The sequence below is a fragment of the Oncorhynchus mykiss genome, chromosome 8, assembly GCF_057628025.1.
Source record: "Oncorhynchus mykiss isolate SJ-2025 chromosome 8, ASM5762802v1, whole genome shotgun sequence".
In the NCBI taxonomy this organism is placed as follows: Eukaryota; Metazoa; Chordata; class Actinopteri; order Salmoniformes; family Salmonidae; genus Oncorhynchus; species Oncorhynchus mykiss.
Genome location: NC_143029.1, coordinates 82,927,559 through 82,979,722, shown reverse-complemented (window position 1 = coordinate 82,979,722; position 52,164 = coordinate 82,927,559). Strand labels below are relative to the sequence as shown.

Sequence of the window (52,164 nt, the reverse complement as noted above, 5' to 3'; positions counted from 1 at the left end):
TCTGTTGTCCCATGAACTGGCAGATGCCGTAACCCAGATGTCCCCCGGCAGTGCACCAGGGATCGATGGACTCCCAGTGGAGTTTAATAAAATATTCTGGGGAATAATTGGACTGGACTTCTTTTGCGTGTTGCGTGAGTGCATCGGGGTAGGAGAGTTGCCGATGAGCTGCCGTCGGGCGGCTCTGACTCTCCTGCCCAAAAAAGGGGACTTAAGTACTGGGAGCCTGTGGCGTTGCTCTGTGCGGACTACAATATATTTGCCAAGGTCCTCTCTAACATACTGAAATCCCAAATGGGACTTCAAGAACAAAACATATTATGTACCGGGAAGGTCAATCCCGGACAACTTGTTCTTAATCAGGGACATGTTGGACTTGTCGAGAGGTTCTAATGTGACGTTTGGACTGGTCTCTTTAGATCAAGAGATGGCATGGACCATGAGTATCTGTTTAATGTGATGTCTGTTTTGGGGATTGGGATTTGTTTTTGACCTGTGTGAAGATGTTGTATGCTGGGGCGTCATGTATGGTCAAGATGGGAGGGGGGCTCAGAAGGCCAGTCTGGGTGAGATGGGGCATGCCTTCTATCGGGGCAGATATACACTAGTCATTGAGTCTTTTTTGGGCCTGATACGCAGGAGACTGCAGGAAGTGTGCTGGACAGACATGGGTGTGGTGACAGGCATAGCAGTGTCAGCGTATGCAGATGACGTTTCTGTGATGGTCAGGGATGATCAGGATATGCAGGCACTAGAGACTAGTCTGAAAGGGCAAGAGCAAATCTCTGAACCCCGGAAGTCCTGGCACAACAAACAGGAATAACGTCTCTTAGGCTGCTGGAGAGATTCCTGGAGGAGGTCCAGGAGGGGGGTGTTTGAGCGGCCAAAGGGGGAGGGGCCACCAATGTTTCTGCCACTGCAGGTGACGGCAGAGACAGTGGACTGGCAAGGGGGTCTGGATGACTTGTTAGATTTTAACACTGCGAGCCTGGGGGAGTTTGAGGGGTGTGGGAGGTAAAACCCTAAACAACCTCTGCATTAAGTAGAGGAACATGACATTGATCTCTGTTACCTCATCCACCTAACCCTGATCTCTGTTACCTCATCCTCATAACCCTGATCTCTGGTCCTCATCCACATGACCCTGATCTCTGTTACCTCATCCACATAACCCTGATCTCTGTTACCTCATCCACAGGAACCTGATCTGTTACCTCATCCACATGACCCTGATCTCTGCTACCTCATCCTCATAACCCTGATCTCTGGTTCTCATCTACATCACCCTGATCCCTGTTACCTCATCCTCATGACCCTGATCTCTGTTACCTCATCCTCATAATCCTTATCTGTTACCTCATCCTCATAACCCTGATCTCTATTACCTCATCCTCATAACCCTGATCTCTGGTCCTCATCCACATGACCCTGATCTCTGTTACCTCATCCACATAACCCTGATCTCTGTTACCTCATCCACAGGAACCTGATCTGTTACCAGATCCACATGACCCTGATCTCTGTTACCTCATCCTCATAACCCTGATCTGTTCACTCATCCACATGACCCTGGTCCCTGTTACCTCATCCTCAAAACCCTGATCTCTGCTACCTCATCCTCATAACCCTGATCTCTGTTACCTCATCCTAATAACCCTGATCTATGTTACCTGATCCACAGGACCCTGATTTATGTTACCTGATCATCATAACCCTGATCTCGGGTACCTCATCCTCATAACCCTGTACTCTGTTACCTCATCCTCATCACCCTAATCTCGGTTTCCTCATCCTCATAACCCTGATCTCTGTTACCTCATCCTCATCACGCTGATCTCGGTTTCCTCATCCTCATAACCCTGATCTCTCTGTTACCACATTCTCATGACCCTGATCTCTGTTACCTCATCCACAGGAACCTGATCTGTTACCTCATCCACATGACCCTGATCTCTGCTACCTCATCCTCATAACCCTAATCTCGGTTTCCTCATCCTCATAACCCTGATCTCTGTTACCTCATCCTCATCACGCTGATCTCGGTTTCCTCATCCTCATGACCCTGATCTCTGTTACCTCATCCACAGGAACCTGATCTGTTACCTCATCCACATGACCCTGATCTCTGCTACCTCATCCTCATAACCCTGATCTCTGGTCCTCATCCACATGACACTGATCCCTGTTACCTCATCCTCATAACCCTGATCTGTTCACTCATCCACATGACCCTGATCCCTGTTACCTAATCCTCATAGCCCTGATCCCTGCTACCTCATCCTCATAACCCTGATCTCTGTTACCTCATCCTCATAACCCTGATCTATGTTACCTGATCCACAGGACCCTGATTTCTGTTACCTGATCATCATAACCCCGATCTCGGGTACCTCATCCTCATAACCCTGATCTGTTACCTCATCCTCATAACCCTGTACTCTGTTACCACATTCTCATGACCCTGATCTCTGTTACCTCATCCTCATAACCCTGATCTGTTACCTCATCCTCATAACCCTGATCTCTGTTTTTTCATCCTCATAACCCTGATCTGTTACATCATCCTCGTAACACTGATCTCTGTTACCTCATCCTCATAACCCTGATCTCTGGTCCTCATCCACATGACCCTGATCTCTGTTACCTCATCCTCATAACCCCGATCTCTGTTCCCTCATCTTCATGACCCTGATCTGTTACCTCATCCTCATAACCCTGATCTATGTTACCTCATCCTCATAACCCTGATCTCTGTTACCTCATCCTCATAACCCTGATATCTGGTCCTCATCCACATGACCCTGATCCCTGTTACCTCATCCTCATAACCCTGATCTCTGTTACCTCATCCTCATAACCCTGATCTGTTACATCATCCTCATAGCTCTGATCTGTTACCACATCCAAAGGACCCTGATCTCTGTTACCTCATCCTCATAACCCTGATATCTGGTCCTCATCCACATGACCCTGATCCCTGTTACCTCATCCTCATAACCCTGATCTCTGTTCCCTCATCTTCATAACCCTGATCTGTTACCTCATCCTCATAACCCTGATCTGTTACCTCATCCACATGACCCTGATCTCTGCTACCTCATCCTCATAACCCCGATCTCTGTTCCCTCATCTTCATGACCCTGATCTGTTACATCATCCTCATAACCCTGATCTGTTACCTCATCCTCATAACCCTGATCTGTTACCTCATCCACATGACCCTGATCTATGTTACCTCATCCTCATAACCCTGATCTCTGTTACCTCATCCTCATAACCCTGATCTATGTTACCTGATCCAAAGCACCCTGATTGCTGTTACCTCATCCACATGACCCTGATCTCTACTACCTCATCCTCATAACCCTGATCTCTGTTACCTCATCCTCATAACCCTGATCTCTGTTCCCTCATCTTCATAACCCTGATCTGTTACCTCATCCACATGACCCTGATCTCTGCTACCTCATCCTCATAACCTCGATCTCTGTTCCCTCATCAGCATGACCCTGATCTGTTACCTCATCCTCATAAACCTTATCTGTTACCTCATCCTCATAACCCTGATCTCTGTTACCTCATCCTCATAACCCTGATCTATGTTACCTGATCCAAAGCACCCTGATTTCTGTTACCTCATCCACATGACCCTGATCTCTACTACCTCATCCTCATAACCCTGATCTCTGTTACCTCATCCTCATAACCCTGATCTCTGTTACCTCATCCTCATAACCCTGATATCTGGTCCTCATCCACATGACCCTGATCCCTGTTACCTCATCCTCATAACCCTGATCTCTGTTACCTCATCCTCATAACCCTGATCTGTTACATCATTCTCATAGCCCTGATCTGTTACCACATCCAAAGGACCCTGATCTCTGTTACCTCATCCTCATAACCCTGATATCTGGTCCTCATCCACATGACCCTGATCCCTGTTACCTCATCCTCATAACCCTGATCTCTGTTCCCTCATCCTCATAACCCTGATCTCTGTTACCTCATCCTCATAACTCTGATCTATGTTACCTGATCCAAAGCACCCTGATTTCTGTTACCTCATCCTCATAGCCCTGATCTGTTACCACATCCAAAGGACCCTGATCTCTGTTACCTCATCCTCATACTCATGATCTCTGGTCCTCATCCACTTGACCCTGATCTCTGTTACCTCATCCTCATAACCCTGATCTCTCTGTTTCCTCATCCTCATAACCCTGATCTCTGTTACCTCATCCTTCGTAACCCTGATATCTGTTACCTCATCCTCATAACCCTGATCTCTGTTACCTCAGCCTCATAACCCTGATCTCTGGTCCTCATCCACATGACCCTGATCTCTGTTACCTCATCCTCATAACCCTGATCTGTTACCTCATCCACATGACCCTGATCTCTGCTACCTCATCCTCATAACCCCGATCTCTGTTCCCTCATCTTCATGACCCTGATCTGTTACATCATCCTCATAACCCTGATCTGTTACCTCATCCTCATAACCCTGATCTGTTACCTCATCCACATGACCCTGATCTATGTTACCTCATCCTCATAACCCTGATCTCTGTTACCTCATCCTCATAACCCTGATCTATGTTACCTGATCCAAAGCACCCTGATTGCTGTTACCTCATCCACATGACCCTGATCTCTACTACCTCATCCTCATAACCCTGATCTCTGTTACCTCATCCTCATAACCCTGATCTCTGTTCCCTCATCTTCATAACCCTGATCTGTTACCTCATCCACATGACCCTGATCTCTGCTACCTCATCCTCATAACCTCGATCTCTGTTCCCTCATCAGCATGACCCTGATCTGTTACCTCATCCTCATAAACCTTATCTGTTACCTCATCCTCATAACCCTGATCTCTGTTACCTCATCCTCATAACCCTGATCTATGTTACCTGATCCAAAGCACCCTGATTTCTGTTACCTCATCCACATGACCCTGATCTCTACTACCTCATCCTCATAACCCTGATCTCTGTTACCTCATCCTCATAACCCTGATCTCTGTTACCTCATCCTCATAACCCTGATATCTGGTCCTCATCCACATGACCCTGATCCCTGTTACCTCATCCTCATAACCCTGATCTCTGTTACCTCATCCTCATAACCCTGATCTGTTACATCATTCTCATAGCCCTGATCTGTTACCACATCCAAAGGACCCTGATCTCTGTTACCTCATCCTCATAACCCTGATATCTGGTCCTCATCCACATGACCCTGATCCCTGTTACCTCATCCTCATAACCCTGATCTCTGTTCCCTCATCCTCATAACCCTGATCTCTGTTACCTCATCCTCATAACTCTGATCTATGTTACCTGATCCAAAGCACCCTGATTTCTGTTACCTCATCCTCATAGCCCTGATCTGTTACCACATCCAAAGGACCCTGATCTCTGTTACCTCATCCTCATACTCATGATCTCTGGTCCTCATCCACTTGACCCTGATCTCTGTTACCTCATCCTCATAACCCTGATCTCTCTGTTTCCTCATCCTCATAACCCTGATCTCTGTTACCTCATCCTTCGTAACCCTGATATCTGTTACCTCATCCTCATAACCCTGATCTCTGTTACCTCAGCCTCATAACCCTGATCTCTGGTCCTCATCCACATGACCCTGATCTCTGTTACCTCATCCTCATAGCCCTGATCTGTTACCTCATCCTCATAACCCTGATCTCTGTTACCTCATCCTCATAACCCTGATCTGTTACCTCATCCTAATAACTCTGATCTCTGTTACCGCATCCTCATAACCTTGATCTTAGGTCCTCATCCACATGACCCTGATCCCTGTTACCTCATCCTCATAACCCTGATCTGTTACCTCATCCTAAAAACCCTGATCTCTGTTACCTCATCCTCATAACCCTAATCTGTTACCTCATCCTAATAACCCTGATCTCTGTTATCTCATTGTCATAACCCTGATCTGTTACCTCATCTTCATAACCCTGATCTCTGTTACCTCATCCTCATAACCCTGATCTCTGTTACCTCGTCCTCATAACCCTGATCTCTGTTACCTCATCCTCATACTCATGATCTCTGGTCCTCATCCACATGACCCTGATCTCTGGTCCTAATACACATGACCCCGATCTCTGTTCCCTCATCCTCATAACCCTGATCTCTATTACCTCATCCTCATTACCCTGATCTGTTACCTCATCCTCATAACCCTGATCTGTTACCTCATCCTCATAACCCTGATCTCTGTTACCTCATCCTCATAACCCTCATCTCTAGTCCTTATCCACATGACCCTGATCTCTGTTACCTGATCCTCATAACCCTGATCTGCTACCTCATCCTCATAACCCTGATCTCTGCTACCTCATCCTCATAACCCTGATCTCTGTTACCTCATACTCATAACCCTGATCTGTTACCTCATCCTCATAACCCTGATCTGTTATCACATCCACAGGACCCTGATCTCTGGTCCTGATCCACATGACCCTGATCTCTGGTCCTCATCCTCATAACCCTGATCTCTGTTCCTCATCCTCATAACCCTGATCTGTTACCTCATCCACATGACACGGATCTCTGTTACCTCATCCACACAACCCTGATCTCTGGTCCTCATCCACATAACCCTAATCTGTTACCTCATCCACAGGACCCTGATCTCTGGTCCTCATCCACATGACCCTGATCTCTGGTCCTCATCCTCATAACCCTGATCTGTTACCTCTTCCACATGACCCTGATCTCTGGTCCTCATCCTCATAACCCTGATCTGTTACCTCATCCACAGGACCCTGATCTCTTGTCCTCATCCACATGACCCTGATCTCTGGTCCTCATCCTCATAACCCTGATCTCTGGTCCTCATCCTCATAACCCTGATCTGTTACCTCATCCACATGATCCTGATCTCTGATCCTCATCCACATAAACCCTAATCTGTTACCTCATCCACATGACCCTGATCTCTGTTCCTCATCCACCTGACCCTGATCTCTGGTCCTCATCCACATGACCCAGATCTCTGGTCCTCATCCTCATAACCCTGATCTGTTACCTCATCCACATGACCCTGATCTATGTTCCTCATCCACATGACCCTCATCTATGTTCCTCATCCACATGACCCTGATCTATGTTCCTCATCCACATGACCCTGATCTACGAACAGATATAGCCCTTGGTTCTCCCCAGACCTGACTGCCCTTAACCAAGACAAAAACATCCTATGGCGTTCTGCATTAGCATCGAACAGCCCCCGTGATATGCAGCTTTTCAGGGAAGCTAGAAACCATTATACACAGGCAGTTAGAAAATATCCAAGGCTAGCTTTTTCAAGCAGAAATTTGCTTCCTGCAAAACTAACTCAAAAAAGTTCTGGGACACTGTAAAGTCCATGGAGAATAAGAACACCTCCTCCTAGCTGCCCAATGCACTGAAGATAGGAAACACTGTCCCCACTGATAAATCCACTATAATTGAGAATTTCAATAAGCATTTTTCTACGGCTGGCCATGCTTTCCACCTGGCTACCCCTACCCCGGTCAACAGCACTGAACCCCCCACAGCAACTCGCCCAAGCCTTCCCTATTTCTCCTTCTCCCAAATCCAGTCAGCTGATGTTCTGAAAGAGCTGCAAAATCTGGACCCCTACAAATCAGCCGGGCTGTTGATTGGAAAGCAGCTGCGGTCATCCCCCTCTTCAAAGGGGGAGACACTCTTGACCCAAACTTCTACAGACCTATATCTATCCTACCCTGCCTTTCTAAGGTCTTTGAAAGCCAAGTCAACAAACAGATTACCGACCATTTCGAATCTCACCATACCCTCTCTGCAATGCAATCTGGTTTCAGAGCTGGTCATGGGTGCACCTCAGCCATGCTCAAGGTCCTAAATGATATCTTAACCGCCATCGATAAGAGACATTACTGTTCAGCCGTATTCATCAACCTGGCCAAGGCTTTCGACTCTGTCAATCACCACATTCTTATTGGCAGACTCGACAGCATTGGTTTTTCAAATGATTGCCTCATTGCCTGCACCTCCACTGCAAATCTACCATTCCAGTGTTTTATTTGCTATATTGTATTTACTTAGCCACCGTGGCCTTTCTTTGCCGTTAAACCCCTTATCTCACCTCATTTGCTCACATCGTATATAGACTTGTTTCTACTGTATTATTGACTGTATGTTTGTTTTGCTCCATTTGTAACTCTGTGTCGTTGGATGTGTTGAACTGCTTTGCTTTATCTTGGCCAGGTCGCAATTGTAAATGAGAACTTGTTCTCAACTTGCCTACCTGCTAAATAAAGGTGTAATAAAAAATACAAATGTTCCTCATCCACAGGACCCTGATCTATGTTCCTCATCCACAGGACCCTGATCTATGTTCCTCATCCACAGGACCCTGATCTATGTTCCTCATCCACAGGACCCTGATCTATGTTCCTCATCCACATGACCCTGATCTATGTTCCTCATCCACATGACCCTGATCTATGTTCCTCATCCACATGACCCTGATCTATGTTCCTCATCCACATGACCCTGATCTATGTTCCTCATCCACATGACCCTGATCTATGTTCCTCATCCACATGACCCTGATCTATGTTCCTCATCCACATGACCCTGATCTATGTTCTTCATCCACATGACCCCGATCTATGTTCCTCCGGCTAAAATGTATATTTATTCAATAGAGGTTGTGATGATGATGCAGAAGGATTATACTAACGCAGCCCATCACATACACACACAGCAAAACACACACACACACGCACGCACGCACGCACGCACGCACGCACGCACGCACGCACGCACGCACGCACACACACACGCACGCACGCACGCACGCACGCACGCACGCACGCACGCACGCACGCACGCACGCACGCACGCACGCACGCACGCACGCACGCACGCACACACACACACACACACACACACACACACAGAGTAAAACACAAGCACATCTTCATGTGAGACTCTTGCAAATGAATCTGTGTGCTCACGTCAGAGAGGCTCTTCAGGCCCTCTCTCCCTCGAGAACAGTCAGCTGACGGAATGTTAAAGCAAAACACCTCCAATAGCAGCCAAGTGAAACGTGGAGCACCTCAGGACGTGTGGAGGGAGGAATTAGTGGGTACTTGAATGGCTACAACCTTGGTGGGTATGTAAAAAGCTCAAGTTATTGTACACGATGACAGCAAGTCATGTGATGTGATGGTTATGTGAAGTGTGGAGGGCATTTCAAGGGTGAATTGTAAGAGCACTTCTGAGTGAATGCTGTGAGTTTATTGAGCTCTGAGGGAATAGTTTGAAGCACTTTAGAAGGTAGAAGGACAACGAGAAGTACTGTAGTTTGGGCATCAATGCAGGTTATATAATTGAAATGACTCAATTTGCTGAGTTTAATGAGGATCCTTAAGGTTTCAATTAATAAAAGTGTGAATACCATTAAATCATACATTACATGACCAAAAGTATGTGGACACGTGCTCGAACATCTCATTACAAAATCATGGGCGTTAACATGGAGTTGGTCCCCTCTTTGCTGCTTTAACAGCCTCCACTCTTCTGGGAAGGCTTTCCACTAGATGTTAGAACATTGCTGAAGAGACTTGCTTCCATTCAGCCACAAGAGCATTAGTGAGGTTGGGCACTGATGTTGGGCGATTAGGCCTGGCTCGCAGTTGGCGTTCCAACTCATCCCAAAGTTGTTAGACGAGTTTGATGTCAGTCCTCTGTGCAGGTCAATCAAATTCTTCCAAACCATTTCTGTATGGACCTCGCTTTGTGCACGGGGGAATTCTCATGCTGAAACAGGAAAGGGCCTTCCCTAAACTGTTGCCACAAGCTGTAAACACAGAATCGTCATTCTATGCGGTAGCAATAATATTTCCCTACACTAGTACTATGGGGCCAAGCCTGAACCATGAAAAACAGCCCAAGACCATTATTCTTCCTCCACCAAACTTTACAGTTGGCACTATGCATTTGGGTAGGTAGCGTTTTCCTGGCCTACGTCAAACCCAGATTTGTCTGTTGGACTTTCAAATGGTGAAGCGTGATTCATCACTCCAGAGAAAGCTTTTTCTGCTCCAGAGTCCAATAGCGGCGAGCTTTACACGACTCCAGCCGTCGTTTGGCATTGCAAATGGTGATCTTAGGGTTGTGTGTGGCTGCTCTGCCATGGAAACCCATTTCATGAAGCTCCCGACGAACAGTTATTGTGCTGACGTTGCTTCCAGAGGCTGTTTGGAACTCGGTAGTGAGTGTTGCAACCGAGGACAGACGATTTTCACGCGCTAAGCGCTTCAGCACTCGGTGGTCCCGTTCTGTGAGCTTGTGTGGCCTACCACTTTGCGGATGAGCAGTTGTTGCTCCTAGACTTTTCCACTTCACAATAACAGCACTTACAGTTGACCAGGGCAGCTCTAGCAGGGAAGAAATTTGATGAACTGACTTGTTGGATGGTGCTACATTGAAAGTCATTGAGCTCTTCAGTAAGGCCATTCTGCTGCCAATGTTTGTCTATGGGGATTGCATGGCTGTTTACTCGATTTTATACACCTGTCAGCAATGGGTGTGGCTGAAATATAATCCACTAATTTAAAGGGGTGTCCACATACTAATGTATATACAGTGTATCTGAAATAGCGGTATTAAATTCCCTGTATAAATTCCCACCAATACATTGTATTAAATGTCTGTAACTGGGTAGGCCTGTTGACATGTTGTTGATACGCAGCGTTATTATTTAACGCCTGCCACTGCTTTGGCGTTGACATTGCGTGCCACCAGGTCCCTGACCTGCCCGTGACGTGTTGTGATGGGCGTCCTGATCAATGGCCCGATTTTAAATCAATCACTATGCCAGGAGGAGCGCGAGCCATGCCAGTAGATGCATTTACCACCGGCGGCGTCTCTTCTCTGCAGATCATAAGCGAGACAGAGAACTGCGACTGCTACTAAGATTCTGCGGCTCCTCAGTGGTGGGTTCAGGGCGTGAGTCATCACCGGTGGTTTTAACCTCTTATCTTCCGCGAGAGACGGATGTAGTAGGATAACTCCCTGTTACGCCTTATTGTTCTGATAATTCCATTAGGCTAATGCAAATCACTGCAATGGATGTCAACAGACATAGGTGATTTCTGTGGGTGTAGTTTTTATGGTTAAGCTATTGCTTACTGCTTGAGTAAATCTGTGCCTCATTAGCAAATTAATATTTACAAGAACTGCAATCTGAATAGGGTGGTAAATGAAGCTATACAATTAAATGCTGTAAGAATTGATGCCACAGTGATAACTATTGGCCTTCACAAAGCTAATTGGGACAAGCCCAAAAATAACCCACCACTTTTCCAAAGGGAGTTATGAATAGCGCTTGAATAATAATTGATACAGCTAGAAACAGACAATATCCATCTCTATTTTAAGCACACTGCCTTTTCTTAGCATGCTATATCATAAGCCTAAATCATGTATTATGTATTTCCAAAGGCTGGGTATTGCGTGCGTACTGCTGTGATGACGCGCGAGTCAGGTGTTGCCATATATCACCCGGAGCTGTCCTGGTGCTGAAAACAGAATCGCTCGCGCTACGACTGGGAGGAGATGCTATACACGTTTACTACTGTCGTCTGAGCTACTTACCAAAAGGTACAAACTCATGCATGTCTTTTATTTCTCAAACAAAGATTACGATGTTTGTAAGTTATTTGTGGGCTTTCCAGCATTCCGTGTTTAGATTTTCTCTCTCAAGTTCTCATCTCTTATCAGATCTCGGCAATGGCTTGGAATTGATTTGAATAACTGATAGCCTGATAGCTGCGTGCATGTTGTTGTGATGCATGTCAAGTAGTCTGATGCATTTTGACATTGGGCAACATTGAGATGAATGAATTATTATTATATCCTTCAGAAAAGTGTTTCATCGAGATGGTTTGGAGAAAGGCAGCCACAAGCAAAAAAGGTTGCCCTGACAACGGGCAGTGACTCATCCTGTGATGTAGTCTAGTCATTTAAAAACAGTGATTCACAAATATAGCCCACTTTCCCTTGGTGGGTGATTATATCCTGCTCTCGCTATAACCTACTTTTTATCATTTGTGCATTGAGTCATAGCATTCATCACTTATAAGGGTTGTCAATGAACTCGGCATGAATTGAAACACAGATTTTTCATTAAAATAATAATTTGCATTGGAGTGTGGTGGTAACCTCCTTAAAGAGTTAGAAGATTCTAAGAATTTGGAAGATAGAATCTCAGATCAAAATGTAAAAAATGTGCAGGCATATTATTGTGTTAAACTCAGCTCTCTCTCTCTCTCTCTCTCTCTCTCTCTGCTAAATGTAGATGCTGTCACTCCCCAAGCTATCCACGGGGAAAACTGTTGTTCTCGCCTGCCTCCTCCATGCGTGCGCGTCCCTCCCCCGCCATCACAGGCTCAGAGGCGGGGAGTCCGAGGACCGGCAACCCGCTGCATACCCGCCCAGCTCAGACATGATCAAAGCCCTGGAGTACATCGAGAGCCTGAAGCAGCGGACAGATGGGGGCAGAGAGAGAGAGGAGCCAACAAGAGACTATGATGAGGTCGAAAAGTTCCACATCCTCCTCCAGCTCGCCTCTCTCCAGGACGAAGGTGCACCTGAAAGGCAGTCTCCCTCGCCGACCCAGAGGCAGCAAGACATCCCGGCTGAGCAGCTGGTGAGAGCCTTGCTCAGGACCCTCCAGGAGCAGCCCGCTAGTCCCCTCAGACCCGTTCCCGTGGTGTCGGGGAACGAACGTCACACGCACAGGTACCAATCGGTGAACACAGGCAGCCCCGTAAACGCACCTGCCTACGGTGGCTTCCCGAGGCCACACAAGAAGTACCCGCTGATGTTCGAGGACGAGGAGAATAGGGACAGTGCCAAGCGCGCTACGGAGGACCTGGACGAACAATACACCCCTCAGAGCCTTGCCAACCTGCGCTCCATCTTCGAAGAGCTGGAGAAACTATCCACATCCAACGGCCAGAAGCGCGGAATCTTTGATGATGATGATGATTTATTCAGTCTGAGGAACCTGGCCTACGAGGATGTGGCGGGCGGGGAGGAGTGGATTCCTTTAGAGGAGCAGGTCGAGACGGAGGAAGTGGTAAACGGGAGCCACGAGGAGTTCGACAGGGCACTGGAGCAGAACTATGACGAGGATGAAGAGGAGGAAGGCAATGGAATGCAGGTGCAGCGCAGAGCCAGCCAGGACAAAGAGGACCCAGAGGACGATACTAAACTAGTGGATTATTACCTGTTGAAGATACTGGAGATGAGTGAACATGAGACAGCCAAGAGGCAAGCTGGAGAGCAAAAACATAGAGTGATTCGCCACCCCCTGGTCGACCCCCAGGCTCTGAACGAGCTGTTAGAGATCTCCCTCAAGCTCCACACCCCCCCGGAGGACCTCATCGATATGCTGATCACCGAGGAAATCAGAAAACTAGAACGTCACCCGCAAGCCTCTTCCCGCTACAGGACCAAACCGAAAATCAGATACTACAGCCGGAGACTGCCAGTCAAAAACGCTCCTGAGGACATGGACGAGGAAGACTTCTTGAAAATCATTGAAATGGAAACCATCAGCAACGACTATCCTGTGAGTCGGAGGCCGCTCAAAAGTGTCTCTGTCCCGGCCAGGGTTTCAGCACCAGCCGCCCCGGCGAGAGTTTCAGCAGCAGCACCAGCGCCTCCTCCAAAAATCCCAGCTCAGTCCGGCCGAAGGGAAAACTTATTTATGTCGGAGCTCAACAAGATGCCTTTTAGGAGAGAAGCCGATGACGATGACGAGGCGGACGAAGACGAGATAACAACCTTTCTGGCGGCCAAAATATTAACAGAGTACCCTAGCACGATCAGCAAACGCGACACCCAATCACAGGCGAACGGACAGTTTCCTTATGAGCTATACGAACAAGCCATGAAAGATTACTTTGACCAAGCGGACAGTGAGAAAGCAGGCATGCTGACAAAGAGAGATTCAGTAGCTAACGAGGAGGTAGTGGAGTCCGCTGAGACGCAGGTGAAAGATGAGGTAACAACGCCAGAGTCCGAGAAAGAGGAGAAAAAGGAGCATGGCGGAAAACCGTTTGCTGGAATGTAAAGCTAAGATCGGAGGTCACGCACGACATCCTCTACTGAAATATTAATAAGTCATGTTTATACTATCTCAAAATGACCCGTCTGCCGGACGTACTCTGGTTTACATAAATTGTGTATATACATGAAATAACATATATGAATTATATCAGTGTGCTGGGCATGGAGGCAAAGTGTGTTGTGTAAACATCTGGGTTTGTGACTTTCCAATCTTGTAACATTGTGAAAATGTAATTCCCTGATATAGGCTAGAGAGTAAGACCGTCACCGTCCTGCCTTTCAACCCTGTAACGCTGCAAGCTCCGTAATCGCTCAACTCTCTCTATTGATGTGGTATATATATATGCTCATTTTGAAACCATTTTGTACGTGTTTAATAATGTGTGATGAGTTGGAGATGAATAAAGCGTTAGCGCCAGTTTTCTTCATGCTGCGCTGTGTGTTTTTTAATAAACACTGATCACTACAACAGTGATCAGAAATGCCTTCTGAATGATCATACATTGACTCACAGTGATGATCAGATATTGATGATCAGAAATGCCTTCTGAATGATCATACATTGACTCACAGTGATGATTAGATATTGATGATCAGAAATGCCTTCTGAATGATCATACACTGACTCACAGTGATGATCAGATATTGATGATCAGATATGCCTTCTGAATGATCATACACTGACTCACAGTGATGATTAGATATTGATGATCAGATATGCCTTCTGAATGATCATACATTGACTCACAGTGATGATTAGATATTGATGATCAGAAATGCCTTCTGAATGATCATACATTGACTCACAGTGATGATTAGATATTGATGATCAGATATGCCTTCTGAATGATCATACATTGACTCACAGTGATGATTAGATATTGATGATCAGAAATGCCTTCTGAATGATCATACATTGACTCACAGTGATGATCAGATATTGATGATCAGATATGCCTTCTGAATGATCATACATTGACTCACAGTGATGATCAGATATTGATGATCAGAAATGCCTTCTGAATGATCATACACTGACTCACAGTGATGATTAGATATTGATGATCAGAAATGCCTTCTGAATGATCATACACTGACTCACAGTGATGATTAGATATTGATGATCAGAAATGCCTTCTGAATGATCATACACTGACTCACAGTGATGATTAGATATTGATTATCAGATATGCCTTCTGAATGATCATACATTGACTCACAGTGATGATTAGATATTGATGATCAGAAATGCCTTCTGAATGAAGCTTGATTCCACAGTGAAAGTGTGAGAAGTTCCTTTTTCACATCCTTCTTGAGCAAGCTTGAACCTGTGGACAATTCCCGAGGCAGAATCAACAGACTCGAGGTAAGATTATAAAGACAGTAAAAGTGTCGGTCTATAAATTCACAATTCTACCGATTGTGCTTGTTTTAATGTTTATCGTCTAGTTTATTTTTCCAACTTCAGCACCATGGACAGCTCCCGCAGATAAAACGTAAAATGATGATGAACATCAAATAGTCAAGTCTACAACAGAAACACAAATCATCAGAGGCTTCTGTATCAAAATACACATTTTAATTCCAAAGTCTTCAACATTCAAGATCCATAATTAGTTATATATATATAAAAAAAAACTGTGACATTCACCCAGATAAATAATCACTCCCTTTCCAAGATATAATCCTACAACAAGTCACACAGAAAAAGGCTAGTCTACAAGATGCATTTAAAACACAACTTCAAATACATATTTCTAAAAAGGCACTTCTTAAAATGTCAATAGAGCGTACATATTTGGGGGAATGTGAGTATTGATTTTAATGATTGTCATAACCACAGTTTTCAGTAACCTCAATGTACATCGACGAGCAAGAGGGATGGGTGATCATACAGTATCAATATACATTTGATAATAGCTCAATCATTGAGTGCCTCCTACCAATTTATTGGTCATCATGTTATTGTCCTATTTGCAGAAACAAGATACATTTCACAGCACTTCCCTATTTAAAAACACTCCCTGCCTGCCTCAGGACACAGATTCAGACATATAATTCTAGAACTCATAACTCCATGGTTCTGTACAGTAGTAAGACTTCCAGGTCTGTAATCGTCCAGATTCCTTCTGGTGTGTGTAGATCCATTTCCCCCAGTGTTAGAATGCAGGCTTGCTCATGTATTCCTCCATGGTCTAGAGTGGAGAGACAGATGAAACGTGAGATCTCCAGATCAACAAGCCTTGTCCTAATGTGATGAATATTCATAGCCACACCTACATAACATCTAACCATAGAGGTAGAATGATTGCATTCAATTAGAATGACATCTTACATCCGTGGAGACATAGGAGCGTAAACCGCCAACACAATGTAGACTACTCTGCTACGAACACAATCACAATCATTCACTTCTAACCTTTCGGTCCACATTCAAGGCCATCCAAGCTCCAGACCAAAATCACTGTTGTCAATCTCAGCCTATAGCAATGATGATGAAGGGTGGTGATGAAGATTAAAATGAGTGTGATGATGCAACAACGTCAGATAGCATGCACGTGCATCAGACTAGATCAAACAAGTTTGTTTTATTCCCCCGAAGCAAGAAGATGGTGTGAAACCAGGGCCACGCAGAGTGGGACTCTGGCTTGGTGCGTCTATAGCGCCACCGAGAGCTGAGGATAGACGGACAACACAGAAAACAGACATACTGCCAACGCTCAGACTTACAGCAACTGAAGAATAAAGGAAATAGAAGTATAATCTCCATCAGTCTCTGTTTCTGAGATAGGAGAGAAAAGAGAAAAGAGGAGAGAAAAGAGAAAAGAGGAGAGAAAAGAGAAAAGAGGAGAGAAAAGAGAAGAGGAGAGAAAAGAGAAGGAGAGAAAAGAGAGAAAAGAAAAGAGGAGAGAGAGAGAAGAGAGAAGAGAGAAAAGAGAGGAGGGGGGAGAGAGGAGAGACAAGAGAGGAGAGAAAAGAAAGAGAAGAGAGAGAGAAGAGAGGAGAGAAAAGAAAGAGAGAAGAGGAGAGAAGAGAGGAGAGAGAGGAGAGAGAGAAAAGAGAGGAGGGGGGAGAGAGGAGAGACAAGAGAGGAGAGAAAAGAGAGGAGAGAAGAGAGAGGAGAGAAAAGAAAGAGAAGAGAGAGAGAAGAGAGGAGAGAAAAGAAAGAGAGAAGAGGAGAGAAGAGAGGAGAGAGAGGAGAGAGAGAAAAGAGAAGAGAGAAGAGAAGAGAGAGAGAATAGACAGACAGGTCCATGAGTATTGGCACCAGTTAATATGGTTCATGAAGGGAAGCCTGTTAGCGGAGATTGACAGGAGAGCTCACCAGGAAGTCAGTTAGCTGCTGCACTACACATTATCAACCCATGCTGAAACAGTAACACTTTTTCAACAGTCCACTTTCACCTGGTATTACTAAGGAATAATAGGGGAAAATGGCTACTTTAGAGTACCTACTATAAATCATTCATTAAAATTGGTAACTACTTGTTACAAAATGGTATAGCTATGCGTGTGTGTTCAATCTCCAATAAACAAGAGGTTAATTATAGCTAATTATTATGTAATTACATATGTAAATACAAGATAAATATCACATAGTCTCAGCTAAGATCGGAGGCAGAAATACTGATCCTAGATCAGATCGGAGGCAGAAATACTGATCCTAGATCAGATCGGAGGCAGAAATTCTGATCCTAGATCAGATCGGAGGCAGAAATTCTGATCCTAGATCAGATCGGAGGCAGAAATTCTGATCCTAGATCAGATCGGAGGCAGAAATTCTGATCCTAGATAAGATCGAAGGCAGAAATACTGATCCTAGATAAGATCGAAGGCAGAAATACTGATCCTAGATCAGATCGGAGGCAGAAATACTGATCCTAGATCAGATCGGAGGCAGAAATACTGATCCTAGATCAGATCGGAGGCAGAAATACTGATCCTAGATCAGATCGGAGGCAGAAATACTGATCCTAGATCAGATTGGAGGCAGAAATACTGATCCTAGATCAGATCGGAGACAGAATTCTGATCTTAGATCAGTCCCTACGAGGCAGGTTCTATCCTGAGCGTGGCGTTTCTCTCACCTCCTGTAGCATGTCCGAGGCCTCGACGGAGCGGGCCACCACTAGTTTGGAAGTCTCCTGTACCTCTCCCCCTAATAGAAACTCATCCAGGATGAAGTAGGCCTTTTCAAAGTTAAAGATAATGTCCAGCTCACACACCTGCATGGGTAAAGGAAGAGGAAATCACCCAATGTTCAAGAGGTACTGTCCAGTCTAGCAGGAATCATTTTACTGTGTTAAATAATATCTACTACACAGGCAGTGCATTTTCAGTCTAAGTTTGGGAAGAAATAGGTTGAAAGAGAAGGGAAGGAAATATGTGAGAGAAAGACATAGTGAGAGAGAATGAGAGATCGACTGAAATAAAGAGAGTGCTAGGTGAAAGAAAAGAAATGTCGTCCCTTACGCACGTTGCCAAAGTACTTGTCCAACAGCTCCACATAGCGATGCAGCATCTCCAAGGCCAGAAGTTCATTCTCCTCAGCATCCAGACCACAGCAGAAATACAGACTGGCATACCTACAATGACAGAGTAGTAGGGGGTAACAGGGCAATGCAGCATTACAGTTAGAGAGTGGTGGTGGTGGTGGTGGGGGGGGGGGGGGGGTGGGGTAACAGGGCAATACAGCATTACAGTTAGAGAGTGGTGGTGGGGGGGGGGGGGGGTAACAGGGCAATACAACATTACAGTTAGAGAGTGGTGGTGGGGGGGGGGGGGGTAACAGGGCAATACAACATTACAGTTAGAGAGTGGTGGGGGGGGAGGGTAACAGGGCAATACAGCATTACAGTTAGAGAGTGGTGGTGGGGGGGGGGGGGTAACAGGGCAATACAACATTACAGTTAGAGAGTGGTGGGGGGGGAGGGTAACAGGGCAATACAACATTACAGTTAGAGAGAGGTGGGGGGGGGGGGGGTAACAGGGCAATACAGCATTACAGTTAGAGAGTGGTGGGGGGGGGGGGGGTAACAGGGCAATACAACATTACAGTTAGAGAGTGGTGGTGGTGGTGGGGGGGTAACAGGGCAATACAACATTACAGTTAGAGAGTGGTGGGGGGGGGGGGTAACAGGGCAATACAACATTACAGTTAGAGAGAGGTGGGGGGGGGGGGGGTAACAGGGCAATACAGCATTACAGTTAGAGAGTGGTGGGGGGGGGGGGGTAACAGGGCAATACAACATTACAGTTAGAGAGTGGTGGTGGTGGTGGGGGGGTAACAGGGCAATACAACATTACAGTTAGAGAGTGGTGGGGGGGTAACAGGGCAATACAACATTACAGTTAGAGAGTGGTGGGGGGGGGGGTAACAGGGCAATACAACATTACAGTTAGAGAGTGGTGGGGGGGGGGGGTAACAGGGCAATACAACATTACAGTTAGAGAGTGGTGGTGGGGGGGGGGGGGGGTAACAGGGCAATACAACATTACAGTTAGAGAGTGGTGGGGGGGGGGGTAACAGGGCAATACAACATTACAGTTAGAGAGTGGTGGTGGGGGGGGGGTAACTGGGCAATACAACATTACAGTTAGAGAGTGGTGGTGGGGGGGGGGGGTAACTGGGCAATACAACATTACAGTTAGAGAGTGGTGGGGGGGGTAGCAGGGCAATACAACATTACAGTTAGAGAGTGGAGGGGGGGGGGGTAACAGGGCAATACAGCATTACAGTTAGAGAGTGGTGGGGGGGGTAACAGGGCAATACAACATTACAGTTAGAGAGTGGAGGGGGGGGGGTAACAGGGCAATACAGCATTACAGTTAGAGAGTGGTGGGGGGGTAACAGGGCAATACAACATTACAGTTAGAGAGTGGTGGGGGGGTAACAGGGCAATACAACATTACAGTTAGAGAGTGGTGGGGGGGTAACTGGGCAATACAACATTACAGTTAGAGAGTGGTGGGGGGGTAACAGGGCAATACAACATTACAGTTAGAGAGTGGTGGGGGGGTAACTGGGCAATACAACATTACAGTTAGAGAGTGGTGGGGGGGGGGGTTGCAGGGCAATACAACATTACAGTTAGAGAGTGGTGGGGGGGGGTAGCAGGGCAATACAACATTACAGTTAGAGAGTGGTGGGGGGGGTAACAGGGCAATACAACATTACAGTTAGAGAGAGGTGGGGGGGGGGTAACAGGGCAATACAACATTACAGTTAGAGAGTGGAGGGGGGGGGGTAACAGGGCAATACAACATTACAGTTAGAGAGTGGTGGGGGGGGGGGTAACAGGGCAATACAGCATTACAGTTAGAGAGTGGTGGTGGGGGGGGGGTAACTGGGCAATACAACATTACAGTTAGAGAGTGGTGGTGGGGGGGGGGGGTAACTGGGCAATACAACATTACAGTTAGAGAGTGGTGGGGGGGGTAGCAGGGCAATACAACATTACAGTTAGAGAGTGGAGGGGGGGGGGGTAACAGGGCAATACAGCATTACAGTTAGAGAGTGGTGGGGGGGGTAACAGGGCAATACAACATTACAGTTAGAGAGTGGAGGGGGGGGGGGTAACAGGGCAATACAGCATTACAGTTAGAGAGTGGTGGGGGGGTAACAGGGCAATACAACATTACAGTTAGAGAGTGGTGGGGGGGTAACAGGGCAATACAACATTACAGTTAGAGAGTGGTGGGGGGGTAACTGGGCAATACAACATTACAGTTAGAGAGTGGTGGGGGGGGGGGTTGCAGGGCAATACAACATTACAGTTAGAGAGTGGTGGGGGGGGGTAGCAGGGCAATACAACATTACAGTTAGAGAGTGGTGGGGGGGGTAACAGGGCAATACAACATTACAGTTAGAGAGAGGTGGGGGGGGGGGGTAACAGGGCAATACAACATTACAGTTAGAGAGTGGTGGTGGTGGTGGGGGGGGGGTAGCAGGGCAATACAGCATTACAGTTAGAGAGTGGTGGTGGTGGTGGGGGGGGGGGTAACAGGGCAATACAACATTACAGTTAGAGAGAGGTGGGGGGGTAGCAGGGCAATACAACATTACAGTTAGAGAGTGGTGGTGGGGGGGGGGGGTAACAGGGCAATACAACATTACAGTTAGAGAGAGGTGGGGGGGGGTAACAGGGCAATACAGCATTACAGTTAGAGAGTGGTGGTGGGGGGGGGTAACAGGGCAATACAACATTACAGTTAGAGAGTGGTGGGTGGGTGGGGGGGGGGGGGGGGTAACAGGGCAATACAACATTACAGTTAGAGAGTGGTGGGGGGGTAGCCGGGCAATACAGCATTACAGTTAGAGAGTGGTGGGGGGGGGGGGTGGCAGGGCAATACAACATTACAGTTAGAGAGTGGTGGGGGGGTAACAGGGCAATACAGCATTACAGTTAGAGAGTGGTGGGGGGGGGGGGGTAGCAGGGCAATACAACATTACAGTTAGAGAGTGGTGGGGGGGGGGGGGTAGCAGGGCAATACAACATTACAGTTAGAGAGTGGTGGGGGGGTAACAGGGCAATACAGCATTACAGTTAGAGAGTGGTGGGGGGGTAACAGGGCAATACAGCATTACAGTTAGAGAGTGGTGGGGGGGAAGGGGTAACAGGGCAATACAACATTACAGTTAGAGAGTGGGGGGGGGGGGGGTAACAGGGCAATACAACATTACAGTTAGAGAGTGGTGGGGGGGGGGTAACAGGGCAATACAGCATTACAGTTAGAGAGTGGTGGGGGGGGGGGGTAACAGGGCAATACAACATTACAGTTAGAGAGTGGTGGGGGGGGGGGTAACAGGGCAATACAACATTACAGTTAGAGAGAGGTGGGGGGGGGGGGTAACAGGGCAATACAGCATTACAGTTAGAGAGTGGTGGGGGGGGGGTAACAGGGCAATACAACATTACAGTTAGAGAGTGGTGGTGGGGGGGGGGGGTAACAGGGCAATACAACATTACAGTTAGAGAGTGGTGGGGGGGGGGTAACAGGGCAATACAACATTACAGTTAGAGAGAGGTGGGGGGGGGGGGGGGGGTAACAGGGCAATACAGCATTACAGTTAGAGAGTGGTGGGGGGGGGGGTAACAGGGCAATACAACATTACAGTTAGAGAGTGGTGGGTGGGTGGGGGGGGAGGGGGGGTAACAGGGCAATACAACATTACAGTTAGAGAGTGGTGGGGGGGTAACCGGGCAATACATCATTACAGTTAGAGAGTGGTGGGGGGGGGGGGGGGTGGCAGGGCAATACAACATTACAGTTAGAGAGTGGTGGGGGGGTAACAGGGCAATACAGCATTACAGTTAGAGAGTGGTGGGGGGGGGGGTAGCAGGGCAATACAACATTACAGTTAGAGAGTGGTGGGGGGGGGGGGGGGGTAGCAGGGCAATACAACATTACAGTTAGAGAGTGGTGGGGGGGTAACAGGGCAATACAGCATTACAGTTAGAGAGTGGTGGGGGGGTAACAGGGCAATACAGCATTACAGTTAGAGAGTGGTGGGGGGGAAGGGGTAACAGGGCAATACAACATTACAGTTAGAGAGTGGAGGGGGGGGGGGTAACAGGGCAATACAACATTACAGTTAGAGAGTGGTGGGGGGGGGGGGGTAACAGGGCAATACAGCAATACAGTTAGAGAGTGGTGGGGGGGGGGGGGGAAACAGGGCAATACAACATTACAGTTAGAGAGTGGTGGGGGGGGGGGTAACAGGGCAATACAACATTACAGTTAGAGAGAGGTGGGGGGGGGGGTAACAGGGCAATACAGCATTACAGTTAGAGAGTGGTGGGGGGGGGGGTAACAGGGCAATACAACATTACAGTTAGAGAGTGGTGGTGGGGGGGGGGGGGGTAACAGGGCAATACAACATTACAGTTAGAGAGTGGTGGGGGGGGGGGGGTAACAGGGCAATACAACATTACAGTTAGAGAGAGGTGGGGGGGGGGTAACAGGGCAATACAGCATTACAGTTAGAGAGTGGTGGGGGGGGGGGGGTAACAGGGCAATACAACATTACAGTTAGAGAGTGGTGGGGGGGTAACCGGGCAATACAGCATTACAGTTAGAGAGTGGTGGGGGGGGGGGGTGGCAGGGCAATACAACATTACAGTTAGAGAGTGGTGGGGGGGTAACAGGGCAATACAGCATTACAGTTAGAGAGTGGTGGGGGGGGGGGTAGCAGGGCAATACAACATTACAGTTAGAGAGTGGTGGGGGGGGGGGTAGCAGGGCAATACAACATTACAGTTAGAGAGTGGTGGGGGGTAACAGGGCAATACAGCATTACAGTTAGAGAGTGGTGGGGGGGAAGGGGTAACAGGGCAATACAACATTACAGTTAGAGAGTGGGGGGGGGGGGGGTAACAGGGCAATACAACATTACAGTTAGAGAGTGGTGGGGGGGGGGTAACAGGGCAATACAGCATTACAGTTAGAGAGTGGTGGGGGGGGGGGGTAACAGGGCAATACAACATTACAGTTAGAGAGTGGTGGGGGGGGGGAGGGTAACAGGGCAATACAACATTACAGTTAGAGAGAGGTGGGGGGGGGGGGTAACAGGGCAATACAGCATTACAGTTAGAGAGTGGTGGGGGGGGGGGTAACAGGGCAATACAACATTACAGTTAGAGAGTGGTGGTGGGGGGGGGGGTAACAGGGCAATACAACATTACAGTTAGAGAGTGGTGGGGGGGGGTAACAGGGCAATACAACATTACAGTTAGAGAGAGGTGGGGGGGGGGTAACAGGGCAATACAGCATTACAGTTAGAGAGTGGTGGGGGGGGGGTAACAGGGCAATACAACATTACAGTTAGAGAGTGGTGGGTGGGTGGGGGGGGAGGGGGGGTAACAGGGCAATACAACATTACAGTTAGAGAGTGGTGGGGGGGTAACCGGGCAATACAGCATTACAGTTAGAGAGTGGTGGGGGGGGGGGGTGGCAGGGCAATACAACATTACAGTTAGAGAGTGGTGGGGGGGTAACAGGGCAATACAGCATTACAGTTAGAGAGTGGTGGGGGGGGTAGCAGGGCAATACAACATTACAGTTAGAGAGTGGTGGGGGGGGGGGGGTAGCAGGGCAATACAACATTACAGTTAGAGAGTGGTGGGGGGGTAACAGGGCAATACAGCATTACAGTTAGAGAGTGGTGGGGGGGTAACAGGGCAATACAGCATTACAGTTAGAGAGTGGTGGGGGGGAAGGGGTAACAGGGCAATACAACATTACAGTTAGAGAGTGGAGGGGGGGGGGGTAACAGGGCAATACAACATTACAGTTAGAGAGTGGTGGGGGGGGGGGGTAACAGGGCAATACAGCATTACAGTTAGAGAGTGGTGGGGGGGGGGGGGAAACAGGGCAATACAACATTACAGTTAGAGAGTGGTGGGGGGGGGGGTAACAGGGCAATACAACATTACAGTTAGAGAGAGGTGGGGGGGGGGTAACAGGGCAATACAGCATTACAGTTAGAGAGTGGTGGGGGGGGGGGTAACAGGGCAATACAACATTACAGTTAGAGAGTGGTGGTGGGGGGGGGGGGTAACAGGGCAATACAACATTACAGTTAGAGAGTGGTGGGGGGGGGGGGTAACAGGGCAATACAACATTACAGTTAGAGAGAGGTGGGGGGGGGGTAACAGGGCAATACAGCATTACAGTTAGAGAGTGGTGGGGGGGGGGGTAACAGGGCAATACAACATTACAGTTAGAGAGTGGTGGGGGGGTAACCGGGCAATACAGCATTACAGTTAGAGAGTGGTGGGGGGGGGGGGGGTGGCAGGGCAATACAACATTACAGTTAGAGAGTGGTGGGGGGGTAACAGGGCAATACAGCATTACAGTTAGAGAGTGGTGGGGGGGGGGGGTAGCAGGGCAATACAACATTACAGTTAGAGAGTGGTGGGGGGGGGGGGGTAGCAGGGCAATACAACATTACAGTTAGAGAGTGGTGGGGGGGTAACAGGGCAATACAGCATTACAGTTAGAGAGTGGTGGGGGGGAAGGGGTAACAGGGCAATACAACATTACAGTTAGAGAGTGGGGGGGGGGGGTAACAGGGCAATACAACATTACAGTTAGAGAGTGGTGGGGGGGGGGTAACAGGGCAATACAGCATTACAGTTAGAGAGTGGTGGGGGGGGGGGGTAACAGGGCAATACAACATTACAGTTAGAGAGTGGTGGGGGGGGGAGGGTAACAGGGCAATACAGCATTACAGTTAGAGAGTGGGGGGGGGGGGGGGTAACAGGGCAATACAACATTACAGTTAGAGAGTGGTGGGGGGGAAGGGGTAACAGGGCAATACAACATTACAGTTAGAGAGTGGGGGGGGGGGGGGGTAACAGGGCAATACAACATTACAGTTAGAGAGTGGTGGGGGGGGTAACAGGGCAATACAGCATTACAGTTAGAGAGTGGTGGGGGGGGGGTAACAGGGCAATACAACATTACAGTTAGAGAGTGGTGGGGGGGGGGAGGGTAACAGGGCAATACAACATTACAGTTAGAGAGAGGTGGGGGGGGGGTAACAGGGCAATACAGCATTACAGTTAGAGAGTGGTGGGGGGGGGGTAACAGGGCAATACAACATTACAGTTAGAGAGTGGTGGTGGGGGGGGGGGGGGTAACAGGGCAATACAACATTACAGTTAGAGAGTGGTGGGGGGGGGGTGACAGGGCAATACAACATTACAGTTAGAGAGAGGTGGGGGGGGGGGGTAACAGGGCAATACAGCATTACAGTTAGAGAGTGGTGGGGGGGGGGGTAACAGGGCAATACAACATTACAGTTAGAGAGTGGTGGGTGGGTGGGGGGGGAGGGGGGGTAACAGGGCAATACAACATTACAGTTAGAGAGTGGTGGGGGGGTAACCGGGCAATACAGCATTACAGTTAGAGAGTGGTGGGGGGGGGGGGGGTGGCAGGGCAATACAACATTACAGTTAGAGAGTGGTGGGGGGGTAACAGGGCAATACAGCATTACAGTTAGAGAGTGGTGGGGGGGGGGGGTAGCAGGGCAATACAACATTACAGTTAGAGAGTGGTGGGGGGGGGGGGGTAGCAGGGCAATACAACATTACAGTTAGAGAGTGGTGGGGGGGTAACAGGGCAATACAGCATTACAGTTAGAGAGTGGTGGGGGGGTAACAGGGCAATACAGCATTACAGTTAGAGAGTGGTGGGGGGGAAGGGGTAACAGGGCAATACAACATTACAGTTAGAGAGTGGAGGGGGGGGGGGTAACAGGGCAATACAACATTACAGTTAGAGAGTGGTGGGGGGGGGGTAACAGGGCAATACAGCATTACAGTTAGAGAGTGGTGGGGGGGGGGGGGGAAACAGGGCAATACAACATTACAGTTAGAGAGTGGTGGGGGGGGGGGGGTAACAGGGCAATACAACATTACAGTTAGAGAGAGGTGGGGGGGGGTAACAGGGCAATACAGCATTACAGTTAGAGAGTGGTGGGGGGGGGGTAACAGGGCAATACAACATTACAGTTAGAGAGTGGTGGTGGGGGGGGGGGGTAACAGGGCAATACAACATTACAGTTAGAGAGTGGTGGGGGGGGGGGTAACAGGGCAATACAACATTACAGTTAGAGAGAGGTGGGGGGGGGGTAACAGGGCAATACAGCATTACAGTTAGAGAGTGGTGGGGGGGGGGGGTAACAGGGCAATACAACATTACAGTTAGAGAGTGGTGGGGGGGTAACCGGGCAATACAGCATTACAGTTAGAGAGTGGTGGGGGGGGGGGGGGTGGCAGGGCAATACAACATTACAGTTAGAGAGTGGTGGGGGGGTAACAGGGCAATACAGCATTACAGTTAGAGAGTGGTGGGGGGGGGGGTAGCAGGGCAATACAACATTACAGTTAGAGAGTGGTGGGGGGGGGGTAGCAGGGCAATACAACATTACAGTTAGAGAGTGGTGGGGGGGTAACAGGGCAATACAGCATTACAGTTAGAGAGTGGTGGGGGGGAAGGGGTAACAGGGCAATACAACATTACAGTTAGAGAGTGGGGGGGGGGGGTAACAGGGCAATACAACATTACAGTTAGAGAGTGGTGGGGGGGGGGGTAACAGGGCAATACAGCATTACAGTTAGAGAGTGGTGGGGGGGGGGGTAACAGGGCAATACAACATTACAGTTAGAGAGTGGTGGGGGGGGGGAGGGTAACAGGGCAATACAACATTACAGTTAGAGAGAGGTGGGGGGGGGTAACAGGGCAATACAGCATTACAGTTAGAGAGTGGTGGGGGGGGGGTAACAGGGCAATACAACATTACAGTTAGAGAGTGGGGGGGGGGGTAACAGGGCAATACAACATTACAGTTAGAGAGTGGTGGGGGGGGGGGTAACAGGGCAATACAACATTACAGTTAGAGAGAGGTGGGGGGGGGGGGGTAACAGGGCAATACAGCATTACAGTTAGAGAGTGGTGGGGGGGGGGGTAACAGGGCAATACAACATTACAGTTAGAGAGTGGTGGGTGGGTGGGGGGGAGGGGGGGTAACAGGGCAATACAACATTACAGTTAGAGAGTGGTGGGGGGGTAACCGGGCAATACAGCATTACAGTTAGAGAGTGGTGGGGGGGGGGGGGGTGGCAGGGCAATACAACATTACAGTTAGAGAGTGGTGGGGGGGTAACAGGGCAATACAGCATTACAGTTAGAGAGTGGTGGGGGGGGGGGGGGTAGCAGGGCAATACAACATTACAGTTAGAGAGTGGTGGGGGGGTAACAGGGCAATACAGCATTACAGTTAGAGAGTGGTGGGGGGGTAACAGGGCAATACAGCATTACAGTTAGAGAGTGGTGGGGGGGAAGGGGTAACAGGGCAATACAACATTACAGTTAGAGAGTGGAGGGGGGGGGGGTAACAGGGCAATACAACATTACAGTTAGAGAGTGGTGGGGGGGGGGGTAACAGGGCAATACAGCATTACAGTTAGAGAGTGGTGGGGGGGGGGGAAACAGGGCAATACAACATTACAGTTAGAGAGTGGTGGGGGGGGGGGGGTAACAGGGCAATACAACATTACAGTTAGAGAGAGGTGGGGGGGGGGGTAACAGGGCAATACAGCATTACAGTTAGAGAGTGGTGGGGGGGGGGGTAACAGGGCAATACAACATTACAGTTAGAGAGTGGTGGTGGGGGGGGGGGTAACAGGGCAATACAACATTACAGTTAGAGAGTGGTGGGGGGGGGGGGTAACAGGGCAATACAACATTACAGTTAGAGAGAGGTGGGGGGGGGGTAACAGGGCAATACAGCATTACAGTTAGAGAGTGGTGGGTGGGTGGGGGGGGAGGGGGGGTAACAGGGCAATACAACATTACAGTTAGAGAGTGGTGGGGGGGTAACCGGGCAATACAGCATTACAGTTAGAGAGTGGGGGGGGGGGGGGGTGGCAGGGCAATACAACATTACAGTTAGAGAGTGGTGGGGGGGTAACAGGGCAATACAGCATTACAGTTAGAGAGTGGTGGGGGGGGGGTAGCAGGGCAATACAACATTACAGTTAGAGAGTGGTGGGGGGGGGGGGGTAGCAGGGCAATACAACATTACAGTTAGAGAGTGGTGGGGGGGTAACAGGGCAATACAGCATTACAGTTAGAGAGTGGTGGGGGGGTAACAGGGCAATACAGCATTACAGTTAGAGAGTGGTGGGGGGGAAGGGGTAACAGGGCAATACAACATTACAGTTAGAGAGTGGAGGGGGGGGGGGGTAACAGGGCAATACAACATTACAGTTAGAGAGTGGTGGGGGGGGGGGTAACAGGGCAATACAGCATTACAGTTAGAGAGTGGTGGGGGGGGGGGGAAACAGGGCAATACAACATTACAGTTAGAGAGTGGTGGGGGGGGGGGTAACAGGGCAATACAACATTACAGTTAGAGAGAGGTGGGGGGGGGGTAACAGGGCAATACAGCATTACAGTTAGAGAGTGGTGGGGGGGGGGGGGTAACAGGGCAATACAACATTACAGTTAGAGAGTGGTGGTGGGGGGGGGGGGTAACAGGGCAATACAACATTACAGTTAGAGAGTGGTGGGGGGGGGGTAGCAGGGCAATACAACATTACAGTTAGAGAGTGGTGGGGGGGGGGTAACAGGGCAATACAACATTACAGTTAGAGAGTGGTGGGTGGGTGGGGGGGAGGGGGGGTAACAGGGCAATACAACATTACAGTTAGAGAGTGGTGGGGGGGTAACCGGGCAATACAGCATTACAGTTAGAGAGTGGTGGGGGGGGGGGGGGGTAACAGGGCAATACAACATTACAGTTAGAGAGAGGTGGGGGGGGGGGTAACAGGGCAATACAGCATTACAGTTAGAGAGTGGTGGGGGGGGGGGGGTAACAGGGCAATACAACATTACAGTTAGAGAGTGGTGGGGGGGTAACCGGGCAATACAGCATTACAGTTAGAGAGTGGTGGGGGGGGGGGGGGGTGGCAGGGCAATACAACATTACAGTTAGAGAGTGGTGGGGGGGTAACAGGGCAATACAGCATTACAGTTAGAGAGTGGTGGGGGGGGGGGGTAGCAGGGCAATACAACATTACAGTTAGAGAGTGGTGGGGGGGGGGTAGCAGGGCAATACAACATTACAGTTAGAGAGTGGTGGGGGGGTAACAGGGCAATACAGCATTACAGTTAGAGAGTGGTGGGGGGGAAGGGGTAACAGGGCAATACAACATTACAGTTAGAGAGTGGGGGGGGGGGGGGTAACAGGGCAATACAACATTACAGTTAGAGAGTGGTGGGGGGGGGGGGGTAACAGGGCAATACAGCATTACAGTTAGAGAGTGGTGGGGGGGGGGGTAACAGGGCAATACAACATTACAGTTAGAGAGTGGTGGGGGGGGGAGGGTAACAGGGCAATACAACATTACAGTTAGAGAGAGGTGGGGGGGGGGTAACAGGGCAATACAGCATTACAGTTAGAGAGTGGTGGGGGGGGGGGTAACAGGGCAATACAACATTACAGTTAGAGAGTGGGGGGGGGGGGGGGTAACAGGGCAATACAACATTACAGTTAGAGAGTGGTGGGGGGGGGGGTAACAGGGCAATGCAACATTACAGTTAGAGAGAGGTGGGGGGGGGGGGGTAACAGGGCAATACAGCATTACAGTTAGAGAGTGGTGGGGGGGGGGGTAACAGGGCAATACAACATTACAGTTAGAGAGTGGTGGGTGGGTGGGGGGGAGGGGGGGTAACAGGGCAATACAACATTACAGTTAGAGAGTGGTGGGGGGGTAACCGGGCAATACAGCATTACAGTTAGAGAGTGGTGGGGGGGGGGGGGGGGGTGGCAGGGCAATACAACATTACAGTTAGAGAGTGGTGGGGGGGTAACAGGGCAATACAGCATTACAGTTAGAGAGTGGTGGGGGGGGGGGGTAGCAGGGCAATACAACATTACAGTTAGAGAGTGGTGGGGGGGTAACAGGGCAATACAGCATTACAGTTAGAGAGTGGTGGGGGGGTAACAGGGCAATACAGCATTACAGTTAGAGAGTGGTGGGGGGGAAGGGGTAACAGGGCAATACAACATTACAGTTAGAGAGTGGAGGGGGGGGGGGGTAACAGGGCAATACAACATTACAGTTAGAGAGTGGTGGGGGGGGGGGGTAACAGGGCAATACAGCATTACAGTTAGAGAGTGGTGGGGGGGGGGAAACAGGGCAATACAACATTACAGTTAGAGAGTGGTGGGGGGGGGGGTAACAGGGCAATACAACATTACAGTTAGAGAGAGGTGGGGGGGGGGGGTAACAGGGCAATACAGCATTACAGTTAGAGAGTGGTGGGGGGGGGGTAACAGGGCAATACAACATTACAGTTAGAGAGTGGTGGTGGGGGGGGGGGGGTAACAGGGCAATACAACATTACAGTTAGAGAGTGGTGGGGGGGGGGTAACAGGGCAATACAACAATACAGTTAGAGAGAGGTGGGGGGGGGGTAACAGGGCAATACAGCATTACAGTTAGAGAGTGGTGGGGGGGGGGTAACAGGGCAATACAACATTACAGTTAGAGAGTGGTGGGGGGGTAACAGGGCAATACAACATTACAGTTAGAGAGTGGTGGGGGGTAACAGGGCAATACAACATTACAGTTAGAGAGTGGTGGGGGGGGTAGCAGGGCAATACAACATTACAGTTAGAGAGTGGTGGGGGGGGGTAACAGGGCAATACAACATTACAGTTAGAGAGTGGTGGGGGGGGTAGCAGGGCAATACAACATTACAGTTAGAGAGTGGTGGGGGGGTAGCAGGGCAATACAACATTACAGTTAGAGAGTGGTGGGGGGTGGGGGGGGGTAACAGGGCAATACAGCATTACAGTTAGAGAGTGGTGGGTGGGTGGGTGGGGGGGGTAACAGGGCAATACAACATTACAGTTAAAGAGTGGTGGTGGGGGGGGGGGTAACAGGGCAATACAGCATTACAGTTAGAGAGTGGTGGGGGGGGGTAACAGGGCAATACAGCATTACAGTTAGAGAGTGGTGGGGGGGGAGGGTAGCAGGGCAATACAACATTACAGTTAGAGAGTGGTGGTGGGGGGGGGGGGTAACTGGGCAATACAACATTACAGTTAGATAGTGGTGGTGGTGGGGGGGGGGTAACAGGGCAATACAACATTACAGTTAGAGAGTGGTGGGGGGGGGGGTAACAGGGCAATACAACATTACAGTTAGAGAGTGGTGGTGGGGGGGGGGGGGGTAACAGGGCAATACAACATTACAGTTAGAGAGTGGTGGTGGGGGGGGGGTAACAGGGCAATACAGCATTACAGTTAGAGAGTGGTGGTGGGGGGGGGGGGGTAACAGGGCAATACAACATTACAGTTAGAGAGTGGTGGGGGGGTAACAGGGCAATACAACATTACAGTTAGAGAGTGGTGGTGGGGGTGGGGGTGGGGGGGTAACAGGGCAATACAACATTACAGTTAGAGAGTGGTGGGGGGGGGTAACAGGGCAATACAACATTACAGTTAGAGAGTGGTGGGGGGGTAACAGGGCAATACAACATTACAGTTAGAGAGTGGTGGGGGGGGGGGGGGTAGCAGGGCAATACAACATTACAGTTAGAGAGTGGTGGGGGGGTAACAGGGCAATACAACATTACAGTTAGAGAGTGGTGGGGGGTGGGGGGGGGGTAACAGGGCAATACAGCATTACAGTTAGAGAGTGGTGGGTGGGTGGGGGGGGGGGGGGTAACAGGGCAATACAACATTACAGTTAGAGAGTGGTGGGGGGGTAACCGGGCAATACAACATTACAGTTAGAGATTGGGGGGGAAGGGGGTAATAGGGCAATACAACATTACAGTTAGAGAGTGGTGGGGGGGAAGGGGGTAATAGGGCTGGGGTCATTTAATATGAAGAAGAGGAAACCAATTGAATACTTAGGTTTTGACATGCAACCTGAGATAAATAGTAAGCAAATAGAGTTCTCCTCTTCACTTCCTCTCCTCCCCACTTCCTGTAGATGATTTTCAGGTCTTTCCTCCCTCTCCTCCCCTCCTCACCTCTTGTAGACGATCTTTAGGTCTTACGTCCCCCTCCTCCCTTCCTCACCTCTTGTAGACGATCTTTAGGTCTTTCCAGTGCAGGAAGTTGCAGGAGCGTGGTTTCCGTGCCAACACCATGGTGGTCATGTCCCTGGTGATCTTCTTCTTCTCTCGCTCGGGGATGGGCGTGAACCACTTCTGGAGACGGAGCTTGCCCTGGCGACTGAAGAGGAGCAGGAAACGCATCTAAAAGGGCGAGATGGGTTAGGAGAGGACATGCAGAGAGGAGAGAAAAATATAGGGCAGAACGCTGGGTTCCAATATTTATCTTTCAAACCTTCATTCAGGTAGTTGGGTGAAAACCCTGGAATGAGTAGGTGTGTCCAAACTGTTGACTGGTTCTGTACACAGTTGAAGTCGGACGTTTACATACACCTTAGCCAAATACATTTAAACTCAGTTTTTCACTATTTCTGACATTTAATCCTAGTAGAAATTGTATGTCTTAGGTCAGTTAGGATCCCCACTTTACTTGTGAAAGATTGTGAAATGTCAGAATAATAGTAGAGAGAATGATTTATTTCAGCTTTTATTTGTTTCATCACATTTCCAGTGGGTCAGAAGATAACATACACTCAATTAGTATTTGGTAGCCTTCCACAATAAGTTGGGTGAATTTTGGCCCATTCCTCCTGACAGAGCTGGTGTAACTGAGTCAGGTTTGTAGGCCTCCTTGCTCGCACACGCGTTTTCAGTTCTGCCAACAGACTTTCTATAAGATTGAGGTCAGGGCTTTGTGATGGCCATTTCAATACCTTAACTTTGTTGTCCTTAAGCAATTTTGCCACAACTTTGGAAGTATGCTTGGGGTCATTGTCCATTTGGAAGACCCATTTGTGACCAAGCTTTAATTTCCTGACTGATGTCTTGAGATGTTGCTTCAATATATCCACATAATTTTCCTTCCTCATGTTGCCATCTATTTTGTGACGTGCACCAGTCCCTCCTGCAGCAAAGCACCCCCACAACATGATGCTACCACCCCCGTGCTTCACGGTTGGGATGGTGTTCTTCGGCTTGCAAGCCTCCCCCTTTTTCCTTCAAACATAACAATGGTCATTATGGCCAAACAGTTCTAGTTATGTTTCATCGGACCAGAGGACATTTCTCCAAAAACTACGATCTTTGTCCCCATGTGCAGTTGCAAACCGTAGTCTGGCGTTTTTATGGCGGTTTTGGAGCAGTTGCTTCTTCCTTGCTGAGCGGCCTTTCAGGTTATGTCGATATAGGACTCGTTTTACTGTGGATATAGATACTTTGTACCTGTTTCCTCCAGCAAGGTCGCCTTTCTGAGCTGTATGACGGCTGTGTGGTCCCATGGTGTTTATACTTGCGTACTATTGTTTGTACAGATGAATGTGGTACCTTCAGGCGCTTGGAAATTGCTCCCAAGGATGAACCAGACTTGTTTTTTAACTGAGGTCTTGGCTGATTTCTTTTGATTTTCCCATGATGTCAAGCAAAGAGGAACTGAGTTTGAAGGTAGGCCTTGAAATACATCCACAGGTACACCTCCAATTGACTCAAATGATGTCAATTAGCCCATCAGAAGCTTCTAAAGCCATAACATCATTTTCTGGAATGTTCCAAGCTGTTTAAAGGCACAGTCAACATAATGTATGTAAACTTCTGACCCACTGGAATTGTGATAGAGTGAATTATAAGTGAAATAATCTGTCTGTAAACAATTGTTGGAAAAATGACTTGTAGATGCACAAAGTAGATGTCCTAACCGACTTACCAAAACTATAGTTTGTTAACAAGAAATGTGTGGAGTGGTTGAAAAACAAGTTTTAATGACTCCAACCTAAGTGTATGTAAACTTCTGACTTCAACTGTATAGTACTGTATATAGTACCAGCTTGGACACACCTACTCATTCAAAGGTTTTTCTTTATTTTGATTCTGATTACAGTGACAGTGTTTTTGTAATCGGATTACATGTAAACTGATGAGATGTAATCATTACTCCCCTGTACCCAACCTCTTTCATTTAGTAATGCTGTTTTGCTTCCAAGAGAACTCAAGAGACGTGCTAGTGCTGTTTAGAGAGTGTGTTTCCTTGCTTTGTTCAGCTGGATGTCCAATTTGATATTCATTAGAACTAAGCCAATGGGGCCAAGGGATCTCTGGTTTCATCTTCCTGCTATTGTTGACTTCAGAGGACCACAGCTGGCTGGAATATCTGGACAAGCTTTCTCTGAGGACATGTATTGTTGTCAACTGTTAAACTGAGCCGGCGACGCCAGCAAAGCCATACAGAATACACAATATAGAAATGAATTAACTTAACATAAATGTGTTTCCTTCTTAACCTTGCACTGCAGATGTGTATAGTTGTTAATGAATGGCAGCAAAGCCAATGATATTTCAGGGACTTGAGGCATCGTTGGTCTGACAGTAGGACAGAGATTAGGATATATAAATAACATAGGATTAGAAGTTCTGCAATTAAAACGTTATACCTTTCTAAATTTAGGGAGACGTACAGTGCATTCAGAAAGTATCTACACCCCTTGATTTTTTTCCACATCTTGTTGTGTTACAGCCTGAAATTAAAATGGATCAAATTGAGACTGTGTGTCACTGGACTAGACAATATACCCCAACATGTCAAAATGAAATGTCTTTGAATCAATAAGTATTGAACCCATTTGTTATGGCATGCCTAAATATGCTGAACAAGTTACATAATAAGTTGCGTGGACTCTATAATAGTGTAACATGTTTTTTGAATGCCTACCTCATCTCTGTACCCAACACATGTATCTGTAAGGGCCCTCTGTTGAGCAGTGAATTTACAACACAGATTCAACCACAAAGACCAGGGAGGTTTTCCAATGCCTCACAAAGATGGGCACCTATTGGTAGATGGGTCAAAATAAATCCAACATTGAATGTGGCTTTGTGCATTGTGAAGTTATTAATTACACTTTGGATGGTGTATCAATACACCCAGTCCCCACAAAGATAAAGATCAAATAAAATTGTATTTGTACCAGATCAAAGTGGAGCTATATACAGGGTGTACCAGATCACTGTGGCGCTATATACAGGGAATACCAGATCGATATGGAACTATATACAGGGAGTATCAGTACCAGATAAATGTGGAACTATATACAGGGAGTATCAGTACCAGATAAATGTGGAACTATATACAGGGAGTATCAGTACCAGATCAAAGTGGAACTATATACAGGGAGTATCAGTACCAGATCAATGTGGAGCTATATACAGGGAGTACCAGATCACTGTGGAGCTATATACAGGGAATACCAGATCGATATGGAACTATATACAGGGAGTATCAGTACCAGATCAAAGTGGAGCTATATAAAGGGAATACCAGATCGATATGGAACTATATACAGGGAGTATCAGTACCAGATCAAAGTGGAGCTATAAACAGGGAGTACCAGATCACTGTGGAGCTATATACATGGAGTACCAGTACCAGATCAATGTGGAGCTATATACAGGGAGTATCAGTACCAGATCAAAGTGGAGCTATATAAAGGGAATACCAGATCGATATGGAACTATATACAGGGAGTACCAGTACCAGATCAATGTGGAGCTATATACAGGGAGTACCAGTACCAGATCAAAGTGGAGCTACAGTGCCTTGCGAAAGTATTCGGCCCCCTTGAACTTTGCGACCTTTTGCCACATTTCAGGCTTCAAACATAAAGATATAAAACTGTATTTTTTTGTGAAGAATCAACAACAAGTGGGACACAATCATGAAGTGGAACGACATTTATTGGATATTTCAAACTTTTTTAACAAATCAAAAACTGAAAAATTGGCTGTGCAAAATTATTCAGCCCCCTTAAGTTAATACTTTGTAGCGCCACCTTTTGCAGCGATTACAGCTGTAAGTCGCTTGGGGTATGTCTCTATCACTTTTGCACATCGAGAGACTGAAATTTTTTCCCATTCCTCCTTGCAAAACAGCTCGAGCTCAGTGAGGTTGGATGGAGAGCATTTGTGAACAGCAGTTTTCAGTTCTTTCCACAGATTCTCGATTGGATTCAGGTCTGGACTTTGACTTGGCCATTCTAACACCTGGATATGTTTATTTTTGAACCATTCCATTGTAGATTTTGCTTTATGTTTTGGATCATTGTCTTGTTGGAAGACAAATCTCCGTCCCAGTCTCAGGTCTTTTGCAGACTCCATCAGGTTTTCTTCCAGAATGGTCCTGTATTTGGCTCCATCCATCTTCCCATCAATTGTAACCATCTTCCCTGTCCCTGCTGAAGAAAAGCAGGCCCAAACCATGATGCTGCCACCACCATGTTTGACAGTGGGGATGGTGTGTTCAGCTGTGTTGCTTTTACGCCAAACATAACGGTTTGCATTGTTGCCAAAAAGTTCAATTTTGGTTTCATCTGACCAGAGCACCTTCTTCCACATGTTTGGTGTGTCTCCCATGTGGCTTGTGGCAAACTTTAAACGACACTTTTTATGGATATCTTTAAGAAATGGCTTTCTTCTTGCCACTCTTCCATAAAGGCCAGATTTGTGCAATATACGACTGATTGTTGTCCTATGGACAGAGTCTCCCACCTCAGCTGTAGATCTCTGCAGTTCATCCAGAGTGATCATGGGCCTCTTGGCTGCATCTCTGATCAGTCTTCTCCTTGTATGAGCTGAAAGTTTAGAGGGACGGCCAGGTCTTGGTAGATTTGCAGTGGTCTGATACTCCTTCCAGTTCAATATTATCGCTTGCACAGTGCTCCTTGGGATGTTTAAAGCTTGGGAAATCTTTTTGTATCCAAATCCGGCTTTAAACTTCTTCACAACAGTATCTCGGACCTGCCTGGTGTGTTCCTTGTTCTTCATGATGCTCTCTGCGCTTTTAAAGGACCTCTGAGACTATCACAGTGCAGGTGCATTTATACAGAGACTTGATTACACACAGGTGGATTGTATTTATCATCATTAGTCATTTAGGTCAACATTGGATCATTCAGAGATCCTCACTGAACTTCTGGAGAGAGTTTGCTGCACTGAGAGTAAAGGGGCTGAATAATTTTGCACGCCCAATTTTTCAGTTTTTGATTTGTTAAAAAAGTTTGAAATTTCCAATAAATGTCGTTCCACTTCATGATTGTGTCCCACTTGTTGTTGATTCTTCACAAAAAAATACAGTTTTATATCTTTATGTTTGAAGCCTGAAATGTGGCAAAAGGTCGCAAAGTTCAAGGGGGCCGAATACTTTCGCAAGGCACTGTATGAACAGGGAGTACCAGATCACTGTGGAGCTATAAACAGGGAGTACCAGATCAATGTGGAGCTATATACAGGGTGTACCAGTACCAGATCAATGTGGAGCTATAAACAGGGAGTACCAGATCAAAGTGGAGCTATAAACAGGGAGTACCAGATCACTGTGGAGCTATATACAGGGTGTACCAGTACCAGATCAAAGTGGAGCTATATACAGGGAGTACCAGATCACTGTGGAGCTATATACAGGGAGTACTAGTACCAGATCAAAGTGGATCTATATACAGGGAGTACCAGATCACTGTGGAGCTATATACAGGGAGTACCAGTACCAGATCAAAGTGGAGCTATAAACAGGGAGTACCAGATCACTGTGGAGCTATATACAGGGAGTACCAGTACCAGATCAAAGTGGAGCTATAAACAGGGAGTACCAAATCACTGTGGAGCTATATACAGGGTGTACCAGTACCAGATCAAAGTGGAGCTATATACAGGGAGTACCAGATCACTGTGGAGCTATATACAGGGAGTAACAGATCACTGTGGAGCTATATACAGGGAGTACCAGTACCAGATCAAAGTGGAGCTATATACAGGGAGTACCAGATCACTGTGGAGCTATATACAGGGAGTACCAGTACCAGATCAAAGTGGAGCTATATAAAGGGAATACCAGATCGATATGGAACTATATACAGGGAGTATCAGTACAAGATCAATGTGGAGCTATATACAGGGAGAACCAGATCAATGTGGAGCTATATACAGGGAGTACCAGATCAATGTGGAGCTATATACAGGGAGTACCAGATCAATGTGGAGCTACAGTGGGGCAAAAAAGTATTTAGTCAGTCACCAATTGTGCAAGTTCTCCCACATAAAAAGATGAGAGTCCTGTAATGTTCATCATAGGTACACTTCAACTATGACAGACAAAATGAGAAAAAAAATCCAGAAAATCACATTGTAGGATATTTAATGAATTTATTTTCAAATTATGGTGGAAAATAAGTATTTGGTCACCCACAAACAAGCAAGATTTCTGGCTCTCACAGACCTGTAACTTCTTCTTTAAGAGGCTACTCTGTCCTCCACTCGTTACCTGTATTAATGGCACCTGTTTGAACTTGTTATCAGTATAAAAGACACCTGTCCACAACCTCAAACAGTCACACTCCAAACTTCACTATGGCCAAGACCAAAGAGCTGTCAAAGGACACCAGAAACAAAATTGTAGACCTGCACCAGGCTGGGAAGACTGAATCTGCAATAGGTAAACAGCTTGGTTTGAAGAAATCAACTGTGGGAGCAATTATTAGGAAATGGAAGACATACAAGACCACTGATAATCTCCCTCGATCTGGGGCTCCACGCAAGATCTCACCCCATGGGGTCAAAATGATCACAAGAACGGTGAGCAAAAATCCCAGAACCACACGGGGGGACCTAGTGAATGACCTGCAGAGAGCTGGGACCAAAGTAACAAAGCCTACCATCAGCAAGGGCATTGAAGATGAAACATGGCTGGGTCTTTCCGCATGACAATGATTCCAAACACACCACCCGGGCAACGAAGGAGTGGCTTCGTAAGAAGCATTTCAAGGTCCTGGAGTGGCCTAGCCAGTCTCCAGATCTCAACCCCATAGAAAATCTTTGGAGGGAGTTGAAAGTCTGTGTTGCCCAGCAACAGCCCCAAAACATCACTGCTCTAGAGGAGATCTGCATGGAGGAATGGGCCAAAATGTTCTGGATTTTTTTTTCTCATTTTGTCTGTCATAGTTGAAGTGTACCTATGATGAATTACAGGCCTCTTTCATCTTTTTAAGTGGGAGAACTTGCATAATTGGTGGCTGACTAAATTCATTTTTGCCCAAAAAATCCAGAAAATCACATTGTAGGATTTTTTATGAATTTATTTTCAAATTATGGTGGAAAATAAGTATTTGGTCAATAACAAAAATGTCTCAATACTTTGTTATATACCCTTTGTTGGCAATGACAGAGGTCAAACGTTTTCTGTAAGTCTTCACAAGGTTTTCACACACTGTTGCTGGTATTTTGGCCCATTCCTCCATGCAGATCTCCTCTAGAGCAGTGATGTCATGCTGAAAGACCCAGACACGTTTCATCTTCAATGCCCTTGCTGATGGAAGGAGGTTTTCACTCAAAATCTCACGATACATGGTCCCATTCATTCTTTCCTTTACACGGATCAGTCGTCCTGGTCCCTTTGCAGAAAAACAGCCCCAAAGCATGATGTTTCCACCCCCATGCTTCACAGTAGGTATGGTGTTCTTTGGATGCAACTCAGCACTCTTTGTCCTCCAAACACGACGAGTTGAGTTTTTACCAAAAAAGTTATATTTTGGTTTTATCTGACCATATGACATTCTCCCAATCTTCTTCTGGATCATCCAAATGCTCTCTAGCAAACTTCAGACGGGCCTGGACATGTACTGGCTTAAGCAGGGGGACACGTCTGGCACTGCAGGATTTGAGTCCCTGGCGGCGTAGTGTGTTACTGATGGTAGGCTTTGTTACTTTGGTCCCAGCTTTCTGCAGGTCATTCACTAGGTCCCCCCGTGTGGTTCGGGGATTTTTGCCCACCGTTCTTGTGATCATTTTGACCCCACGGGGTGAGATCTTGCGTGGAACCCCAGATCGAGGGAGATTATCAGTGGTCTTGTATGTCTTCCATTTCCTAATAATTGCTCCCACAGTTGATTTCTTCAAACCAAGCTGCTTACCTATTGCAGATTCAGTCTTCCCAGCCTGGTGCAGGTCTATAATTGTGTTTCTGGTGTCCTTTGACAGCTCTTTGGTCTTGGCCATAGCGGAGTTTGGAGTGTGACTGTTTGAGGTTGTGGACAGGTGTCTTTTATACTGATAATAAGTTCAAACAGGTGCCATTAATACAGGTAACGAGTGGAGGACAGAGGAGCCTCTTAAAGAAGAAGTTACAGGTCTGTGAGAGCCAGAAATCTTGCTTGTTTGTAGGTGACCAAATACTTATTTTCCACCATAATTTGCAAATAAATTAATAAAAAATCCTACAATGTGATTTTCTGGATTTTTTTTTCTCATTTTGTCTGTCATAGTTGAAGTGTACCTATGATGGAAATTACAGGCCTCTCTCATCTTTTTAAGTGGGAGAACGTGCACAATTGGTGGCTGACTAAATACTTTTTTGCCCCACTGTATACTGTTTCCTATACTATTCTACAGTATCTCATTCACTTAATAATGCAAACATATCTTGCATTACTCATCTTATATACTGTTTCCTATACTATTCTACTGTATCTTAGTCCATTCTGCTCTGACATCGCTCATCCAAATGTATATATTCTTAATTCATTCCTACTTAGATTTGTGTGTGTTGGGTATATGTTGGGCAATTTGTTAGATATTACTTGTTAGATTTTACTGCTCTGTCAGAGCTAGAAGCACAAGCATTTAGCTACACCGGCAATAACATCTGCAAATCACGTGTATGTGACCAATAAAATTAGATTTGGATTAATGGCTGTGATAGGAAAAAACTGGGGATGAATCAACAACATTGTAGTTACTCCACAATAGTAACCTAAATGACAGAGTGAAAAGAAGGAAGCCTGTACAGAATACACATATTCCAAAACATGAATCTTGTTTACAATAAGGAACTAAAAAAAGTTCAACTGCAAAAAAAATTGCCAAGAAATTAACTTTATGCCCTGAATACAATGCGTTATGTTATTCAACACAACACACCACTGAGTACCAATTCATATTTCAAGCATGGTGGTGGCTGCATCATGCTTGTCAGCGGCAAGGACTAGGGAGTTTTTTTTGTTTGTTGATAAAAATAAAACAGAATATAGCGCAAGCAAAATCCCAGCAGAAAACTTGGTTCAGTCTGCTTTTCACCAGACACTGGGAGACACATTCATCATTCAGCAGGACAATAACCTAAAAAACAAGGACAAATATACATTGGAGTTGCTTACCGAAATAACATTGGCCTAGTTATGACTTAAATCGGCTTGAAAATCTATGGCAAGACTTGAAAATGGCTGTCTGGCAATGATCAACAACCAATGTGATTTTTTTTTGTACAATCCAGGTGTGCAAAGCTCTCAGAGAGTTATCCAGAAAGAACCACAGCTGTAATCACTGCAAAATGTGATTCTAACATGTATTGACTCAGGGGTGTGTTACTTATGTAAATGGGTTTTTTCCATATTTAATTATCAATACATTTACTAAAATGTCTAAAAACATGTTTTCACTTTGTCATTATGGAGTATCGTGTGTAGATGGGTGAGATTTTTTATTTATTTAATCCATTTTGAATTCAGGCTGTAACGCAACAAATGTGGAATAAGTCAAGGGGTATAAATACTTTATGAAAACACTACTTACAGTTATTGAAAGGGCAAGGCAGTCCCAAATAGGCTATGACGCCTAAACTGTATAAACATATCCCAGGTTGCCACTGTCACCGGGGCTGTGCAGAGTCACCTGCCAAGCGACAAGTGACGGAATATGTTCCACAGGAGGGAAATAACCCTTACTTCCGACTGTCCCTTCCGCAGAAATACTGTAGCATACCCATTCAAAGCCCATCAAACATTTAGAATAAACGATGTATTTATAATCAATATATTTATAGTGTATAGAGAGGGCAAACGATAAATGACAAATATACAGTTGAAACTGACTCAGAAATCCTAAACAAACACCTGGCAGCTAATGTACAGGTACAGTCTAGTGACTGTCAGAATAGTCTGACTCAATACTAAATTAGAACAGCGCGTCATGCACCGGAAAAAAAACGAAAACCAACACTAACTCACCACTTTGAGGATTTTTGGGGGATCGTTTTTAGTAAATAAAAGTTAGTAAAATAGTTTCACCTCGCACAGCGTGTCTGACAACTGAAAGCGCGCATATCTGTCGTTGTTCCTCCAGAACGCTCGCTGACCTCGGAGCTGAACGGGTACAACTCCTCCCTTCTGGAGCCCGTGGGGATTAGCCCCTACGTCACCAGCCCTCTTTTTCTGGATTGGATGTGAGCTTTACACCTGTTCAATGCTGTACCGGAGGTGGTTACTGTACCAGGCTAGGCCTATTAGCATACTGATACAAAATTAGCTCAATTAAAAGTGTTTAAAAAAAACATTGCCAGTGTGGCTACTGAGTGGGAGGCTAAAGGTTATTAAGCAGTTTTGCTGCGTTGTTTTAGCGTTCATAAACTGTTCACGTACAGGCGTTCCCCAAGACATTAAAAAATCAGCCTAAAGAATCAATGAATGAACGTGTCACCTGACATGGTGTTTCAGAGGCCTGTGCACCTCTTGTTCTTGGAAAAGACTTGAGGGGGCAGCACTACACAAAACAAATGAACTAGTAGGCACGCTGCTTTTTTTCCTGTCGCGTTTTGCCTGGCCACAATTTAGCTGGCCTTAGAGAGCAGAAGCCAGTGTTGCCAACTCCTCAGTAAGGAAAGTAGCTATTGGCTGTCCTAGAAGTCGCTAAATGACGTCATCACCTAATGTCGCTAAATTGGCAACACTGAGCAGAACACTTGAACATGAGAAGCCGTGTCTTTCTATTGCAATATCGTCTGGTTTCTCATAGGAATTCACAAGGTCAGTTATTTGCAAAATGTTGACATACATACTGTAAATGTGTTGTATTTTGTTTTGTGGGGAAATTAGAAGGTTATTGAGGGTCAAAGCGTTAACACTAACCTATGCGTGAGAGTATTCTATGCTGGTCCTCGTTTCAAGATCATGATAAAATATTTGTCTGTTTAGGATCATCTGTAATTGTCAGGCTACTACTCTCACTGTAGGCTATATATTCATTTAGATCACCATATGGCACTACCAGACATACACAACCCCTGTTTTAACTCACATTACAATAGTCCCATTGACAGATGAAGTGCCTTGTCATGTGAGGTTGGTTTCTCCTTCAGTCACACAGCAGCTGACCCATTTTATAAAGGTGTCACACAACAGCTGACCCATTCTATAAAGGTGTCACACAACAGCTGACCCATTCTATAAAGGTGTCACACAGCAGCTGACCCATTCTATAAAGGTGTCACACAGCAGCTGACCCATTCTATAAAGGTGTCACACAGCAGCTGACCTGTTCTATAAAGGTGTCACACAGCAGCTGACCTGTTCTATAAAGGTGTCACACAACAGCTGACCCATTCTATAAAGGTGTCACACAGAAGCTGACCCATTCTATAAAGGTGTCACACAGAAGCTGACCCATTCTATAAAGGTGTCACAGAGCAGCTGACCCATTCTATAAAGGTGTCACACAGCAGCTGACCTGTTCTATAAAGGTGTCACACAGCAGCTGACCTGTTCTATAAAGGTGTCACACAGCAGCTGACCCATTCTATAAAGGTGTCACAGAGCAGCTGACCCATTCTATAAAGGTGTCACACAGCAGCTGACCTGTTCTATAAAGGTGTCACACAGCAGCTGACCTGTTCTATAAAGGTGTCACACAGCAGCTGACCCATTCTATAAAGGTGTCACACAGCAGCTGACCTGTTCTATAAAGGTGTCACAGAGCAGCTGACCCATTCTATAAAGGTGTCACAGAGCAGCTGACCCATTGTATAAAGGTGTCACACAACAGCTGACCCATTCTATAAAGGTGTCACACAGCAGCTGACCTGTTCTATAAAGGTGTCACAGAGCAGCTGACCCATTCTATAAAGGTGTCACAGAGCAGCTGACCCATTGTATAAAGGTGTCACACAACAGCTGACCCATTCTATAAAGGTGTCACAGAGCAGCTGACCCATTGTATAAAGGTGTCACACAACAGCTGACCCATTCTATAAAGGTGTCACACAGCAGCTGACCTGTTCTATAAAGGTGTCACAGAGCAGCTGACCCATTCTATAAAGGTGTCACAGAGCAGCTGACCCATTGTATAAAGGTGTCACACAACAGCTGACCCATTCTATAAAGGTGTCACACAGTTATGGGACCAGAGACTGGTCAAGAAGAAAAACCCACTCTGCCTCTCTATGCTGCTGTCTTAAACTACACAAGTTAAACCCTCCCCCTCTCTCTATGCTGCTGTCTTAAGGTACACAAGTTAAACCCTCCCCCTCTCTCTATGCTGCTGTCTTAAGGTACACAAGTTAAACCCTCCCCCTCTCTCTATGCTGCTGTCTTAAACTACACAAGTTAAACCCTCCCCCTGCCTCTCTATGCTGCTGTCTTAAACTACACAAGTTAAACCCTCCCCCTCTCTCTATGCTGCTGTCTTAAACTACACAAATTAAACCCTCCCCCTGCCTCTCTACGCTGCTGTCTTAAACTACACAAGTTAAACCCTCCCCCTCTCTCTATGCTGCTGTCTTAAACTACACAAATTAAACCCTCCCCCTGCCTCTCTATGCTGCTGTCTTAAACTACACAAGTTAAACCCTCCCCCTGCCTCTCTACGCTGCTGTCATAGGCTACACAAGTTAAACCCTCCCCCTCTCTCTATGCTGCTGTCATAGGCTACACAAATTAAACCCTCCCCCTGCCTCTCTACGCTGCTGTCATAGGCTACACAAGTTAAACCCTCCCCCTGCCTCTCTACGCTGCTGTCATAGGCTACACAAGTTAAACCCTCCCCCTGCCTCTCTACGCTGCTGTCATAGGCTACACAAGTTAAACCCTCCCCCTGCCTCTCTACGCTGCTGTCATAGGCTACACAAGTTAAACCCTCCCCCTGCCTCTCTACGCTGCTGTCATAGGCTACACAAGTTAAACCCTCCCCCTGCCTCTCTACGCTGCTGTCATAGGCTACACAAGTTAAACCCTCCCCCTGCCTCTCTACGCTGCTGTCATAGGCTACACAAGTTAAACCCTCCCCCTGCCTCTCTATGCTGCTGTCATAGGCTACACAAATTAAACCCTCCCCCTGCCTCTCTATGCTGCTGTCATAGGCTACACAAATTAAACCCTCCCCCTGCCTCTCTACGCTGCTGTCATAGGCTACACAAATTAAACCCTCCCCCTGCCTCTCTACGCTGCTGTCATAGGCTACACAAATTAAACCCTCCCCCTCTCTCTCTATGCTGCTGTCATAGGCTACACAAGTTAAACCCTCCCCCTGCCTCTACGCTGCTGTCATAGGCTACACAAGTTAAACCCTCCCCCTGCCTCTCTACGCTGCTGTCATAGGCTACACAAGTTAAACCCTCCCCCTGCCTCTCTACGCTGCTGTCATAGGCTACACAAGTTAAACCCTCCCCCTGCCTCTCTACGCTGCTGTCATAGGCTACACAAGTTAAACCCTCCCCCTGCCTCTCTACGCTGCTGTCTTAAACTACACAAGTTAAACCCTCCCCCTCTCTCTATGCTGCTGTCTTAAACTACACAAATTAAACCCTCCCCCTGCCTCTCTATGCTGCTGTCTTAAACTACACAAGTTAAACCCTCCCCCTGCCTCTCTACGCTGCTGTCATAGGCTACACAAGTTAAACCCTCCCCCTCTCTCTATGCTGCTGTCATAGGCTACACAAATTAAACCCTCCCCCTGCCTCTCTACGCTGCTGTCATAGGCTACACAAGTTAAACCCTCCCCCTGCCTCTCTACGCTGCTGTCATAGGCTACACAAGTTAAACCCTCCCCCTGCCTCTCTACGCTGCTGTCATAGGCTACACAAGTTAAACCCTCCCCCTGCCTCTCTACGCTGCTGTCATAGGCTACACAAGTTAAACCCTCCCCCTGCCTCTCTACGCTGCTGTCATAGGCTACACAAGTTAAACCCTCCCCCTGCCTCTCTACGCTGCTGTCATAGGCTACACAAGTTAAACCCTCCCCCTGCCTCTCTACGCTGCTGTCATAGGCTACACAAGTTAAACCCTCCCCCTGCCTCTCTATGCTGCTGTCATAGGCTACACAAATTAAACCCTCCCCCTGCCTCTCTATGCTGCTGTCATAGGCTACACAAATTAAACCCTCCCCCTGCCTCTCTACGCTGCTGTCATAGGCTACACAAATTAAACCCTCCCCCTGCCTCTCTACGCTGCTGTCATAGGCTACACAAATTAAACCCTCCCCCTCTCTCTCTATGCTGCTGTCATAGGCTACACAAGTTAAACCCTCCCCCTGCCTCTACGCTGCTGTCATAGGCTACACAAGTTAAACCCTCCCCCTGCCTCTCTACGCTGCTGTCATAGGCTACACAAGTTAAACCCTCCCCCTGCCTCTCTACGCTGCTGTCATAGGCTACACAAGTTAAACCCTCCCCCTGCCTCTCTACGCTGCTGTCATAGGCTACACAAGTTAAACCCTCCCCCTGCCTCTCTACGCTGCTGTCATAGGCTACACAAGTTAAACCCTCCCCCTGCCTCTCTACGCTGCTGTCATAGGCTACACAAGTTAAACCCTCCCCCTGCCTCTCTACGCTGCTGTCATAGGCTACACAAGTTAAACCCTCCCCCTGCCTCTCTACGCTGCTGTCATAGGCTACACAAGTTAAACCCTCCCCCTGCCTCTCTATGCTGCTGTCATAGGCTACACAAATTAAACCCTCCCCCTGCCTCTCTATGCTGCTGTCATAGGCTACACAAATTAAACCCTCCCCCTGCCTCTCTACGCTGCTGTCATAGGCTACACAAGTTAAACCCTCCCCCTGCCTCTCTACGCTGCTGTCATAGGCTACACAAGTTAAACCCTCCCCCTGCCTCTCTATGCTGCTGTCATAGGCTACACAAATTAAACCCTCCCCCTGCCTCTCTATGCTGCTGTCATAGGCTACACAAATTAAACCCTCCCCCTGCCTCTCTACGCTGCTGTCATAGGCTACACAAATTAAACCCTCCCCCTGCCTCTCTACGCTGCTGTCATAGGCTACACAAATTGAACCATCCCCCTGCCTATGCTGCTGTCATAGGCTACACAAGTTAAACCCTCCCCCTGCCTCTCTACGCTGCTGTCATAGGCTACACAAATTAAACCCTCCCCCTGCCTCTCTACGCTGCTGTCATAGGCTACACAAATTAAACCCTCCCCCTGCCTCTCTATGCTGCTGTCAAAGGCTACACAAATTAAACCCTCCCCCTGCCTCTCTACGCTGCTGTCATAGGCTACACAAGTTAAACCCTCCCCCTGCCTCTCTACGCTGCTGTCATAGGCTACACAAATTAAACCCTCCCCCTGCCTCTCTATGCTGCTGTCATAGGCTACACAAATTAAACCCTCCCCCTGCCTCTCTACGCTGCTGTCATAGGCTACACAAGTTAAACCCTCCCCCTGCCTCTCTACGCTGCTGTCATAGGCTACACAAATTAAACCCTCCCCCTGCCTCTCTATGCTGCTGTCATAGGCTACACAAATTAAACCCTCCCCCTGCCTCTCTACGCTGCTGTCATAGGCTACACAAGTTAAACCCTCCCCCTGCCTCTCTACGCTGCTGTCATAGGCTACACAAATTAAACCCTCCCCCTGCCTCTCTATGCTGCTGTCATAGGCTACACAAATTAAACCCTCCCCCTGCCTCTACGCTGCTGTCATAGGCTACACAAGTTAAACCCTCCCCCTGCCTCTCTATGCTGCTGTCATAGGCTACACAAATTAAACCCTCCCCCTGCCTCTCTATGCTGCTGTCATAGGCTACACAAATTAAACCCTCCCCCTGCCTCTCTACGCTGCTGTCATAGGCTACACAAATTAAACCCTCCCCCTGCCTCTCTACGCTGCTGTCATAGGCTACACAAATTGAACCAACCCCCTGCCTATGCTGCTGTCATAGGCTACACAAGTTAAACCCTCCCCCTGCCTCTCTACGCTGCTGTCATAGGCTACACAAATTAAACCCTCCCCCTGCCTCTCTACGCTGCTGTCATAGGCTACACAAATTAAACCCTCCCCCTGCCTCTCTATGCTGCTGTCATAGGCTACACAAATTAAACCCTCCCCCTGCCTCTCTACGCTGCTGTCATAGGCTACACAAGTTAAACCCTCCCCCTGCCTCTCTACGCTGCTGTCATAGGCTACACAAATTAAACCCTCCCCCTGCCTCTCTATGCTGCTGTCATAGGCTACACAAATTAAACCCTCCCCCTGCCTCTCTACGCTGCTGTCATAGGCTACACAAGTTAAACCCTCCCCCTGCCTCTCTACGCTGCTGTCATAGGCTACACAAATTAAACCCTCCCCCTGCCTCTCTATGCTGCTGTCATAGGCTACACAAATTAAACCCTCCCCCTGCCTCTACGCTGCTGTCATAGGCTACACAAATTAAACCCTCCCCCTGCCTCTACGCTGCTGTCATAGGCTACACAAGTTATCTGGTTTAAAAAAGGTACTACATTACCAAAACGTTGGTTAATAGGTTTACCCATTGAATTGTTGGGTGTGACTTTCTTTGTATAGGCTACAGAACTACCAGGATTCTGTTTTACCAACATCCCATCTGTTTGTCCAGGTGGTACAGTCCACATGGTACACAGGAACAAGGAGAGAGCTGAGAGAGAGAGAGAGATTGCTCAGGTGTGTTTGTGAACTCAGCTTCCGCATAAAGATCAACATCTGACCATACTGGTTTATTGTATTACTTTAAATTACTTTTCAATCTAGGAAGTTTACGGTCACCATCTGGATATATCTGAGACACAAGGTCTGGGATCCTTTCAGATGCAATATATACTAACCTGTAATACCCCACCATCAATGTGTTGGTAGGCTCCACACAGTCTGTATACTAACCTGTAATACCCCACCATCAATGTGTTGGTAGGCTCCACACAGTCTGTATACTAACCTGTAATACCCCACCATCAATGTGTTGGTAGGCTCCACACAGTCTGTATACTAACCTGTAATACCCCACCATCAATGTGTTGGTAGGCTCCACACAGTCTGTATACTAACCTGTAATACCCCACCATCAATGTGTTGGTAGGCTCCACACAGTCTGTATACTAACCTGTAATACCCCACCATCAATGTGTTGGTAGGCTCCACACAGTCTGTATACTAACCTGTAATACCCCACCATCAATGTGTTGGTAGGCTCCACACAGTCTGTATACTAACCTGTAATACCCCACCATCAATGTGTTGGTAGGCTCCACACAGTCTGTATACTAACCTGTAATACCCCACCATCAATGTGTTGGTAGGCTCCACACAGTCTGTATACTAACCTGTAATACCCCACCATCAATGTGTTGGTAGGCTCCACACAGTCTGTATACTAACCTGTAATACCCCACCATCAATGTGTTGGTAGGCTCCACACAGTCTGTATACTAACCTGTAATACCCCACCATCAATGTGTTGGTAGGCTCCACACAGTCTGTATACTAACCTGCAATACCCCACCATCAATGTGTTGGTAGGCTCCACACAGTCTGTATACCGTGCTTCTTCACCTGCATTGCTTGCTGTTTGGGGTTTTAGGCTGGGTTTCTGTACAGCACTTTGAGATATCAGCTGATGTACGAAGGGCTATATAAAATAAAAAATTTAAAAAAAAAAATTTGATATACTAACCTGCAATACCCCACCATCAATGTGTTGGTAGGCTCCACACTAGAGGTCGATTAATTAGGGCCGATTTCAAGTTTTCATAATCTAGCGTGTCCTGCGTTGCATATAATCTGACTGAGCGGTGGTAGGCAGAAGCAGGCGCGTAAACATTCATTCAAACAGCACTTTCAGACGTTTTGCCAGCAGCTCTTCGTTGTGCATCAAGCATTGCACTGTTTATGACTTCAAGCCTATCTGTTTATGACTTCAAGCCTATCAACTCCTGAGATGAGGCTGGTGTAACCGAAGTGAAATGGCTAGCTAGTTAGCGCGCGCTAATAGCGTTTCAAACGTCACTCGCTCTGAGCCTTCTAGTAGTTGTTCCCCTTGCTCTGCATGGGTAATGCTGCTTCAATGGTGGCTGTTGGCGTTGTGTTGCTGGTTCGAGCCCAGGGAGGAGCGAGGAGAGGGACGGAAACTATACTGTTACACTGGCAATACTAAAGTGCCTATAAGAACGTCCAATAGTCAAAGGTTAATGAAATACAATTGGTATAGAAGGAAATAGTCTTATAATTCCTATAATAACTACAACCTAAAACTTCTTACCTGGGAATATTGAAGACTCATGTTAAAAGGAACCACCAGCTTTCATATGTTCTCATGTTCTGAGTAAGGAACTGAAACATTAGCTTTTTTACATGGCACATATTGCACTTTTACTTTCTTCTCCAACACTTAGTTTTTGCATTATTTAAACCAAATTAAACATGTTTCATTATTTATTGAGGCTAAATTGATTTTATTGATGTATTATATTAAGTTAAAATCAGTGTTCATTCAGTATTGTTGTAATTGTCATTATTACAAATAAAAAAATAAAAAAATCTGCCGATTAATCGGTATCGGCTTTTTTGGTCCTCCAATAATCGGTATCGGCGTTGAAAAAACATAATCGGTCGACCTCTAATATAGACTTTCTTTTTTTCTATTGTGTTATTGACTGTACGCTTGTTTATTCCATGGGTAACTCTGTGTTGTTGTTTCCTTCGCACTGCTTTGCTTTATCTTGGCCAGGTCGCAGTTGTAAATGAGAACTTACCTGGTTAAATAAAGGTGAAATTAAAATAAGTACTTACTGTCAAATTCTCTAAAACAACATTGGAGGTGGCTTATGGGAGGGAAACATTCGCTGGTTGACATCCCTGCAGTCAGTATGCAAATTGTATGCTCCCTCAAAACATCTGTAGCATTGTGTTGTGATAAAACTGCACATTTTAGAGTGGGATTTTGTCCCCAGCACAAGGTGCACCTATGTAACGATCATGCTGTTTAATCAGCTTCTTGATATGCCACACGTAGATGGATTATCTTGGCAAAGGAAAAATGCTCACTAACAGGCATGTGAACATTTGTTCACAATTTCAGAGAAATAAGCTTTTCGTGCATATGAAACATTTCTGGAATCTTTTATTTCAGCTCATGAAACCAACACTTCACATGTTGCGTTTGCATTTTTGTTCAGTGTAGAATCCCAACTTCCACTAAAGTTAAATGTTCACTTCAGTCATTGATGAACATGGAATTCTCCCCTTTGTACCTTTCACTGTGTTAAGGAAATGCAAAGCTTCAGTATGTGACCAACAGCCATGAGGTGGTAGATAGCTCATCCTGACACAG

The 52,164-nt window shown here is 47.1% G+C and overlaps 2 protein-coding genes across 9 annotated transcripts; one reads left to right on the top strand and one right to left on the bottom strand.

Moving 5' to 3' along the window:
• The first annotated feature begins 11,513 nt into the window (after nt 1-11,513).
• LOC110530802 (secretogranin-2b) lies at nt 11,514-14,575 on the top strand. Its single transcript, XM_021614068.3, has 2 exons — nt 11,514-11,672; nt 12,370-14,575. Exon 2 carries the CDS (start codon nt 12,370-12,372, stop codon nt 14,149-14,151), a length of 1,782 nt encoding a protein of 593 aa, XP_021469743.1. The 5' UTR covers nt 11,514-11,672; the 3' UTR covers nt 14,152-14,575.
• A 1,129-nt stretch (nt 14,576-15,704) lies between these two features.
• On the bottom strand, nt 15,705-43,368 carry LOC110530803 (AP-1 complex subunit sigma-3). 8 transcript variants are annotated; one of them, XM_021614071.3, is made up of 7 exons: nt 42,827-42,957; nt 42,393-42,491; nt 32,755-32,933; nt 18,625-18,733; nt 18,236-18,373; nt 16,878-16,929; nt 15,705-16,342 (listed from the first exon to the last, which is right to left on the bottom strand). In XM_021614071.3, exons 3-7 carry the CDS (start codon nt 32,931-32,933, stop codon nt 16,215-16,217), a joined length of 606 nt encoding a protein of 201 aa, XP_021469746.1. In that variant the 5' UTR covers nt 42,393-42,491; nt 42,827-42,957; the 3' UTR covers nt 15,705-16,214. The 8 variants fall into 8 exon arrangements, with proteins under 8 accessions (XP_021469746.1, XP_021469748.1, XP_021469745.1 ...); XM_021614073.3 differs by lacking the exons at nt 42,393-42,491; nt 42,827-42,957 and adding an exon at nt 43,296-43,368; XM_021614070.3 differs by lacking the exon at nt 42,393-42,491 and having other exon boundaries at nt 42,887-43,021.
• Nucleotides 43,369-52,164: the final 8,796 nt, after the last annotated feature.

What these genes read in the sequence shown, in the direction of transcription:
- LOC110530802 (XM_021614068.3), top strand. Translation starts at nt 12,370, where the DNA reads ATGCTGTCACTCCCCAAGCTATCCACGGGGAAAACTGTTGTTCTCGCC.
- LOC110530803 (XM_021614073.3), bottom strand. Translation starts at nt 32,933, where the DNA reads ATGCGTTTCCTGCTCCTCTTCAGTCGCCAGGGCAAGCTCCGTCTCCAG. An exon ending in CCTCGGACATGCTACAGGAG is followed by an intron (nt 16,930 to 18,235) that starts GTGAGAGAAACG and finishes CTCCTATCTCAG; the next exon opens with AAACAGAGACTGATGGAGAT. An exon ending in TCCTTTATTCTTCAGTTGCT is followed by an intron (nt 16,343 to 16,877) that starts GTAAGTCTGAGC and finishes TCTCCACTCTAG; the next exon opens with ACCATGGAGGAATACATGAG.